The sequence below is a fragment of the Neolamprologus multifasciatus genome, chromosome 11 (assembly GCF_963576455.1).
Source record: "Neolamprologus multifasciatus chromosome 11, fNeoMul1.2, whole genome shotgun sequence".
Lineage (NCBI taxonomy): Eukaryota > Metazoa > Chordata > Actinopteri > Cichliformes > Cichlidae > Neolamprologus > Neolamprologus multifasciatus.
In genome coordinates, this window is record NC_140449.1 from 23958038 (window position 1) to 24017943 (window position 59906).

The 59906-nt window shown below is 36.8% G+C and overlaps 3 protein-coding genes and 1 long non-coding RNA gene across 5 annotated transcripts; 1 reads left to right on the forward strand and 3 right to left on the reverse strand.

Annotated features, from left to right (window-relative positions):
- Positions 1-1047: 1047 nt before the first annotated feature.
- LOC146508529 (cell adhesion molecule CEACAM5-like) lies at positions 1048-5845 on the reverse strand. Its single transcript, XM_085177157.1, has 3 exons — positions 5366-5845; positions 1503-1775; positions 1048-1349 (listed from the first exon to the last, which is right to left on the reverse strand). Exons 1-3 carry the CDS (start codon positions 5646-5648, stop codon positions 1066-1068), a joined length of 840 nt encoding a protein of 279 aa, XP_085033283.1. The 5' UTR covers positions 5649-5845; the 3' UTR covers positions 1048-1065.
- An 11130-nt stretch (positions 5846-16975) lies between these two features.
- On the reverse strand, positions 16976-37341 carry LOC146508530 (cell adhesion molecule CEACAM5-like). The gene is made up of 7 exons (XM_085177162.1): positions 37242-37341; positions 35550-35873; positions 34773-35051; positions 34236-34502; positions 18905-19183; positions 18368-18634; positions 16976-17330 (listed from the first exon to the last, which is right to left on the reverse strand). Exons 1-7 carry the CDS (start codon positions 37297-37299, stop codon positions 17050-17052), a joined length of 1755 nt encoding a protein of 584 aa, XP_085033288.1. The 5' UTR covers positions 37300-37341; the 3' UTR covers positions 16976-17049.
- Positions 29027-33214, reverse strand: LOC146508531 (uncharacterized). Its single transcript, XR_014876838.1, has 4 exons — positions 31132-33214; positions 30787-30818; positions 30303-30368; positions 29027-30097 (listed from the first exon to the last, which is right to left on the reverse strand). It is a non-coding gene; the product is annotated as an uncharacterized LOC146508531 (long non-coding RNA).
- Positions 37342-38663: 1322 nt separating the features above from the next.
- Positions 38664-50251, forward strand: LOC146508532 (cell adhesion molecule CEACAM5-like). 2 transcript variants are annotated; one of them, XM_085177154.1, is made up of 10 exons: positions 38664-39071; positions 39366-39689; positions 40191-40469; positions 41227-41493; positions 42978-43250; positions 43404-43661; positions 46121-46226; positions 46689-46714; positions 47149-47180; positions 47729-50251. In XM_085177154.1, the coding sequence occupies exons 1-10, from the start codon at positions 39026-39028 to the stop codon at positions 47954-47956; spliced, it is 1839 nt and encodes a 612-aa protein (XP_085033280.1). In that variant the 5' UTR covers positions 38664-39025; the 3' UTR covers positions 47957-50251. The 2 variants fall into 2 exon arrangements, with proteins under 2 accessions (XP_085033280.1, XP_085033281.1); XM_085177155.1 differs by lacking the exons at positions 46689-46714; positions 47149-47180; positions 47729-50251 and having other exon boundaries at positions 38667-39071; positions 46121-46313.
- Positions 50252-59906: the final 9655 nt, after the last annotated feature.

The following is a 59906-nucleotide window of genomic DNA, read 5'->3' on the forward strand; positions in this document are numbered from 1 at the left end:
TCTTTCCCTTTTCATGTAAATGGCCTCCTTGACTCTGCGCTCAAACCAGCGTTCCTTCCTGTCCAAGATGTGTACATCCTCATCCTTGAAAGAGTGTTCACTGGCCTGTAGGTGTAAATAGACTGCAGAGTCCTGGCCTGATGAGGTAGCTCTTCTGTGTTGTGCCATCCGCTTCGCCCGAGGTTGTTTGGTTGCCACGATGTATAAATCCTGGCAATCCTCCTGGCACTTAACAGCGTACACTGTGTTACTCTGTATGTGTCAGGGGACCCGATCCTCGGGGTGGACCAATTTTTGGCACAGCGTGTTTTGGGGTTTAAAAGCCACAGAAACCCGGTGTTTAGAAAAAATGAACCAATGGCTTGGTGGTGTTCCAGGGTAGGATAGCAAAGCCCTCTTTTCCACGTCTTCCATGTACAAATTGGCCATGATGGGTGAAACTGGGGAGTCCATGGCACACCCATGTTTCTGCCTGTAGAACTGACCCTTGTATGTGAAGTAGGTGGAATGAAGACACAGTTCCAAAAGCAAACACACTTGGTCGATGCTGAGAGTGGTCCTGTTGCTGAGGGTGGGGTCATCCTGTAATCTCTTACGGACTACCTCCAACGCTTCCGTGACTGGGATGCAAGTGAAGAGAGATGTAACGTCATACGAGACCATGGTTTCATCTGCCTCCATAATGACATCTCTCACCTTCTCAACAAAATCCAGGGTGTTCTGGATGTGTTGTTCAGAGCTGCCCACCAGCGGGTTGAGGATCGAAGCCAGAAACTTGGAGATGTTATAGGTGACATCTCTGAAGAAGTCACTTGGATGAGTGACAAAACGTTTCTCCCACAAAACGCTATTTCCAGATGAACAGAATCAACTTTTGGAGATTTACTTTCCTGGATGATTCAGAATGCATCAAGACGAAAATTTGCTGATGACTAATTAATGTCTTGCTAAAGGATAGTTCGGCATTAGAAACAACTGTTATGTTATCTGAAGATAAACCTCCAAAATTTAGTTAATAGAAAACTACAGGAAACGCACCACCCTTTAAACTGTCAGTAGTACCATCTAAGAGTATAAACACATGCAGATACCTGTTACAATCAGTCCATGCACCGCTGATGATGATGTTCTCTCAGTTATATTATTCCATGCCTGACATGTGTAGTTGCCACTGTCAGATAATTCAACCTCTTCTTTAATGTACTCAGCTGAATTGGTGAGTTTCTCTGTCCCATTTAAAAACCAGGTGAATCTGGCAATTGGTGTGGATTCAGCAGAGCAGGTCAGTTTTAAGGTGCCTTTGATATTTATCTCATTTGGACCTTTGATTTGAACATTTTCTGGTCCATCTGAAAAACAGGTAAAAAATAATAAATGTGTTCATTACTTTTAAATTTCTGCATTACTAGACTACATATCATATTAGTTGTACCGTTCAAAGTTTGAAATTATTTTACTGTATGCATGAACAAGAAGTGTAGACTGACCAGGATGTTACTTACAATTAACAGTCATGATGTATTTATCTCCATGACTGCTGACAGGGTTGCTGATATTACAAAAATATTCTCCTTCATCTTTCCTCTTCACAGTGTCAAAGGTCAACACTCTGTTATTGTCAGAAAGGGTCATGTTGTCAGTCAGGGTCAGATCGGAGCCATCCTTCATCCAGTTTCTTGTAAAGACTGAACCAGAGGCCTCACAGGTTAAACTGACAGAGGTTCCCTCAACTGTTAGGTTTGTTGATGGTTTGACAGAAGAACCTGATATTTTCTCTGTTTCCCAAAAATAAAATATTAACAAGGAAAAATTATAGACTGAGAACAAGAGCAAAGGTAGGTGATGCACTGAGGGCCACATTTATACACTGATGATCAGCAGAGATGAGAAGTGACAAAGTACTAATACTTTTTTGATGTATTTAAGTAGAATTTTCAGATATCTGTACTTGGCTTAAGTATTTATTTTTCTGATAACTTTTTACTTTTACATTTTGAAACAGATATCTGTACTTTATACTCCTTACATTTTAAAAATACAGGTTTAATGGTATCATCTGTAGTGTTTATACTCAGGAGTTAAAGTGGGCCAGAGGGAGTGCAGGTGTCCACAAGTTTTGTTTGCGGTATTTCAATTTCAACCTTTCTATCAGCTCAACAATAATCAGCAAACACACAAACTGTTTGTGTGAGATGAGAGGAAAGATTATATTTAAAGGTAAGGACTGCTCAGTGACACTTGATAAACTGTAAATTTAAAGCTTACATGTAATGTCATCATTTTAATCACATGTTGGATCTGTACATGAAGTGTTTAACTTTGTGTTTTAGCAATGTGATAAATTCACACTAAAGCTTTGTGTTGGACTGAGACACAGTAACTGTGGCTCCTCATAGATTAGATTTAGGTTACATCAAGTGTAGCATATGAAGCGCCTTGAGGTGACTTTTGTTGTGATTTGGCGCTATATAAATAAAATTGAATTGAATTGAATAGATGAATTTACATTTATGATGATAATACTTATACACGGTGTGATTATTTTATACAGTGTGATTATTTTACATGTAGTTGTTTTTTTCCTGTGTAATAATATTCAACATTGCTATCAATACATTTGTCAAAAAATGCCTCTCTGTGCAAAATGGGTTTAAAAACATAAACTGCTGTGGGATACTGTTTGTCCGTGATTTGAACCGGGGGAACAAATCGCAGGATCAGCCTGATGTTATTTGTATCCCGCTGTAACTTTACTGTATAAAGAGCTAACATCTCCAAAATGTCAGGAGTAGTTAGTCAAGAAGTGTTTGTGAACTAAAAATCAAGAATGTGGAATACTGTTTGTCCGAACAACTCAGCGCTGCTCCCGACTAAGAGAAAACCAATTATGCAGGGGAGACCTACCTTGGCATTTGTGCAGGTGAAGCCAAAGGGAAGATATGCTTCACCATATTTTCTAGTCTTTGGCTTAGAATGAAGTTGGTTTGGAAACATATTCAGCGATGCTTCATCTCCTACTTTGCGTTTGTGTGGGTGCCCCGTGCTAGCAGTGTCCAAGCATTGTTTTTTTTCCCCCTTTTCATACCGCGCCCCCCCCCTGCAATGGCTCTGCGCCCCCCCCCCCCCCCCTTCCCTAGGGGGCGAGCCCCACACTTTGGGATCTCTGGCCTAAGGGAAGCATGTATAATGTGAAAAGAATTGATCCTAGCACTGAACCCTGTGGAACTCCATAATTAACCTCAGCTTGTGAAGAAGACTCTCTATTTACATGAACAAATTAGAGTCTATTAGATAGATATGATACAAACCACTGCAGTACCTGTAATACCTACAGCGTGCTCTAATCGCGCCGATAGAATATTATAGTCAACAGTATTGAACGTTGCACTGAGGTCTAGCAGGACAAGCACAGAGATGAGTCCACTGTCAGAGGCCATAAGATAATTTGTAACCTTCACTAAAGCTGTTTCTGTGCTGTGATGAACTCTGAAACCTGACTGAAACTCTTCAAATAAGCCATTCCTCTGCAGATAATCAGTTAGCTGTTTGACAACCACTCTTTCAAGGATTTTTGGTATGAAAGGAAGGTTAGAAATTGGCCTATAATTAGCTAAGACAGCTGGGTCTAGAGATGTTTTTTTGAGTAAAGGTTTAACTACAGCCAGCTTGAAGGCCTGTGGTACATCGCCAGTTATTAGCGATAGGTTGATCATATTTAAGATCGAAAAATTAATTAAGGGCAGGACTTCTTTGAGTAGTTTTGGAGGAATGGGGTCTAAAAGACACGTTGATGGTTTGGAGTAAGTAATTACTGAAGTTAACTCAGAAAGATCAATTGGAGAAAAAGAGTCTAAATGAATATCGATGGTACTAAAAGTAGCTGTAGATAATGTTACATCTGTGAGACGAAAATTTTATTTGTAAAGAAAATTCATGACGTCCTTACTAGTTAACGTTAAAGGCATGGTTGGCTCAACAGTGCTCTGACTTTTTGTCAGCCTGGCTACAGTGCTGAACAGAAACCTGGGGTTGTTCATATTTTCTTCAATCAGTGATGTACAGTAAGATGTTCTGGCTTTGCGGAGGGCTTTCTTATAAAGCAACAAACTATTTCTCCAGGCTAAATGATGATCCTCTAAATTTGTGACACGCCATTTCCTCTCCAGCTTACGAGTCATCTGCTTTAGGCTACGTGTTTGAGAATTATACCACGGAGTCAGGTACTTCTGATTAGAGACCTTAGTTTTCACAGGAGCTACAGTATCCAGAGTCAAACGTAGTGAGGAGGTAAAATTATTATTAACAAGATAATTGACCTCTGTTGGGGTAGCGTTCAGATAGCTGCTCTGCTCTATGTTGGTACAGGGCATTGAAGATGATAACAGTGGGTGGATTATATTCTTAAACTTAGTTACAGCGCTTTCAGAAAGACATCTACTTTTATAAAGTCTACTCTCCACTGCTGTGTAATCAATTATTGTAAATGTAAATGTTATCAGGAAATGATTAGACAGGAGAGGGTTTTCAGGAAACACTGTTAAATGTTCAGTTTTTATTCCATATGTTAAAACAAGGTCTAGAGTGTGATTAAATTGGTGGGTGGGTTCTTTTACATTTTGAGAGAAGCCAATTGAGGCTAATAACAGATTAAATGCCATGTTGAGGCTGTCATTTCTAGCATCTACATGGATGTTAAAATCACCCACAATAATTATTTTATCTGAGCTGAGAACTAAATCAGATAAAAAAGTCTGAGATATCAGAGAGAAACTCTGTGTAAGGCCCAGGTGGACGATAGATGATAATGAATAAGACTGGTTTTTCAGTTTTACAGCTATCACAGCAAAATCTCCAGTGTTCAATTAACACTAGAGTGTGTCTATATGTGTCCACTCCTCTGAGTGTTACATATAACACTCTTGAGTGTTAAATGAACACTTTTGACAGTGTTATATTTTTAAAAGTAACCTAGTCAGTTCTGAAGATTAACAACGACTAACACTGAGCAGTGCTGATTTTCTAACACTGGAATATTTCTAACATTTTGAGTTACTTTTAAAAATATTATATATTATATTAATACTGTCAAAAGTGTTCATTTAACACTCAAAAGTGTTATATTTAACACTCAGAGGAGTGGACACATATAGACACTCTCTAGTGTTAATTTAACACTGGAAATTTTAGCATCACGCTTTCAAATGAATTAAGTCTGTCTGGGTTTTTGGTTTATTGATAGGCTGGTAGGCACGTGCTCAGCAAACAGTAAGTATTGTTTTTTCTTTCATTTTAAAGGTATTTTATGTATGTGTTTTAAATATTTTATCTACCAGAGATTATTTAATGACTAACAAATTACACTTACCCAGCACAGTGATGGCTGAAGGCTGAGATGTTTGAGATCTCAGAGTTTTGCTGTTAAAGGCCTGACAGCTGAGGTTTCCACTGTTACTCATGATAACATTCATCAGTCTGACCTCTTCAGTATCAGACAGCTGATCTCCATTCAGAAACCAGTTAAACTGGGCAGGAGGTCTGGATCCAACCGAGCATGTGAGGCTGATGTCTGACCCCACAGCAAAGTATCCTTGTGGTGGAGATAATATCAAATTTATATTTTCTGGACCAATTAAATGTAGAGGGGACATAGAAAAGTTACGTTGGGTGGATGGAAAATGTAAAAGTATATTACATTCACTTTTTCTTGAGAAATCGTAAAAGTATTTCACACAACTACATTGCTTCACATCATGTCAACAGAAAAAAGATCTCATCCATCTTTTATTCAGCTTATCGGACATATCTAATATTCTGAAATCTAAAATGATATCTAAACACTCTGATGCTTGTCTGCAGATGTTTTCAGATAAATTACTGAACATTTAGTTTAGTAACTCACAGCTGATGGAGAGGTTTACTGGATCACTGGTAACAGTACTGACAGGATTGGACACACGGCACCTGAATGGTCCCTGGTCAAAGCGGGTCACAGTGATTATAGTCAGACTGGAGCCTCCATCAGTGAGCTGAACTCTGTCACTTGCTGTAACCTCAGAGCTGCCGTTCAACCAGAGGAAAGAGAGAGAGGATCCAGAGGCAGAGCAGGACAGAGAGACAGGGCCACTGAACTCAACCATGTCTGTGCTGCTGGAAGTTACCAACACACTGGAGACTTTGTCTGTGAAAAAAAAATAGTTTCATTGTTGGCATCAAAAATAGAAAATAAGCATTGAAATAATTACAAATCAATTCCAGCTAAATCATGTCATGTTAAGGAGGATATATTACATACACAACCTAAAAAGACAGAATATCAATAATTGAAAGAAATACTGTACCAATCAAAACCTTGGAATATTTTATTTGTATAAAAAAAAAAAAATCAACTCCCTTTAAGTGAATATTCTGAACAGAATAAATAAGACAGTTGAGTTCTCAGCTTGTTCTTTGCTTTATGGGGATCAATATTACCTTCAAATAAACCATTCAGTTTCTTACAGCCACTTTTTAAAGGCTTTGATATCACAGTCTTAAGAATAAGATGAAGTATTGCAAGAATACATTACTGCAGTGAGTAGAGATGTAACAAACATGTACAAATCATTACAGGTATTTTTACATGTTTAATATATTGTAAACTTGCTTAAATATTGCAAAAACAGTTAAGCTGTTGAATTTCTACATCTGCTCACCGTATATCACCAGAGTAGTACGTCCACTCGCGATTATTCCATCTTGTATAATGGTAACAGTGTATTCTCCAGTGTCATCCAGAGTGAGACTCCTGAGCTCCAAAGACGCAGTAGATGGGAAGAAGGTGATCCTGCCTTCATACTCAGGTTCAATAGTTTCTTCTGAGTTAATCATGACTAGTATAGTTGTAGAGAAATTAAAACTCCAGCTCACAGATGTAAACGGTTTCTCTGTTGGAGACAGTGTTGTAGTGAACATCACAGTTTCTCCTACAGCTGCATTCAGACGATCATCAGGCAACAAACCAGCTCCTTCAGTGAAACCTGCAGGAGAAGAATAGAAAAGTGCTGTTGTTACTCAAACATATAAAACAGTTGATGAATATATAAAGATTTGCATGAAATATGGCAGGTCTGAAGAGTTTGAGTTATCTTCATTAAAGTCTAATGTCCGCTTTTCCAGATAATACTGCACAAAACTAAGCATTCCTAGAGAAGCCCCGAGAGAATTATAAGGACCATGGCACTGCTCTCCTACTCTCATTTAAAACACTTTTGTACAAACCTGCTTATTCTCTGATCCATGTTATCTGAGCAGGAAATTCTTTTTCTGTTTATAATATTAAGGTCACATATGATTAAACATAAACTAGAAATGTATTCATCAGATGTCTCATAAAGTGAAAAACAAACAATAAATAAAGTAAAACTTTAAAGTCAGTGTGAGCAGACAGTTTTTTTCTGCCACGTCAAGCAGTGAGAGCTCACCTGAGATGGACCCAAAAATGAAGAAGTATATCACAAGTGTATCAGAAAATGTTTCCATTTTTTAAAGCAGTCCTTAACTCTTTGTCTTTTCCTTTGCTAATACCGGTACATGAATGTTCATTCAATATATGGTGTCATAAGGAAGTAATGTTGTTATTCTGAAAGGTTAAACTTCATGAACTTGTTAATCATTTACAAACCTTTCTACTAAATGTTTGTGTCAGATTCTGTTTAGTCACGTTAAGCTTTCCTTCTGTACTGTAACAGCTAGTAACAGGATGTGTCAACAGAATTCAACATGATTTATTGTCAGAGAAAAATTAATTGATCTATTTTGGCAAGCAGGCTCCAATGACCCATCACAGCAGTGATAGAACACAAGACAGGAACCCAGCCCGTCCCAGAGTCTAGATGTTGGTCGTGAAGATCAACCAATATCACACCAAAACGGGTAACAGACACGCTGGTCCACCTTGAAAATTTTATGCTTTGCTTCTCCAAAGGCAATACTGGGTTGTGAAGTTGGAGATGTTTTGTGTGGGTGTGTGTGGAATTGTTGTCATAGTGATCCAACAAAACCATCAGGCAACACAGCAGCTCCTTTAATTAAGCATATAGGGGACATTTTTGTTTGACTAAATGAAATTAAAACATTGCATTTGAAAATGGAAAATAATTCGCTGTAATTTTTTTATTTAAGTGTTTAATTGGAAGTTCACCTGCAAAAAATATATAAAAATTGCTACAAGAAGCAATGATGTGACACTGACAGATGCAGGGACAAATCCAGACAATAGAGCCAAAAGAAGATACAAAAGAAACTTAACAGGTAAAACACCTGACCAAAGGTTTTTCTTGTTTTTCTAATTTGTATCACCCTGTTTCCTCTGTCCATCTGAAACTTAGAGAAATATATCTCAAGTACTCAGAAGCTTTTGGAGGAGCTATGATGAAGGATCAAAGGAGTGTTCTTTGCAGAAATGCTTTCATTCAGTGTCTAAAAGAGGAATGATATTGTTACGCCCCACTTAAAAACAAAGTGTTGTCTGGGATGGGGAGTAACAAAGTGAAAAAGAAATGATAAACTGCCGCAAAGTACATTTATTACACAAAACAATTAAAATAAAACTGAACACAGGGAAGCTCTTTTCTTCAGAGTCCCCAAGGCCAAAACAACAAACAAAGCACCCCCTTTCAAACTAAAAAACAAACCAAGGACTCTCTACCCCAAAACAACAATACAATGGCTGAGCTCCCTGTCCAGCCAAAAAACAGGAGAAAACAATTGCAACAAAAGAGCTTGAGCTGCAACACACCTCAGCTGCAGCTCATGAGGCAGACCTGGATCACAGGAGAGGGAGAAAAGGCTCTCTCACATAGGGATAGCCACTAGAGGTCAGCGAATGTAACAGATACACATCTGTAATATATAAACCATGGTGTGAGGAAGACTTAAAACTTCTGTTTCCGTCTGTTTTACTCTTTTAGGATGATCAAAAAATTAAAGTGTTTTTGTACAACTTCATAAAGATAGCTATAGCTTTTGATAGAAGACTCACATACACATATTTTTGGCTTTATCTTATAGAATTCAATATCCCCGTGCTGGGCAAACAGGTTTTGCAGCTGTTTGAGCTAAGATTTTTAAGTTATTCACAAGATTAAAACCTATACTTTGTTTCGGGCAAGTTCCCCATTAAAATGCATGTAATCGTAAGAAACGCACCGTCTTGACGAAATAAAGCGTTTTTGTACAACATCATAAAGACAGCTAAAACTTTTGATAGAAGACTCAGACACACATATTTCTGGCTTTATCTTATAGAATTCAATATCCCTGTGTTGAGCAAACAGGTTTTAAAAAATTCCTGTCCTCCATTATTTGTCTGTGTGTAAAGGTAGCTCTAAACATAAAGAAATGTTGTGATAAAACAAAACTAGTTGAATTAAAAGAAAACAATTTATGATGAAGCTGTTCCAATGATCACATTTAATTGAGCTTTAAATCGGACTTCAGAAGCACAGATGTATCATTTAAAGGATTTTTGCCTTGACTTCTGTCTCCTCACTGATGAAGAATAAAGCAGAGAAGTAAAATCAATTAAAGTGACACAAGAAAATTTGTGTATTTAAAATTCATTGCGACAACAAGGAGATGTAGATAAAGGGTTACAAAAGAAGAAAAGAAACAAAACAAACCCAAAACAAACAACTTGTGATTTCAACATTCAAGAATCAGTGTTCAAAGACTGAAAGAAATAGGAGCATTAAGGATTACTAGAGAAACGAATGAAAACACGTCTCTCTTTATCTCATTTAATGTATACCATCAGTACATAAACCTACTACGTAAGACACTGATCCATGTTATCTGATCTTATCTGAGTATTCCTGTGTAGAATATTCAGGTTTCAAATGATTATACATGAACTAGAAGTATTCAGCAGATATCTCATGAAAACAGTGATATAAATATTAGCCAAACAAATGAGTTTAAGGACATATTGACAGGAAAATGAGAAAGTAAAACTTTAAAGTCAGTGTGAACAGGCAGAGTTTTTTTCTGCCACATCAAGCAGTGAGAGCTCACCTGAGACGGCACCGAGAATGAAGAAGTATATCAGAAATGTTTCCATTTCTAAAGTGGTGTCTTTCACTCTGACTTTTCCTTTACTTATACCAGTACATGAAAGCTAATTTCAATATATGGTGTCATAAGGAAGTAAATGTGTTATTTTGAAAGGTTTAACTTCCTGAACTTGTTAATCTTCAACACAGTTTTCTACTAAATGTTCACCCCCTCATTTTCTTTTTGCACAGTTAACAAGCAATAAAAATCAAATAAATAAATAAATAACCTGTTTCAGTAAATGTTGTCCTCTATATTTATATGAGTGTTCGGTTTCCCCCCCAAACAACATTTAATAGTAGTAGTAGGAATAGAATAGAATAATAGAATAGGAAAATATCTCCTATTCCATAAAAGTTGGCTATGGTTTAAAATATGAATAAAAAACAAAATATAATGACGTACAAATTTTCATTTGCACCATTTAAAGTATGATTAAAAAATAAGGTCATTTTGAATTTGATGGCAGCAACACATCTTTAAAAAGTTTTGGCTGTGTAGCATCCCGTCTTCAACAACAGTCAGTAAACATCTGGGAAGAGAAGAGACCAGATTCTGAACTTTTTGGAGAGGAATGTGTTCTCATGTTTTCTGATATATTATCAACTCTAAAGACAGCAGCTAGAAGAAGAAGAAGAAGTTGACTTGGATTCAATTTTGAACAAAATCCTTGGAAGGATGTATGTATGCTGCATATTTAACTGCCAGGGGCAGTTAAATATGCAGCATACATTTATGCTTGGTAAAACTCAACAGTACTGCTCTTCTCAGTGCCTTTTGACAGCATAATGCTCGCAAAATCCCTACATGAGGGCAGTATATTGCAGCTTAAAAGCTGAACGGGGCCGTTTTGAAGGCTTTCTTTAATCATCCACGTTTTTCAGAATGTGTAGATAGAGTTCAGCATTAAAACACAAAGGACCACATTTAAAAGTGATAAATTGATGTAACTTCTGTAACAATAATCTGCAACACACCCAGCGAGCGTTTTGAAGTGGTTTAATAAACACGTTGCAATGTGGAGAGAAGCATCCCAGTCAGAACACTAGGATCATCTCTGAATTGCGGCCACCACCCTGGCACCTTTATACACAGAGACACAGACAAAGCAGGAGTGGTCTTGCTATACTAAAGTGATATGATTAAAATATGTGATTAATATATGAGAAAATAAATCTGTCACCACAACTGTTATGATGAAAAAAAAAAATTCTTGCAACACACAGTAGTTGTAGAAATGGCTGCCAACTTTTCAAATGGCTGATGCATTTGATAAAAGAACAGTAATAATAACAGATTATCTGAACCATCACATGCTTGAGGCAGATAGATGATGAAAAAATCCTTTCGATTATCCTCTGACAAGTCTCATCTGCAATCTGTTGGCCCAGATCTGTTCCCCATTGTTCCCTAAGTGATTGCAATGTGGGCAGACTGTGAATACTTAACAGCTCTGTAACGGTCTTTTGCATTTGTTGTTTGTTAAGCTGTATGTCTGGATTTTGTTCTTTTGCGCTCTCTGGTAGTGAACTGTGTAGGGTACAATTGGTTGCAGTTCGGTCTCCACCCAGTCACTCCTTTTGCTAGCGGTGTCTGCATGCTGCAGCTCACGGTTAGCTCCACAGAAAGAGAAGAAATAAGTGAGAAAGAAGATGGAGAATAAGGCAATAAGGCCATAAAGGACTATTTAGCCCTTACTGGATGTCAGCTCACGAGGTTTGTGTATTTTAAATTTTTTATTTTCTGTAATTAAGGACTTTTGATTGATTGACACCAAGTACAAGAGCGCATTTTGATGTGATGTTTTGTGTATTGTTTTGAGCAGTTCTCACGGGTTGTCAAGACCAGAATAAACCTTGTTTTATAACTCTACATCGTGCATGTGTCAAGCTCATAAACATCACTCATAACCCGCTTAGCGTCCGGTTTAAGATCAAAGACTTCATCCAAAAAAGACGGAGAAGGGCAGGACGGAAAGCAATCAATATTCGAAGCAACAAAATTCCTGAGTTGAAGATACCTAAAAAAATGTGACTGAGGAATCTTGAACTTAGTCCCCAATTGTCCAAATGAACAGAAGATATTATCCATGAAAAGAGCATTCATCGAAGTTACTCCAAGCTTTGTCCATATGTTAAATGCCTTGTCCATTAAGGATGGAGGAAACATACAATGTCTACTGTGGTGAAGCTGGAGAGCCAGGGGTAATCTGGCACACAACAGGGAGCATCGATTCACTGACAACTTTTCCAGTGTTACCCATGAAAATAAATTATCATGATCTTTTACCCAGGACGATAATGCCCTTATATCTGACGCCCAGTAATAAAACAAAAAATTTGGGAGTGGTAAGCCTCCTGCGTTTCCCTGTCTGTGTAATATACTCTGTTTAACTCTAGGTAGCCCACTTCTTTGTATCATTTCTGTGGCTTTTATAATCCTATCAATCATCTTGTTTTATACGTTTAAGGGTTCAGTAAAAATTTGCTGCCAAACTTTTAAGAACATCCACATTAGCCAATGCTTCTGTTCTTCAAGGAGTTTCATAATGAAAAAACAAAACAAAAAACTGAAACACAACAGAAGCATGATTTATATCACTAATATGAAATTTGGCAACATCCAATCCTGAATTTTTTTTGTGACGCCACTTTCACTAAGCGGTTTACAGTTTGAAGAAACTACAGTAGAACCTCAGGGGCAATTAAATATTATGATCAGTAAAATACAGCTTTACCACTTTCCCCAATGTCTTTACTCATCATCCTGCCCTCAAAACCACAGAAAATCCACATGTGGGTAGCATGAGGCAGCATATAAAACAAAAAGTGTCAGTTTCCGGTTTTATTTAATCATTGAGACCTTTTATAAGGTCTCAATGATTAAGTAAAGGTATTAAATATTAAATATTAAAGGTATTAAATAAAAGTTATATGGGTACAGCCATTCCCAAAGAACTGCTGCCCACTTAAACCAGAAAATCCTGTGGGGTCCACCCAGTGTTAAATCTTCACTCTAATTAAAGTACAAACGAAAGAGTGATGTATTTCATTGACTTTTTTAATCAAAACACATAACCAATACAGGCTTATGGCTAAAAATTGCTAATGCTACTGATTTACATGCAAAGCAACAGCGACACAAAGAGGAGTAATTTTAGGTCAGAGTAACGACTAAAACTAACAAACTCCTGTTATCAGTTTTAATTGAAGCTTTTTATAAATTTCCACTTTAAATAAATTTTAATAGATATGCAACTGTAAGCACTATAATTTCAAAGTGAATTTTCTGTTATCACTGCGGAACACCTGCAGTCCTGACAAGAGGCCTCAGTTCACACGTTGGACATCACTTTGTATTCAGATTTTAACATTAACGTGCAAATTCATGTAATTATAGTACCACATTTGGTAACTGATACGCAATAAGTTTATATAAAAACAAGAGACACACCTGTGATGTGTTGGTTGCAAATATTAGAAGATTTATTACAGAGAAAGTATTAATATTTATTTTACACGGAGAATAATAATCTATTAGTTAAAACATCTTAACATAGCTTGTTTAACATTATATGATATCAAACCAACATAAATTATAATGTTAATTCTCTGCAGCAGGTCAAGACTTCTAAAAATCTACAGAAATGGGAAAATATTCTTGTTAATTATCAAAATTGTTCCTTCTTAAATAGCAGTGATAATAAATGTTAAACTTACCTTGAAAAGGGAAGGTCATCACTGAGTTTATATTTTATATTTTCTTGTCATATATGGAAATGTTCTCATACATATTTTCATCTTGTTCTAAGAAAGCAAAGATTTGTAACAGTGCATGTAGGTATCTATTAAAACAATAATTTTGATTCTGTAATTTCCTTATTTTGCTATAATAGATGTGTAAGGAGATTTTAGATTTAAAAAAGAAAAACTAACATACCTGTGTTTTGTTTCTGAGGATTTTTGTTGAATCTAAATATTTGAAATAAAGCATTATTAAAATGTGATCATGCAATTAAATGCAACACAAAACGGCAACACTAAGGTTTATTTGAATTTAACAAGGAATCCACAAATTTATTATGAAAAGTGTTTATTCTGCATAATTAACATAAACAAGAAGTGAAAAGAGTTTATTCTCCTTCGTGATTACCAGCAGAAGATGAACGTTAGCAAGGGACTGTTTGCAGAATATGAACCATTTGTTGAATCGTACCACTGAATTCTAGACATATTTCAAAGATTACAATTATTATGTATATTCAAAAAGGAAAAATGTTTTCCTGGTGATTTTTCAAATACATTCTCAACTTACTTTTTCTTATAAATGTAGCACCCTCCACCAACAGCTGTAGCGACGAAGACACAACATGCGATTACTATTCCAGCGATGCAACCAGCAGCACATCCTGATGATTTCTCTGGAAAAATATTGGTAAAGATAATGAATACTTTTTATACAAAATTGTCTTATCATCCCAAAACCATCCAATAGCTTCTTTCTTTATTTGATTTTTATAATTTTAGAACTATCAGAGGACTTTTGATTGGTGCTCTTGTTGCATCGAAAGTACTTGTGTTTGGAAAAGTGGTGGATGCACTGGATGTGGATGTGTTTTCAGTTAACAATTTGCTGATAATTGTCTTAGAAACAACTGTTATGTTATCTGAAGATAAACCTCCAAAATTTATGAGACAAAGCATGTACAAACTAGAAATGGAACGATCCGATATTACATGTCGGTATCGGTCCGATACTGACGTAAATTACTGGATCGGATATCGGAAAGAAATAAAAAATGTAATCCGATCCATTAAATATAAAAAAAAACACCTCACAAAACATACGACATGGCGTAACTCGGCTCATAACCGTAGCATGTCGGAGCAGTGTGGTCACGTGATAGAGCGGCTGTGCGTATTTGTAGCCTCGCTACCAAACCAGCATTTCATCTCTGAGGAAGTTATCCCAGAGAGAAGTAAAGCAAGTGTGTAAGTTCATCTCTGAATGTTTGTAAAGCATTCCAGCATTAAGCTTAACAACCGGAGCGACTGCCTCTTCTCTTTCTCTCCTGCTGCTACTTCAATCGTGAAACTGCTTAATGATCAGCTGATCGGCTTTTCTGTCGCGAGTCCGTCTCTCTGCTTTGTTTTTGGCCCACTTCGCGCCAGAAAGAGGAAACCAGCGGCTAAACAACAGCAGCACGTTTAACCTTGATAAGCTGTAAGAATTTATTTAATATTATTTTCTAGACCAGGATCCTTTTCTACTTAGCTGATGGCTGGTAACTGTGCAGGGGCGGATCTAGCAAAGTTTAGCCAGGGGGGCCGATAGGGCATGAACAGGGAAAAGGGGGGCACAAAGACATACTTTTCTTTCTTATTCCCATTTAAAATGTCTAGCTTTTAATAAATAATTATCTGAATCTTACACCCAAAGTTTTAATCTTATGTAAAATATATAGAATTCCATTACTGTATATAGTAACTATTAAGTCTAATATACTCTAGTAAGCTATACTACTTTTTCCTTTGGGAAAGTACCATCTGTGCAGTCTGCAATTCTGTTGAACAAAGATGTTGAATCTATTTAATTATTCTTGAAAAATAAGTTATTTCTGTGCATTTTTTTCCCCACACAGCATCAAATTAAACTTGATTACGTCGATTAAGCATCATGAGGTGGAGGGTGGGGGGTGGTTCCCTATTTTTTTTTTTTTTTTGCTGGGAGTTTGCAACCCTATTAGTTAGGTTGCTTAATATTTCTGCTAAGTACTCTTTAAAATACCAGAATAGGGAGGATGGAGTAGGTTTAAGTTTATTAGATTGATCAGTATTGCTGAACTATGAAATATTTTGGGTGCAGTGTATTTTTTACATAGAGGTATAACAGAATAGCTTTAGTGTTGTTGTTTATTTAAACTTGAGTATGAAGTTATACAAAATGCAGTAAGATATAAAAAAAAGTTTTATTGATTAAAAAACACACTATATCGGACTCATATCGGTATCGGCAGATATCCAAATTTATGATATCGGTATCGGTATCAGACATAAAAAAGTGGTATCGTGCCATCTCTAGTACAAACTTCAAAAAACACGTACAAACTGAAAAGCGCAGACTCCAAAGCACGTACAAACTGCGAAATACATGCAAACAGCGAAACACATGCAAACTCCAAAACACAACGGATGTGCTCCAGCATGCTAGGGGGAGTGTTGAGGTCGATTTGCAAAATAAACGGCAAGTTTGTTGCAAACACATGGAGTTGGATACAACCACACTCATGTATTCATATAGTTTTTACATTTTAAATTGACCTGTAACTACAACACACCTAATCCGGTCATTGGTACTTCCTGGCTTTTTTTAGCCACTAGGTAACAAAAGCTCAACAGCGCCCGTAGCGTCCTGGAGCACTTCCGTTGTGTTTGTATGTGCTTTGGAGTTTGTATGTGCTTTGTCTCTAGGGGCCACCGTAGATAGAAAACTAAAGCAAATGTACCACCTGTTAAACTTTCAATAGTACCATCAAAGAGTATGTACACACACAGATACCTGTTACAGTCAGTCCATGCACCACTGATGATGATGTTCTCTCTGTTATATTATTCCATGCTTGACAGGTGTAGTTGCCACTGTCAGAAAGTTCAACCTCTTCTTTAATGTACTCAGCTGAAATGGTGAGTATCTCTGTCCCATTTAAGAACCAGGTGAATCTGGCAGATGGTGTGGATTCAGCAGAGCAGGTCAATTTTAAGGTGCCTTTGATATTTACCTTATTTGGACCTTTGATTTGAACATTTTCTGGTCCATCTGAAAAACAGGTAAAAATAATAAATGTGTTCATTACTTTTAAATTTCTGCATTACTAGACTACATATCATATTAGTTGTACCATTCAAAGTTTGAAATTATTTTACTGTATGCATGAACAAGAAGTGTAGACTGACCAGGCTGTTACTTATAATTAACAGTCATGATGTATTTATCTCCATGACTGCTGACAGGGTTGCTGATATTACAAAAATATTCTCCTTCATCTTTCCTCTTCACGGTGTCAAAGGTCAACACTCTGTTATTGTCAGAAAGGGTCATGTTGTCAGTCGGGGTCAGATCGGAGCCATCCTTCATCCAGTTTCTGGTAAAGACTGAGCCAGAAGCCTCACAGGTTAAACTGACTGAGGTTCCCTCAACTGTCAGGTTTGTTGATGGTTTGACAGAAGAACCTGATATTTCCTCTGTTTGACAAAAAAAATGATTTAGAAAATAAATAATATCATAATAAGAACAAAAGCAAAAAATCAGTGATGGTGAAATAAAAGAGAACAATTGGAAAATCTATAAAATGAGATTAAAAACACCAAACAAAACCACAGAGATGAGGAGAACTCTTGAGATATGGTATGGTAATTCTCTGTAGAATAATTTACAGGATAATGATTAACACTAAATTCAAGTTATATTAATATTATAATATTATAATATTATCTACAACTAAAAATATTTATTATTGTTTGAAATTTTCAAATAACTTCACCTTCAAGGTCAAGACGTATAATATTAAATTTAAATGTGCCGGACACTTTTAAATTGCCCATTTATCTCCAATACCAATTTAATATCGTATCAGATAAAACCTAAACAATACCCATCCCTATTTAATACTAATTGATATTAATTTGTGGAAACACAAGACTCTAATATCAGGCAGACACTTTTTTTAAACCCTATTTACATATAACTGATGTTTTGTGAGCAAATGAAGAGGACAATGACAGAGAGAGACAACGTTTTCTTGTCTTTTTGTGGTGCCAAGGATGCTACTTCTATAAGAAGGTTTATGCAGATTTGGAATTGGAGGCAGGGCTGATAAGATTATAACATGAATACAGAAAAGTCTCCTCTTGCCTTCAAGCTCATGCCCTCTACCATTACCCTGGTAGCTTGAGGGTCCTGTATGGTATCTATGCTGTTCCTAGGTCTACGATTGTCTGGACAGAGATCTCAGTTTTATCCTGTTTTTCCTAAAGAGCATTTTGTTGTAAATTCTTTGCTCTGACTGAGCTTCTTTTTTCTATCAGCCCCATTTGTTTTCTGCATGACAAAATATGTCAAAAGACTGTAGTATAAGAGGAAACCATTGCATTTGAAAATTGTTTTACTGTATTGTTTATATCCACAAATATTTTTATATGTATCAAATTATTATCTGAGTGTAGCTGTAGTCAAAAATATATGCATGAGTCACACACTTTTAATAATCAATCAAACCTACCCAGCACAGTGATGGCTGAAGGCTGAGATGTTTGAGATCTCAGAGTTTTGCCGTTAAAGGCCTGACAGCTGTAGTTTCCACTCTGACTCATCTGAACATTTATCAATCTGAGCTCTGATCCAGTATCAGGCAGCTGATCTCCATTCAGAAACCAGTTAAACTGGGCAGGAGGTCTGGATCCAACTGAGCAGGTGAGGCTGGTGTCTGACCCTACAGCAAAGTATCCTTGTGGTGGAGGTAAGATCAAATTTTTATTTTCTGGGCCATCTAAATGTAGAGGGAACATAGAAAAGTTACATTGGGTGGATGGAAAATGTGAAAGTATATTAAATTCAGTTTTTCTTGTGAAATCGTAAAAGTATTTCACACAACTACATTGCTTCACATCATGTCAACAGAAAAAAGATCTCATCTATCTTCTATTCAGCTTATCAGACATATCTAATATTCTGAAATCTAAAATGATGTCTAAACACTCTGATGCTTGTCTGCAGATGTTTTCAGATAAATTACTGAACATTTACTTTAGTAACTCACAGCTGATGATGAGGTTTACTGGATCACTGGTACCAGTACTGACAGGATTGGACACACGACACCTGAATGGTCCCTGGTCAAAGCGGGTCACAGTGATTATAGTCAGACTGGAGCCTCCATCAGTGAGCTGAACTCTGTCACTTGCTGTAACCTCAGAGCTGCCGTTCAACCAGAGGAAAGAGAGAGAGGATCCAGAGGCAGAGCAGGACAGAGAGACAGAACCATTGAACTCAACCAAGTCTGTGCTGCTGGAAGTTACCAACACACTGGAGACTTTCTCTGTGGAAAGAAAAATACAACAATAGAAAATAAGCATTAAAATAATTACAAATCAATTCCAGCTGAACTATGTCATGTTAAGGAGGATATATTACATACCCAACCTAAAATGACAGAATAGCAATAATTGTAAGAAATACTGTACCAATCAAAAGCTTGGAATATTTTTATTTGTATAAATAAATAAATCAACTCCCTTTAAGTGACTAATCTGAACAGAATAAATGAGACAATTGAGTTCTCAGCTTGTTCTTTGCTTTATGGGGATCAATATTACCTTCAAATAAACCATTCAGTTTCTTACAGCCACTTTTTAAAAGTCTTTATTATCACAGTCTTAAGAATAAGACAAATTATTGCAAGAATGCATTATTGCAGAGTAGAGATGTAACATAAACGTACTAATCATTACAGGTATTTTTACATGTTCAATACATTGTAAACTTGTTTAAATATTGCAAAAATAGTTATGCTGTTGAATTTCTATATCTGCTCACCGTATATCACCAGAGTAGTACGGCCATTCTGGATTTTTCCATCTTGTATAATGTTAACACCGTATTCTCCAGTGTCATCCAGAGTGAGACTCCTGAGCTCCAAAGACGCAGTAGATGGGAAGAAGGTGATCCTGCCTTCATACTCAGGTCCAATAGTTTCTTCTGAGTTAATCATGAATATTATAGTTGTAGAGAAATTAACATTCCAGCTCACAGACTGAAACGGTTTCTCTGATGGAGACAGTGTTGTAGTGAACATCGCCCTTTCTCCTACAGCTGCATTCAGAGGACCATCAGGCAACACACCAGCTCCTTCAGTGAAACCTGCGGGAGAAGAATAGAAAAGTGCTGTTGTTACTCAAACATATAAAACACATGTGGAATATATAAAGATTAAGAGTTATTTTCATTAAAGTCTAATGTCTGCTTTTCCAGATAATACTGCACATAATTCTGGTCGAGTTTCAGGAACTCGCTCAATAATCGCGTGGTTATTAAAACAGTTAACCAGCTGTTGTTTTTGGTGACTTGTTGCTATTCTAAGCCCTTGGCAAACAACCGAAGGAAAATCTGACTTTTTGTAAAGAGACCACAAGTTTTACTGAACATCTTAATTTTGAGACTTACTTGCAAATGCCACAAAAACAACCAGAAGCTGTAGTAACAAAGCCATTAATTAAACAACTGCAACTGTGTTAGTGCAAGATGTAATACTTAAAATGTTGCTATAAAGACGTCCAGATGTCCAGTCACATATATAAAAAATCTCAAAAAGTTAAATTAATCTGTAGAAAATAAAGTAAGTCTGAAAAGGTCAGGTTATTTTCATTAGAAAAGAAAAAAAAGAAAAAAGAAGCACACACAGCAGGTTAATTCAAGAAACAAAACTGACACTGACAGATTCACGTACAACATAATCTAGAAACAGGTAGCCAATAGGGGAGCCAACTGAAGCAACCTGATCAAAGGCTTCCCATATTTCTCCTGTCTCCTCTGTCCTACATCTGAAATCGGTCTTGAAAAAGGTAACCCAAGTCCTGCATCCGGAGGAGAAAGGAGACAAGAACTATAGGGTTTAATTGGAATAGCTTTAAACTGAGATTCAGAAGGAAGCACTCAACTTTCTTTTAAATGTCTTTTGTTTCCACTCTTCTCTCTCTATACTCATGAAGAACAAATCAGAGAAGTAAAAAGAGTTAAAATCGCATGATGAACAATTAACGATCAATGAACAACGACACAAAGGACGAGGAAAACTAAGCATTACTAGAGAAGCCCTGAGAGAATTATAAGGATCACGGCACTGCTTTCCTCCTCTCATTTAAAATACTTTTGTACAAACCTGCTTCTTCTCTGATCCATGTTATCTGAGCAGGAAAATTTATTTCTGTTTATAATATTAAGGTCACATTGTGGTTAAAGATGAACTAGAAGTATTCAACAGATGTCTCATAAAGTGAAAAACAAACAAACAATAAACAAAGTAAAACTTTAAAGTCAGTGTGAGCAGACAGTTTTTTTCTGCCACATCAAACAGTGAGAGCTCACCTGAGATGGACCCAAAAAAGAAGAAGTATATCACAAGTACATCAGAAAATGTTTCCATTTCTAAAGCAGTCCTTCACTCTTTGTCTTTTCCTTTGCTAATACCGGTACATGAATGTTCATTCAATATATGGTGTCATAAGGAAGTAATGTTGTTATTCTGAAAGGTTAAACTTCATGAACTTGTTAATCATTAACAAACCTTTCTACTAAATGTTTGTGTCAGATTCTGTTTAGTCACATTAAGCTTTCCTTCTGTACTGTAACAGCTAGTTACAGGATGTGTCCCTTGGAAGAATTCAACATGATTTATTGTCAGAGAGAAATTAATTGATCTATTTTGGCAATTAGGCTCCAATGACCCATCACAGCAGTGATAGAACACAAGACAGGAACCCAACCTGTCCCAGAGTCTAGATGTTGGTCGTGAAGATCAACCAATATCACACCAAAACGGGTAACAGACACGCTGGTCCACCTTGTCCATTTCATGCTTTGCCTCTCCAAAGGCAATACTGGGTTGTGAAGTTGGAGATGTTTTGTGTGGGTGTGTGTGGAATTGTTGTCATAGTGATCCAACAAAACCATCAGGCAACACAGCAGCTCCTTTAATTAAGCATATAGGGGACATTTTTGTTTGACTAAATGAAATTAAAACATTGCATTTGAAAATGGAAAATAATTCGCTGTAATTTTTTTTATTTAAGTGTTTAATTGGAAGTTCACCTGCAAAAAATATATATAAATTGCTACAAGAAGCAATGATGTGACACTGACAGATGCAGGGTCAAATCCAGACAATAGAGCCAAAAGAAGATACAAAAGAAACTTAACAGGTAAAAAACCTGACCAAGGTTTTTTCTTATTTTTCTAAATTGTATCACCCTGTCTCCTCTGTCCATCTGAAATTTAGAAAAATATATCTCAAGTACTCAGAAGCTTTTGGAGGAGCTATGATGAAGGATCAAAGGAGTGTCCTTTGCAGAAATGCTTTCATTCAGTGTCTAAAAGAGGAATGATATTGTTACGCCCCACTTACAAACAAAGTGTTGTCTGGGATGGAGAGTAACAAAGTGAAAGGGAAATGATAAACTGCCGCAAAGGCACACAAAACAATTAAAATAAAACTGAACACAGGGAAGCTCTTTTCTTCAGGGTCTCCAAGGCCAAAACAACAAACAAAGCATCCCCTTTCTAACTAAAAAACAAACCAAGGACTCTCTACCCAAAAACAACAATACAATGGCTGAGCTCCCTGTCCAGCCAAAAAACAGGAGAAAACAATTGCAACAAAAGAGCTTGAGCTGCAACACACCTCAGCTGCAGCTCATGAGGCAGACCTGGATCACAGGAGAGGGAGAAAAGGCTCTCTCACATAGGGATAGCCACTAGAGGTCAGCGAATGTAACAGATACACATCTGTAATATATAAACCATGGTGTGAGGAAGACTTAAAACTTCTGTTTCCGTCTGTTTTAGTCTTTTAGGATGATCAGTGGTATGATAAAAAATTCCTGTCCTCCATTATTTGTCTGTGTGTAAAGGTAGCTCTAAACATAAAGAAATGTTGTGATAAAACAAAACTAGTTGAATTAAAAGAAAACTATTTATGATGAAGCTGTTCCAACGATCACATTTAATTGAGCTTTAAATCGGGCTTCAGAAGCACAGATGTATCATTTAAAGGATTTTTGCCTTGACTTCTGTCTCCTCACTGATGAAGAATAAAGCAGAGAAGTAAAATCAATTAAAGTGACACAAGAAAATTTGTGTATTTAAAATTCATTGCAACAACAAGGAGATGTAGATAAAGGGTTACAAAAGAAGAAAAGAAACAAAAACAAAAAGGAAAACACAAAAAACAAAACAAACCCAAAACAAACAACTTGTGATTTCAACATTCAAGAATCAGTGTTCAAAGACTGAAAGAAATAGGAGCATTAAGGATTACTAGAGAAACGAATGAAAACATGTCTCTCTTTATCTCATTTAATGTATACCATAAGTACATAAACCAACTACGTAAGACACTGATCCATGTAATCTGATCTTATCTGAGTATTCCTGTGTAGAATATTCAGGTTTCAAATGATTATACATGAACTAGAAGTATTCAGCAGATATCTCATGAAAACAGTGATATAAATATTAGCCAAACAAATGAGTTTAAGGACATATTGAAAGGAAAATGAGGAAGTAAAACTTTAAAGTCAGTGTGAACAGGCAGAGTTTTTTTCTGCCACATCAAGCAGTGAGAGCTCACCTGAGACGGCACAGAGAATGAAGAAGTATATCAGAAATGTTTCCATTTCTAAAGTGGTGTCTTTCACTCTGACTTTTCCTTTACTGATACCAGTACATGAAAGCTAATTTCAATATATGGTGTCATAAGGAAGTAAATGTGTTATTTTGAAAGGTTTAACTTCCTGAACTTGTTAATCTTCAACACAGTTTTCTACTAAATGTTCACCCCCTCATTTTCTTTTTGCACAGTTAACAAGCAATAAAAATCAAATAAATAAATAAATAAATAACCTGTTTCAGTAAATGTTGTCCTCTATATTTATATGAGTGTTCGGTTTCCCCCAAAACAACATTTAATAGTAGTAGTAGGAATAGAATAGAATAATAGAATAGGAAAATATCTCCTATTTCATAAAAGTTGGCTATGGTTTAAAATATGAATAAAAAACAAAATATAATGATGTACAAATCTTCATTTGCACCATTTAAAGTATGATTAAAAAATAAGGTCATTTTGAATTTGATGGCAGCAACACATCTTTAAAAAGTTTTGGCTGTGTAGCATCCCGTCTTCACCCGAAACTCTGGCTGATTGGGACCCACACCCAGTTCCACACCTTGGCTCAGGCGATTAGAGGATCATCAGGGGGTCCTTTTGTCCCTCTGTGGGGGGACACTCCCACTAGGGTTATATCTGGGACTCTCCACCATTTGACCTTAGAACTGAAGAAGCCTCTCGGATGAGAGGTGAAACGTCTTCAAGTAACTTAAAGAAGTCCAGACACTTTTCTTTGCAAGCTCCTTTGACTACGATGACCTGGATGACTGAGAACCTTCACAGACATATTGCCGTACATTTTGGGAGGAACACCCTTCAACTGGTGCGGGAGTATGAAAGGGAATCAAGGAAACTAGCGGATTATAGGAACCATCTCCGTTTCAACCTAAGATGCAGACAAACCAGAGTTGTTCCCAAGAGCCTGCGCCTTGGATCCACTGTCAGGGGATACAGAGCAGACTTGATTCTACAGAGAGCGCAAAATCACCTTTTAAGTGAAAGGATAAGACAGGTCCATTTCACTATAGATGCCCTCCAAATCAAGATCAGCCAGACTCTGCAGGAACTGGAAACACTTCTACCCTCTCCAATCTTAGAAGAGGTTTACAAGTTTGTGGACAAGGCTCAGCGGGCCCAACACTCGAAAGGAAAAGAAAGACAACGCAGGAAATTTCACACCTTGCTTTCAAAAACACACACTCCTCATTCTGAATCTGAACCTACACAACCCATAGAAGAAAACACACCTGAGGACAGTCAGGAGAAATGGGTTAAGAACTTTTCAGACAGGAATCTCACTGAACCTGAAAAGAGAGTATTAGCCAAAGGTCTCAATTTTGCCATTTCTCCACAACAGTTGCCCATAGTGGACCTCATCACAGCCACAGAATCTGCCATTCGGATTAATAAATTATCACAGACAGAAGCAGAGCTAATCAGGATGAAAGTCTCAGCCACCCTCTCCAGTGCCAAAGTCCCTCCGTCCAACCTCACAATACAGGAAAAGAAGGCCGTCGCTTCCCTGAGCAAAGACCACAACATCACTGTTTTACCAGCGGATAAGGGAAGATGCACCGTGGTCCTAAACACTACAGATTACCATACAAAGATCACTACTCTCCTCAGTGACAACAATACCTACGAAGCCTTAAAGCGAGACCCCACAAGCAGCTACAAAAAGAAAGTTATAGCTTGCCTTCAAGACTTGGAAAAGGACAAAATCATTGACCGCCTTACTTATCACCGCCTTTACCCAGGGGATGCCATACCCTGCATTTACGGACTTCCAAAAATCCACAAGGAAGCTGTCCCACTCAGACCCATAGTCAGTAGCATAAACTCAGCCACTTATAACATTGCAAAACACCTTGCTACCATCCTTGCTCCTCTCGTGGGGAACACCCCACACCACATCAAGAACTCCACCGATTTCACTGACAAGGTCCAGAAACTTACCCTGGATCCAGATGAAACCATGGTGTCCTTTGATGTAGTCTCTCTCTTCACTTGCATACCCACCACGGAGGCAGTGGAGACTGTCAGAAAACGACTACAAGAAGACAACTCCTTGGAGGACAGGACCAACTTCACACCCGATCAGATTTGCACACTGTTAGACCTCTGCCTCACCACTACATATTTCAAATACAACGAAGGCTATTACAGACAAAAACATGGCTGTGCTATGGGCTCCCCCGTGTCACCTATTGTAGCCAACCTTTACATGGAGGAAGTGGAAAGGAAGGCTCTTGGCTCTTTCAAAGGAAGAGTACCCAGCCACTGGTACAGATATGTAGACGACACCTGGGTCAAAATCAAGACACAAGAAGTGGAATCCTTCACTGCGCACATCAACGCTGTGGATAAAAACATCAAGTTCACCAGGGAAGACACGAAGGATGACTGTTTGCCTTTCCTGGTCTGCGCTGTGCACATTGAAGAGAATGGCAACCTCAACATCGAAGTTTACCGGAAGCCCACATACACGGACCAGTACCTCCTGTTTGACTCCCATCACCCTCTGGAACACAAACTTGGAGTAATTAGGACCCTACACCACCGGGCAGAACATGTTCCCTCTAAGCCTGAAGGGAAAAAGAAGGAACACACACATGTAAAGGAAGCACTCAAAACGTGCGGCTATCCTAAATGGGCGTTCTTAAAGTCAGCAAAGAGGCACAGAAAAGAAGATCAGACACCAGCGAGGGAGGATAAGAAGGACAGGCGCAACAACATTGTCATCCCCTATGTAGCCGGTGTATCAGAGAAACTCAGGAGGGTTTTCTCCAAGCATGACATCCCGGTGTACTTCAGACCCAGCAACACACTCAGACAAAAACTGGTTCACCCGAAAGACAAAACGCCAAAACACAGACTTAACAATGTGGTGTATGCCGTACAGTGCAGCGAGGAATGCCCAGACCTCTACATTGGAGAGACCAAACAGCCACTTCACAAGCGCATGGCACAACACAGAAGAGCGACCTCCACAGGACAAGATTCAGCTGTCCATCTGCATCTTAAGGATAAAGGACACTCTTTCGAGGATGCCAATGTTCACATTTTGGACAGAGAGGACAGATGGTTTGAAAGAGGAGTGAAAGAAGCCATCTATGTCCACTGTGAGCGACCATCTTTGAACAGAGGCGGTGGTTTACGACACCAACTCTCTGCCATCTATAATCCAGTTTTGAGATCCCTTCCCAGATGCCTTAAGGCCCACTCACACCCTGGGCCATCTGACCTCAGGAATTCGCATGATAAGGTGGGGCCAGGTTTCACAATGAACTCACCCGAAACTCTGGCTGATTGGGACCCACACCCAGTTCCACACCTTGGCTCAGGCGATTAGAGGATCATCAGGGGGTCCTTTTGTCCCTCTGTGGGGGGACACTCCCACTAGGGTTATATCTGGGACTCTCCACCATTTGACCTTAGAACTGAAGAAGCCTCTCGGATGAGAGGTGAAACGTCTTCAAGTAACTTAAAGAAGTCCAGACGCTTTTCTTTGCAAGCTCCTTTGATCCCGTCTTCAACAACAGCCAGTAAACATCTAGGAAAAGAAGAGACCAGATTCTGAACTTTTTGGAGAGGAATGTGTTCTCATGTTTTCTGATATATGATTCTACCTGCTCAAGAGACCTGGCTCTTCTTTGCTGTATTTTATATTTCATGACACTCAAAATGTTTTCAGTTGGTGATATATGAAGCTATGTTATTATGGAGTAACATGATGGAGAACATGTTTCTGTAAAACATGCATACACCTTTCAGCATTTATGAAGCCAGTTTTAAAGTACTTTGGCCCAGAGAAGAAGGCCGTTTTCCTGGATGATGTTCAACAATTTTCAATCACAGTTTTTTCAAATTGATTAACGTCTGCCCATCGTTACTTTAAATAAGTCTGCCTCTACGATGATGTTTTTATACTTAATTATGTTACTGACGTTCCACAAGCATTTTCTTTTAGTACCGCTCAGATCTTCAACATTTTGATGCCCCTGTCCCAAATTTTGAGGTATCCTGGATCGGCAAACGTATGACATGAGAGTACTTAGAAAATTTAGTCAGAAGCCTCTCAGCAGTGTTGGAAATTCAACAACCTGTAGATGTCCCAGGGAGTTTTTGCTTAGACCAATGAACAGTGAATTAAATACACGAATAACAATCTCCAGTTCAAAGTGTGTCACAATGGGACTTAACTTAGCAATAATATAATTAACTATAATTAACTATATAATTAATTATAATTAATAATAATAATTAACTTAGTGATAAAAGAGACTGATGTTACTGAGAAATGATTTAGTGAAATGTTACAATAAAACCCAGAGCTTTCATTACCTTAGACATAAATCTGTCAGGGGAACAAACATAGACTTCAGTTTTTTGATCATTAAAACTGGAGGAAGTTGTCAGCCATCCAACTTTTATTGGAGTCTAAGTTCCTAAATGATTGTAACTGTTGAATCAGAGGAAAGTCAAAGGGGCAGAGTGACTCTGTAAAAGAAGTGGTAAAATGGTTTCATCGTTGAGATCAGCTAACAACAAAGCTGAAGATAAACATTAACATATTTCATTGAAGTCCATCTAAATTATGTTATGGTGAGGAGTTGAGGCTTTTTCAAAGGTTTGTATTATATTATATTTAGCTTAAAAACACAAAGTAGAACTATAATTTTTTTTTAAAAAAAAGCTTAGAAGTTGCAGTAAAAGACTGCTAAAAAATGTTTCAATCATTTCTCTGACATCATGTTGAATATCTACTCAGGTAAAATGACTCAATAAAGTCATATATTAAATTTAGAACTTAATTTAAGCTTTGTTTAAAGAGAATCCAAACTCTGTGGTGCCTCCAGCCTGGTCTTTATATTGGTTGATAGGTTTGTAGTTTGAACCTATTCGCTGGAACATTCAAGACAATTTAATTACACAGCAAAAGCAAGACACAAGTAGGCAAAGTTCTTTGTGTTACTCATGCATGAGGGAGAGAACCACGACAAGCGCCGTTCCTTCGCTTGACCCCAGTCGCTCTTGTCCACTCCCCCATAACATTGTTCTTTTATTGAGCTCACATGAATATACATAGGTTCATTAACATAAGACGTCTACATACACACAAAGAGTACCTTGCCTGTGCGTTGTGTAAGTATGTGTGTGTGTGTGTGTGGGGGGAGGAGTCAAGATGTGACCCTGTGAAGACTCCCCAAAGCTGGTGCCAGGAGTCTAGCGGTCCATCTAAACAAAAGGCTCTTACACTCAAACAGATATACGTGTGTTTGCTATACCATATATCAGCAAGAGAAGATACGACCTCTCCTAGGAGGTGTGTGATCTATGCCAGAACACTCTGTAGAGGAGTGAACGCACCCCCCTCTTCATGCTACACAGAGTTGTTACAGACCTCCTAGGATGAGACATTCTTTCAATCTACAAATGATTATATACTTCTAAGCATATATGAGTAAATATTTCTAAGCATAAATGACAATGAAGACCTAAATGTATAAAAGTTCATTACATTTATTATAGTTTTTTTAAATCCAGTTTTCATACTCTTTTGTACAGAATGTGTTATGCATTATTAGTGATGTACAAAAACAAGAAAGAAAACTCTCCTGGAGGCCAAGGCAATGCCATCCAAAGTAAGTATCTCGCTAGGTTTTGCCATGTTTTTTTTTTATGAGTTTTTAGGGTATTTAGAGTAAAACAACCTCAGTTTCAGGTGAATTTAAAAGCAGAAAATTAGAGGTCATCCAGACCTTTATATCTTTGGGCCTTCAGGTCACTTGCTTAGTTTGTGAGAGTTTGTGAGAAACCTTCTTTTGGTTGGTGTAGTAGTGCTGCTGCCAACACAACGTTAAGAGTGATAATACAATTAATTTGGGAAAAAAAAAAGGTTTTCTACCTGTATTGTTGTATATATATGTGTGTATATGAATGTGGAAAAGACCAAAGACACCAAAGAGATTATGGCAGATTTCAGGAGAAGTCATTCCCAGCATACCCAACTGAACATCTACTGCACTGCTGTGGCCAAGAAGGCCTAATCTCTCCTCCACTCCACTATACTCTAGAATAGCTCCATTCATGAGGCTGTCAGAAGACTGAATTCTTTACTACCTCCCACCTACCCCCCAACACACTCTCACAGAGTAAAACTTGACAGTACTGCTTTTCTCAGTGTCTTCAGACAGCATAAGGCCTGCAAAATCTGTAAACATCCAGATTTTTACAACATGTAGATTGAGATCACCATTAAAACATACAGGACCACATTTATGAGTGATAAACTGATGTAAGAGCAAGGGCTAAAACCTCTGTGTATTTGTTGTATTTATTTTACATTTAATGATCACTAAGATGCTACAGACAAAGAACTATATCAAAATAATAGCAACTTAAAAAACCTTCATATTTATTGTTGTAGGCTAATAATTTATAAACAATCTTCATATGTCCTGTTAAAATATTTTCATAATGACCCCAAAAAATATTATAACCAACAAACTAACAAAAACAATAACTTTTGTCTTCCTGGAGCAGATAGAGACTTCACAAATGTTTCATCTGCAGGACAAGAAAAGATAGACATTTTTTTCTGGCAGACAAACGCTATAAACTGCATGTGAGTGGGCATTAGCTTTCAGCACTAATGGAAAAATGATAGATTTTTATACAGAGAAAAAAATCTTTCACTCTTTTCCTTATGTATAAGTATAATGTATAACGGTATTCTTTCTTAATAAAGCACAACAGTGAATTTAATGCTTACCTTAAAATGGAAATACAGTTCAATTTTTCTTGTCATTTGGGGAAGTGTTCTCATACACATGTTCTCCTGGTCAAAAAAAAGATTTTGATACAGTAATTTTATTTATACTTTCTTTATTTTGTTATTAAAAATGTGAAAGTTAAATGGTCTGTATTTGTATAGCGCTTTACTTAGTCCCTATGGACTCCAAAGCGCTTTACACTACATTCAGTCATTCGCCCATTCAAACACTGGTGATGGCAAGCTACATTGTAGCCACAGCTGCCCTGGGGCGCACTGACAGAGGCGAGGCTGCCAGACACTGGCGCCACCGGGCCCTCTGACCACCACCAGTAGGCAACAGGTGTCTTGCCCAAGGACACAATGACCGAGACTGTCGGAGCTGGGGATCAGACCGGCAACCTTCCGATTACAAGACAAACTGCCAACTCTTGAGCCACGATCGCCCCCAATATTTTAAATGTATGTTAAAAATATTACTCACCTGTATTATGTGTCTGTGGATTTTTGTTGGTTCTAAATATAATAAATGAAGCATTATCAAAGTCTTTCCACAAAGTTACACAAAACTGTAACACTAAACATTTACATTTGTTTAAAGCCAATCTTAATGACAAATGATAAAGACTTGTTTGTTCAAACAAATAGTGCACTGAAATACTTGTACCTCTGTGGTTATTTCATGAAATGATATGATGTTAAATGAATTACACATAACATTGCTAAGTTAAGCACAAGCATATGCTTATGCTTTTGCTTATGTGTTTAGAAGTGGACTGAGTACACAGATTCCGAGACAAATAAGATCATTAAGAAATGATCCACCTACCTTCGCCTATAAAAGTAGTATCCTACACCACAGGCAACAGCAACGATGGCAAAACATGCGATTACAATTCCAGCGATACAACCTGCAGCACATTCTGATGATTGGTCTGGGGAAGTTCAAATAGAGACAAAATAAAGATGACACAAAGTTGTCTCACCATCTCAAAACTCTCCAAAACTGTCTCTCTTTGTTTATTTTCATAATTGAACAGGTTTCAGAGAACTTTTGGTGAGTACATTGCTGTTTTTGTCTGGAGAGCACTTGTATTTGTCAAAATGATGAATGCACTGTGTAGTTTCAGCAAATATTTTGCTGAAGATTAATGTTTTGATAAAGGATTGTTAAGTGTTAGGAAACATTTCCAAAATTTAGTTCCTGGAAAATATTAAAACTACAGGAAACGTACATCATTTAAACTATTAGTGGTACCATACTATAGGCACACTGCAAAATCCAAGAGTATCAGAGCACACATGTGCCTTTCACATCAAATCCATACACTGCGGATGATGATCTCTCATTTACATTATTCCACCTTTGAGAAATGTGCTTCACTCTCTCAGAAAAGAGAGAGTGATGCTTAAAAACCTCTATTTTTATGTAGTCACCCAAATTGGTAATGACCTGCCCCATTTTTGATTCTGCCAACAACACTCTCGACAGTTAATTAGGAATTGCCTTTTTCAGCTCAGAAATATCTCCCAACTGTGAACTTTGTTGTCTAAATTAGAGTTAAAAATAGTTATTCATAGTTATTTTATTTCATCTTGCTTAGATTATTGTAACAGTCTTTTTCTTTGTTTGAGCAAAAGGAATCTTGACCGTCTCCAGTTAGTCCAGAATGCTGCTGCAAGGCTTTTAACTAAGACACGAAAAAGAGAGCATGCTACACAAGTTTTACATTCATTACGCTGGCTTCCAGTACATTTTAGAATTCATTTTAAAATCTTGGTACTGACTTTTAAAGCTTTGAATTGTGATGCACCTGCCTACGGTTCTGATCTTTTAGAACCCCACGGTAGTCCCATGAACACGTTTTAAGACCAGAGGAGATAGATCTTTTAGAGCGGTGGCTACCAGGTTGTGGAATGCTCTCCCTCCATCATCGCATAACCTTGATTGTATTTATTCTTTTAAAAAGCAGCTCAAGACTCATTTATTTAGATTGGCTTTTAATTAGATTTGTGCTGAATGTTTGATTGTGCTGTTTTATATGTATAGCTGTTCTTATATTATTGTGAAGCACTTTGTGGTTTATAATATATAAATACATTGAATTGAATTGAAATATAGAATGAGGTAGATCTGGCAGATTGTGTGGATTTAGAAGAGCAGGTCAAATTTAACCCCTCTGTAAATTTACACCTTACTGCAGTTTGTATTTTCCAGTGGTTTCAAGAGCTATCTTGTCAGGGGGGGATTTGCCCTTGGCACGGTCCCCCAAGGCAAACTGGTCCCGGGTAAGGGATTCTGACAACATCTATGATGAATAAAAAAACAAGAAGCATTCAGAGAGTGCATTGCAGCTCACTCTCCAGCAGTAATTACTTTAAAGGGAATAGTATTATATTTTTGACAAATTACATTTTGTCTTCTTTGTTCTTTTTAAATGTACTTTAAGAAGTGTGTAGTGCAGTACAAATCAGATATGGGTGGTATGATAGATGTTTACATTGAATACAAAAACATTATGGAGGAGTAGGTAATGGAAAAGAATTTTCAAATAAATAGACATGAATAACTTGAGCTTCTTATATATTATTATACTACAATATTTCTATTGTATTGTATTGTATTGTATGGTACCGCTTTCTATTTCTCTTGACAATACTTTATTTATAGATATAATGCATTTTGGAGTCAACTTGAAAGAAAGGCTCACGTGAAGCGCAAAAGTAAGATCAGAGTTGTGAGGTCAACTGGCAAATGTGCATGTTGGGGTTGCTTCTCTGCACATTCAGTTTGGGTTTAGGTCATGACTGTCATTTGTGACTATAGACCCAAAAGGGGGTTCTAAGTAAATGGTGGTGAGATGGATCATCTGGTGGGGTAGGATGCCAGACAGGCCTGGTGTACCCAAACGTCTAGTGCCAATATTTTACCTCAAAATTTATATAACCATACGTGTGAACAGTTAGTGTAAACTGAAGAGCATGTTACTTACAGTTAGCAATCAGAATATATTTAACTCCATCACTGCTGACAGGGTTGCTGATATTACAAACATATTCTCCTTCATCTTTCTTCTTCACAGTGTTAAAGGTCAACACTCTGTTACTGTCAGAAAGGGTCATGTTGTCAGTCAGGGTCAGTTTGGAGCCATCCTTCATCCAGTTTCGGATAAAGACTGAGCCAGAAGCCTCACAGGATAAGCTGACAGAGGTTCCCTCAGCTGGCAGGTTTGTTGACGAGTTAAGCAAAATTGAAGGACCTGATATTTTCTGTTTGCCAAAAGATAAATTGTTAAGAAAGAAAATGCACATACAATTCTTTACATACAGGTTAGAAACTAAGAGATAAAAGAGAGATTTATCTGCTTGCTGGTGATGCAGACAAGACAGAACATACCTGTATGATCCTCTCTCAAAACATGTAACGCTAAGTATTGCTAAATACTATCATTTTTAATATTATGAACATCTTGATGATATGGTTCTTTAGCTTAACTATGTTGTAGCAATGATGATTCCCAAAGCTATTTAAATTAGCTAGTGTTCCTATTAATTCATTATTAATCCCCAATGTGCAATTATCCCATGGTGATTGAATATATATTTAAAACAAGTGGATAACAATTTATTCATGCTTTACTTAATTGTAAATACAAAATACCCTGAAAAATGTCTTTCTTTCACCCTGAAACCAAAAATTAATCAAATAATGTTTACTACCTGTTAGCATGTCAGAAAAGAACTGAAGACTTTTTTGCCGGCTTATACAAATTGTGATAATGTTAGGCTAATTGCATGAAGCTCACAATAATGAAATCATAACCAACATAACAGCCACATGTAAAACAAAGAAGAATTTGTTTAACATGCGGCTGAGAATCCAGAGAGCAAAGAATGCATGAATCACACACTTTAACAAAAAATTAAACTTACCCAGTACAGTGATGGTTGAAGGCTGAGATGTTTGAGATCTCAGAGTTTTGCTGTTAAAGGCCTGACAGCTATAGTTTCCACTCTGACTCATCTGAACATTCATCAGTCTGAGCTCTGATCCAGTATAAGGCAGCTGATCTCCATTCAGAAACCAGTTAAACTGGGCAGGAGGTCTGGATCCAACTGAGCAGGTGAGGCTGGTGTCTGACCCTACAGCAAAGTATCCTTGTGGTGGAGGTAAGATCAAATTTATATTTTCTGGGCCATCTAAATGTAGAGGGAACATAGAAAAGTTACGTTGGGTGGATGGAAAATGTGAAAGTATATTAAATTCAGTTTTTCTTGTGAAATCGTAAAAGTATTTCACACAGCTACATTGCTTCACATCATGTCAACAGAAAAAAGATCTCATCTATCTTCTATTCAGCTTATCAGACATATCTAATATTCTGAAATCTAAAATCATGTCTAAACACTCTGATGCTTGTGTGCAGATGTTTTCAGATAAATTACTGAACATTTACTTTAGTAACTCACAGCTGATGGAGAGGTTTACTGGATCACTGGTACCAGTACTGACAGGATTGGACACACTACACCTGAATGGTCCCTGGTCAAAGCGGGTCACATTGATTATAGTCAGACTGGAGCCTCCATCAGTGAGCTGAACTCTGTCACTTGCTGTAACCTCAGAGCTGCCGTTCAACCAGAGGAAAGAGAGAGAGGATCCAGAGGCAGAGCAAGACAGAGAGACAGAACCATTGAACTCAACCAAGTCTGTGCTGCTGGAAGTTACCAACACATTGGAGACTTTCTCTGTGAAAGGAAAATACAACAATAGAAAATAAGCATTAAAATAATTACAAATCAATTCCAGCTGAACTATGTCATGTTAAGGAGGATATATTACATACCCAACCTGAAAAGACAGAATAGCAATAATTGAACGAAATACTGTACCAATCAAAATCTTGGAATATTTTTATTTGTATAAATAAATAAATCAACTCCCTTTAAGTGACTAATCTGAACAGAATAAACGAGACAATTGAGTTCTCAGCTTGTTCTTTGCTTTATGGGGATCAATATTACCTTCAAATGAAGCATTCAGTTTCTTACAGCCACTTTTTAAAAGTCTTTAATATCACAGTCTTAAGAATAAGATGAAGTATTGCAAGAATACATTACTGCAGTGAGTAGAGATGTAACAAACATGTACAAATCATTACAGGTATTTTTACATGTTCAATATAATGTAAACTTGTTTAAATATTGCAAAAACAGTTATGCTGTTGAATTTCTACATCTGCTCACCGTATATCAACAGAGTAGTACGGCCATTCTGGATTTTTCCATCTTGCATAATGTTAACACTGTAAGTTCCAGTGTCATCCAGAGTGAGACTCCTGAGCTCCAAAGACGCAGTAGATGGGAAGAAGGTGATCCTGCCTTCATACTCAGGTTCAATAGTTTCTTCTGAGTTAATCATGGTTATTATTGTTGTAGAGAAATTAACACTCCAGTTCACAGATGTAAACGGTTTCTCTGATGAAGACAGTGTTGTAGTGAACATCGCCCTTTCTCCTACAGCTGCATTCAGAGGATCATCAGGCAACACACCAGCTCCTTCAGTGAAACCTGCGGGAGAGAATAGCAACGTGCTGTTGTTACTCAAATATATAAAACACTTGTGGAATATATAAAGATTAAGAGTTATTTTCATTAAAGTCAAATGTCAGCTTTTCGAGATAATACTGCACATAATTCTGGTCGAGTTTCAGGAACTCGCTCAATAATCGCGTGGTTATTAATACTTAACCAGTTGTTGCTTTTGGTGACTTGTTGCTATCCTAAGCCCTTGGCGAACAACCGAAGGAAAATCTGACTTTTTGTAAAGAGACCACAAGTTATACTGAACATCTTAATTTTGAGACTTACTTGCAAATGTCACAAAAACAACAAGAGGCTGTAGTAACAAAGCCATTAATTAAATATCCGTGAAGTGTGCAGTTAGGAATGTTTAACTATCAAACTGACCAAAAAATCTACTGGCTCAGTATGGTGAATGAAACTCTACTTAACAAGATGCAGTGCCAGTTTCATGCACAAGAAAACTTGCAGGATGCCTCCCTCAAGTGGTGCAACTGTGTTAGTGCAAGATGTAAAACTTGAAATGTTGATATAAAGACGTCCAGATGTCCAGTCACATATATAAAAAATCTCAAAAAGTTTAATTAATCTGTAGAAAATAAATCAAGTCTGAAAATGTTACGTTATTTTCATTAGAGGTTTTATTGGAAAACAAAAAGAAAAAAGAAGCACACACAGCAGGTTAATTCAAGAAACAAAACTGACACTGACAGATTCACGTACAACATAATCTAGAAACAGGTAGCCAACAGGGGAGCCAACAGAACCTGATCAAATGCTTCCCATATTTCTCCTGTCTCCTCTGTCCTACATCTGAAATCGGTCTTGAAAAAGGTGTCCCGAGTCCCGCATCCGGAGGAGAAAGGAGACAAGAACTATAGGATTTAATTGGAATAGCTTTAAACTGAGATTCAGAAGGAAGCACTCAACTTTCTTTTAAATGTCTTTTGTTTCCACTCTTCTCTCTCTATATTCATGAAGAACAAATCAGAGAAGTAAAAAGAGTTAAAATCGCATGATGAACAATTAACGATCAATGAACAACGACACAAAGGACGAGGAAAACTAAGCATTACTGGAGAAGCCCTGAGAGAATTATAAGGATCACGGCACTGCTCTCCTACTCTCATTTAAAATACTTTTGTACAAACCTGCTTCTTCTCTGATCCATGTTATCTGAGCAGAAAATTTTATTTCTGTTTATAATATTAAGGTCACATATGATTAAACATGAACTAGAAGTATTCAACAGATGTCTCATAAAGTGAAAAACAAACAAACAATAAACAAAGTAAAACTTTAAAGTCAGTGTGAGCAGACAGTTTTTTTCTGTCATGTCAAGCAGTGAGAGTTCACCTGAGATGGACCCAAAAATGAAGAAGTATATCACAAGTACATCAGAAAATGTTTCCATTTTTTAAAGCAGTCCTTCACTCTTATTCTTTTCCTTTGCTGATACCGGTACATGAATGTTAATTCAATATATGGTGTCATAAGGAAGTAATGTTGTTATTCTGAAAGGTTAAACTTCATGAACTTGTTAATCATTAACAAACCTTTGTACTAAATGTTTGTGTCAGATTCTGTTTAGTCACATTAAGCTTTCCTTCTGTACTGTAACAGCTAGTTCAACAAGGACGTGTCACTTGGAAGAATTTAACATGATTTATTGTCAGACATAAATTAATTGATCTATATTGGAAATTAGGCTCCAATGGCCCATAACAGCAGTGAAAGAACACAAGACAGGAACCCAGCCGTCCCAGAGTCTAGATGTTGTTATCCTGACTCATTTTTGGGGTTTTAAGGAATTGTTTTCACTGTGTGCAGTGTGAGCAATTTGCATGTGGTTGGTTTGTAGTGCATGTTGTCTTCTGGGAACTTTACTGTAGGTCACATCCTCTCAATCTTTGTTTGAAATCTCAATTTTGAGTGTAAGTTGTGAAATAAAGTTTCTGATCTTGCCTTCTGTGATGGTGTCTTGTTTTTGGTTTTCTGACATATCACAACTTGGATTATTACAGTATTAAGCCTCTTACCCTGGGACAGGTGGGATAGGAACAAGCTCTGTGACTGTGTTGGATAGTCGTTATGATCCAAGTCATAATTTTGTGTATTGCGGGGGTGGTGTTATTAATTTTCTCCACTGTTTTTTTGCTGATAAAAGTTCCAGGTGGAAGCTGATCATTGGTTTGGGAGACTGAATGGGGCTGGCTATTAATTGGGACCTGTCCAAATCAGCTGTGCCCTGCCTATATGTACTTCCAGCTTCCAACAAGGCTTTGTGTGTTTAGCTGTGTTTTGTTGTGTGACCGATTATCTGCACTAAAAAAACAACAAAAAAAAACCAAGATTAATTAATTTGTACATATTGTAAATATTGCAAATGATAATTTTGAAGAGAACAGACCTGGTTTCCTTTTTAGTCGAGGGAGGCATTTAAAAGGGCTGTATTGTGTATGTTGTTTTGGTTATGCCTACCCTGAAACTCTCTACCTTAAAAGGAAATAAATGATTTTGTTTTATGAAATATAAATTTATTCTTCCTCTAATGTTGGCCTCAGGGCATGCTAGACACTATTTTGCCTTGCTTCATCGTCTTACTCAGAATTTTAAATACTCACAAAAACCTATCAAGATTTTGGCTCAGAGTTTGACTTTTAGTTTTGAAAGCAACATAAATTAATTGTTTCAACATTGGTTGCATTCTGTTGATAGTTTTAGGCCATTTTGGTTGGTTATAAAACATTCTCAGTATCTTTCTGAGTATTAAATAAACAAATAACTAGGGCTGTGGCATGCAGTGAGGAATATATCACTGCATAGTGATTTGTTTTCTATTGATCAATTAAACTGTGTGGGATAATTGGAAAAACATCCTGTGACTGGACATCAACATCTTCATAGTAACATTTCAAGTTTTACATCTTGCACTAACACACCACATGAGGGAGGCATCCTGCAAGTTTTCTGGTGCATTAAATTACAAAAAAAAAATAAAAATCTAGGACTCTCAAGATGCAGTGCATGAAACTGGCACTGCATCTTGTAGAGTTTCATTCACCATACTGAGCCAGTAGATTTTTGGTCAGTTTGATAGTAAAACATTCCTAACTACACACTTCACGGATATTGAATTAATGGCTTTGTTACTACAGCTTCTTGTTGTTTCTGTGGCATTTGCAAGTAAGTCTCAAAATTAACATGTTCAGTATAACTTGTGGTCTCTTTACAAAAAGTCAGATTTTCCTTCGGTTGTTCAAGGGCTTAGAATAGCAAGTCACCAAAAACAACAGTTGGTTAACAGTTTTAATAACCACGCGATTATTGAGCGATTCCTGAAACTCGACCAGAATTATGTGTAGTATTATCTGGAAAAGCAGACATTAGACTTTAATGAAAATAACTCTTAATCTATATATTCCACAAGTGTTTTATATGTTTGAGTAACAACAGCACTTTGCTATTCTTCTCCCGCAGGTTTCACTGAAGGAGCTGGTGTGTTGCCTGATGATCGTCTGAATGCAGCTGTAGGAGAAACTGTGATGTTCACTACAACACTGTCTCCATCAGAGAAACCGTTTCAATCTGTGAACTGGAGTTTTAATTTCTCTACAACAATAATAACCATGATTAACTCAGAAGAAATTATTGAACCTGAGTATGAAGGCAGGATCACCTTCTTCCCATCTACTGCGTCTTTGGAGCTCAGGAGTCTCACTCTGGATGACACTGGACCTTACACTGTTACCATTATACAAGATGGAAAATTCCAGAATGGCTTTATTACTCTGTTGATATACGGTGAGCAGATGTAGAAATTCAACAGCTTAACTGTTTTTGCAATATTTAAACAAGTTTACATTATATTGAACATGTAAAAATACCTGTAATGATTAGTACGTTTATGTTACATCTCTACTCACTGCAGTAATGCATTCTTGCAATAATTCTTTTCTTAAGACTGTGATATTAAAGACTTTAAAAAGTGGCTGTAAGAAACTGAATGGTTTATTTATTTTATAAGGTAGTATTGACCCCCATACTATAAAGAACAAACTGAGAACCCAATTAATCTCATTTATTCTGTTCAGAATAGTCAGTTAAAAGGAGTTGATATTGCCAGTTATGTGAAATCTAGTATTTAAAGGTTTTGGTTTGTACAGTATTTCTTTTAAGTTTTAATTATTGTATTGTTTCTATTTGAGGTTTAGCTGGAATTGGACTTTTTGTAATTTTAATGCTTATTTTCTATTGTTGATGCAAAAAAAAAAAAAAATACAACTATTTTTTTTTTTTCCACAGAGAAAGTCTCCAATGTGTTGGTAACTTCCAGCAGCACAGACTTGGTTGAGTTCAATGGTTCTGTCTCTCTGTCCTGCTCGGCCTCTGGATCCTCTCTCTCTTTCCTCTGGTTGAACGGCAGCTCTGAGGTTACAGCAAGTGACAGAGTTCAGCTCACTGATGGAGGCTCCAGTCTGACTATAATCAATGTGACCCGCTTTGACCAGGGACCATTCAGGTGTAGTGTGTCCAATCCTGTCAGTACTGGTACCAGTGATCCAGTAAACCTCTCCATCAGCTGTGAGTTAGTGGGATTTTTTTTTTGTTTTTTTTTAATTATTAGGTGATTTAAATTACAGTTTAAATCACCTAATTCACAGTGCAGTTAGTTTCATTTAGATGGTTTTGTTTTCATACATTACAGAGTAAGTAGATTTTTTTATTGTGATATAATGTGGAATGATCTGGCTAATAATGTCACAGTTTCACAATAAGCCAAACTGAATGGTATATACTAGGGTTGTCATACAAAGGCCTGTGGGCCAGAATCAGCCTGACAAAGATTCCAGTCCGGCCCATTGGATGGTTTTGGAAAAGGTGAAAGAGGACAGAAAGTTTGGACTATTAACTGTTATTCTTTGTAGGTTTTAAACCTTTTTATTTTGATAAAGAACTCCTTCAAGGGCATTCACAATACACCAAAGTAATTAAATGACAGATTTCTGTAATTTTACACATTACCTCTTACATTTTAAACCCAGAGTCAAGCTGACACACGTCTTTAATGTATTACGCTTCATGTCTTTATCATGTGAAAAATCTTAGACATACTGTTGAAAAAGCTCTTCTTTGTCTTATACTACGACAGCTCATTGATAAATTGTGTAAGTAAACTTCTCTACACTGGCTGAAATTGGAGTTTCACTGGTTTGACCCACCTAAGTGCAAAGTAGACTGTATGTGGCCCACAATATAAAAAACATTGAAATCCCTGCTGTATACCTTTAAATTTTTCATACAGTTAACTTTAACTTTTCTATGTCCCCTCTACATTTAGATGGCCCAGAAAATATCAATTTGATATTATCTCCACCACAAGGATACTTTCCTGTAGGGTCAGACATCAGCCTCACCTGCTCGGTTGGATCCAGACCCCCTGCCCAGTTTAACTGGTTTCTGAATGGAGATCAGCTGCCTGATACTGGATCAGAGCTGAGACTGATGGATGTTCAGATGAGTCACAGTGGAAACTACAGCTGTCAGGCCTTTAACAGCAAAACTCTGAGATCTCAAACATCTCAGCCTTCAGCCATCACTGTGCTGGGTAGGTTTGATTTATTGTTAAAGTGTGTGATTCATGCATATATTTTTGACTACAGCTACATTCAGATAATGATTTCACACATATAAAAATATTTGTGGAGATAAACAATACAGAAATACAATTTTCAAATGCAATGGTTTCCTCATATACTACAGGCTCTTGACATATTTTCTCACGCAGAAAACAAATGGGGCTGATAGAGAAAAGGATTTACAACAAATCACCCTTTAACACAAGGAAAATGTAATGAAAAAGTTATTATGCACTTTTTCACGTGCACTTTGACTGTGATGATTTTTATTTTAATTCAATATCTTGTGAAGTTGAAAAAAAACTTAAGGTAGATGCTAGCAGGCAGGGCAGACATGAAACGTTATAACCAAGTGTTCGGCCCAGTATACAGGAACATCTGTGCTGACTATAATCTCAAAATCCTGAGGCCAAATTGGAATACCTTCCTTAGGATATTTGAGAATAACCAAGCAAAGATCCTGTGGGACCTTCAGATACAGATGAACAGGTGATGCCTAACCAACTGGACAGACAAGTGGTGGACAAGTAGAGGACGACAGCCGTAGTGATAGATGTAGCAATACCAAGGAACATGTGAAGCTTGAGAAATACTAAGGGCTAATAGAGGAGCTAGAGAAGGTGTGGAGGGGGAAGGCAACAGTTGTCTCAGTAGTAATCGGAGGACTCAGGGCAGTGACCCTTAAACTGGGCGAGTGTGTCAAGGCAATCGCAGGGAAAAAATCCAAGATCTCTATCCAGAAGATCACAAACCTAGGAACAGCATCGATACTACACAGGAGCCTCAAGCTACCAGGCCTTTGATAGAGGACCCAAGCTTGAAGAATATAAAACCACCCACAGGGGTGAGAGTGGACTTTACTGTATTCATGTTATAATCTTATCACCCCTGCCTCCAACTCCACATCTTCATAAACCTTCTTATAGAAGTAGCATCCTTGGCACCACAAAAAGACATAAATAAAAAGTTGTCTCTCTCTGTCGTTGTCCTCGTCATCTACTCACAAAACATCAGTTATATTTAAATAGGGTAAAAAAAGTGTCTGGTATCACTTAGTATTAAATTGGTATTGGAGAAAATAAAAGGGTTAAATTAAAAGTGTCCGGCAAGTTTAAATTGAATATTAGATGCCTTGACCTTGAAGGTGAAGTTGTATGAAAATTTCAAACAATAATAAATATTTTTAGTATTAGATAATATAACTCTAATTTAGTGTTGATCCCTATCCTGCACATTATTCTACAGAGAATTACCATACCATACCTCAAGAGTTCTCCTCATCTCTGTGGTTTTCTTTGGTGTTTTTAAACAAAAAAAAATTGATTTTTCAGATTTTTTTTTTATTTCACCATCACTGATTTTAGTGTATAAATTTGGTATTCAACTGATCATCTACTTTTGTTCTTGTTATCGTATTATTTTTGTTCTTAATTATTATTTTTTTGTCAAACAGAGGAAATATCAGGTTCTTCTGTCAAACCATCAACAAACCTGACAGTTGAGGGAACCTCTGTCAGCTTAACCTGTGAGGCTTCTGGCTCAGTCTTTACAAGAAACTGGATGAAGGATGGCTCCGATCTGACCCTGACTGACAACATGACCCTTTCTGACAATAACAGAGTGTTGACCTTTGACACTGTGAAGAGGAAAGATGAAGGAGAATATTTTTGTAATATCAGCAACCCTGTCAGCAGTGATGGAGATAAATACATCATGACTGTTAATTGTAAGTAACATCCTGGTCAGTCTACACTTCTTGTTCATGCATACAGTAAAATAATTTAAAACTTTGAATGGTACAACTAATATGACATGTAGTCTAGTAATGCAGAAATTTAAAAGTAATGAACACATTTATTATTTTTTACCTGTTTTTCAGATGGACCAGAAAATGTTCAAATCAAAGGTCCAAATGAGATAAATATCAAAGGCACCTTAAAACTGACCTGCTCTGCTGAATCCACACCAACTGCCAGATTCACCTGGTTCTTAAATGGGACAGAGAAACTCACCAATTCAGCTGAGTACATTAAAGAAGAGGTTGAACTTTCTGACAATGGAAACTACACCTGTCAAGCCTGGAATAATATAACTGAGAGAACATCATCATCAGCGGTGCATGGACTGACTGTAATAGGTATCTGCATGTATTGATTCTCTTGGATTTTTTAGATAGCTTTAACTGTCATGCCACTAATAGGCTTCCTAACATTTTCTTAGAGATCTTTGATACTAACAAGATTAAGATGAATTAATAATTCATCTTTCATCTAATAAGGTCTGTGAAGGTTCTCAGTCATCCAGGTCATTGTAGTCAAAGGAGCTTGCAAAGAAAAGCGTCTGGACTTCTTTAAGTTGCTTCTCGGATGAGAGGTGAAACGTCTTCAAGCAACTTAAAGAAGTCCAGACGCTTTTCTTTGCAAGCTCCTTTGACTTCATCTAATAAGGTTAAGATTCATTTCAAGCTCATGAGACAACAGTGTTTTTAAGTACAGAACTCCATTTAAAGATAGTTGTTTGCTATCTATCTATCTATCTATCTATCTATCTATCTATCTATCTATCTATCTATCTATCTATCTATCTATCTATCTATCTATCTATCTATCTATCTATCTATCTATCTATCTATCTATCTATCTATCTATCTATCTATCTATCTAGATAGATAGACAGATAGATAGATAGAACTAGATAGATAGATAGAACTTTATTATTCTCTTAGGTAGCTTCCAATTTCCAGTTTTCAGTAGCAGAACACCGACAGAAATTTGTACATAATTACATAATTAGATAAATACAGTTTTTCTCAGTTGCTTTGGTGCATTTCTCACAACAGAATTAAACTTTGCACCACTACTAAGGCTCTTCTCAAAACAATTAGTGCAAACTGCAAAACATGGTGGATAACTTGCAAAAGTGAGTCACTTCATCAAAAAGAAAAGTCAGTTGTTCAAAATAAGTAGTCAATGCTTCAAAAGAAAGTCCCTTAATCAAAACAGATAATATATTCATCAAAAGCAAGTACTTATATCAATCAAAGTGTCAGGGCTGTCACAATTACAAGTCATAACACCAGCACCTTTGGTCACAAAATCAAATGGTTTGAACATGTTCTCATTGTGACGGATTTCTTTGTAGGTGCTTCCCAATGACATGTCAAGTCTGGACAGCATGCATGGCATGTTGAAAACCATAAATTGTAAAGGAAAATCAAGACACTTCATATGCACTCTTGATAATATTCAATTGAAACTGTTCACAGCATTGTGCAACTGGGGAAATACAGTAAATCAAACATTTTACAGCAAACATAAACTCACTTAGACAGTAAACCTTACTGCAATAGTTATGAAACAAAAACAAACAAACTGAAAAACAGACACTGCTGCCTATCAATCATTGATATCTAGACGCTCCCGTCTGTCTGCCCACATATTTACATCAACATCACAGCGAATGTCAGCTCTATCGATGCATCGGGGAAAGTATCTTCTGGAGTGTTGAATCCACCCTCTGCAGGACTCTGCTGTGATGTCATCACAAGCTGCATCCATAGCTGCTAGCAGGGTCATTTGGGTATGTGGATGCCTGTCATATACCTTCCACCTCCAGGAAGAGAAAAACTCCTCAATTGGATTTAGGAATGGAGTGTAAGGAGGAAGAAACTCCATAAGCATCCTGTCGTGTGCTGCAAACCACTGCCTGACTACAGCAGAGTGATGGAAGCTAACATTATCCCAAACCACTACATACATTCTCCGATTGGTTCACCAAGGTTCACCTGAGAAAAGTAATTTATGGAGATTTTCATGGAAACTCCTTAAAAATAGGGTTTTCAAAATGGGTGTACAAATTGTTTGATAAGATGTTCAACAATTTTGAGTGCACTGACACAAGCAATGAAATGAAGACTATTAGTTGTAAGGACAATGACTATTCAGCCGGTACAAGTATAAATAATTGTGACATTCATGATAAAAGCAAGGAGATAGTGATGAATAGCAAGTCAAAAGTGACCATTCTTTAGATATTTGTACTTACTCAACTGCTTCATGTCCAAAGGCATTTGCCATTGGACGAAATGAACATGAAACCGCCACAAGGTTATGCCAAAACGACTACATGTTGTGGAGGTTGAACTAACTATTGTGCAAAGTTTAATTCTGTTGTGAGAAATGCACCAAAGCAACTGAGAAAAACTGTAAAGGGGAATAAGAGAATATGACAGCTTAGTTGTCCACACCCTCCTTTGTCCTCCTGTTTCCCCTCCCTCTCCTTTCTAGTGAGGAGTTAAACAGTTTGATGGCATGTTGGACAGAGAAGTTTTTAAGTCTGTTTGTCCTAGACTTTAGGAGAAGCAACCTGTTGCTGAGCAGACTCCTCTGGTTGTTTGACCATATACAAAATGTTCTCCACGCAAGGAGTTCAGCAGCTCTTCTGTGTAATAAATTGACACGGAAACTTGACCAGTTACAAATTCAAAGGAAACTATTAAGTGACTGTGAGATGATGGAGTCATTCCTATTTTTTTTTTTTTTTTTTTTTTTTTTTTTAAAAAAGCAACAATATTTATTGCTTTTTGTACATTCCCAGAAAAATCATCAGGATTATCTGCTGGTGCCATCGCTGGAATAGTAATTGCATGTTTAGTCCTTGTTGCTGCAGCTGTTGGTGGCGGATACTTCTTTTATAAGAAAAAGTAAGTTGGAAACAGGTGGACATTTTTCTAAAAAGTGCACAATTTTCTGAATGTCCATTGTCTGTGTAGTTTTAATGATTAATACAGCTTTAGTTTGACGAGTCTTTATTGTTACTTCTCATGGGGACACCGGAAAATTGTATTTGAAATTTTTTTAAAATTGATTATATGTGTTATCAGTATTTGTCATAAAAATGTCAGTTAAGTAAAACACTTCAAAAACTTGAAATAAAAAATAGTTTGGACTTACTGATTATTATTTGTAATATTTACACCTTTTGAACAGGGACCAAAAGTATAAAAAGAGTGAAACAGCATCTCAATTTCTAGTAATGTTGATAATATAGTGATTATTGATATATTGATTATAATAATACTTAATATGTCTTAATACTATATTATTGTTATTTGGCAAATTTTTATATGTGTAGTATAATCATAAGTCTTTATCTCTCTCAACAGAGGACCTCTGAAGAAATCTACAACAGGTTAGTGTGTGTGTGTGTGTGTGTGTGTGCGTGCGTGTGTGTGTGTGTGTGTGTGTGTGTGTGTGTGTGTGTGTGTCTGGATCAAGATTATTTTGTAGTATTGGCAGCTAGCTGGCATCTGCTAATCAGAAGGTTGGTCATTTAATCCCCAGCTCTTTCTGTGTGTGTTTGAGTGGTAGCATTAATGTATTACAAGAAAAAAAAATGACAATAATAATAAAATGGTATATGAATCAGTAAATGCAGCCTGTACTAAAACTGTACTGGTATAAATACATTGGAATCAGTTTATGGTGAAACTTAATTAATTTACATGCTGTGTTATTCTCAGTTTCTTTTAGTTTATATTACCCCTGCTGAGTACATGTAAAGGAATTATTGCTTCTCCCTACATTTAACTCCTGTTATTATTATTTGTTGTTGTTGTGTTAAAGGAGGCCAGGGAACTGCAGCTTCCTCAAATCAGGTAAAGGTTGCTAATTCCTTCAAATTCACATGAGTATGCATATACCTGAGTATATGTTTAAGGAAACAATGTTTCATCCCTAAACCCATTACTTAAATCATTTACAGAAACATCAGATGAATTAAAACCAATATTCCTCAAATCAACTATTTTCTTATGTTTATAAATTTTGCTAGAAAAATTATCACAGATTCATAATCTTGGAGTTTTGAGACACACTTATGGACTATAGCTTAGTCCATATATAGTTTCTATGGACCGATAAATAGAGTATGCCTTCTAACATACAGCTAACACTTGTGTACCTTATGCTCAGCATCAGACTTTGAACCATGTCAGACTTTGAGTTAAACCCAACTTAACAGCTGGATACAACTGTCGGGCTCATGGTTGTGTTTTTCATAAAATTAGCCAAATATGTGTTTAATATTTAATTTATTGCAATGTAACTGAATGAAAGTTGGATCTTAAAGAGTCTAAAACAAATACAATAAGACTCCCTGTATTTCACAGTTGTAATCTTATTCTACTCTCTGTTTCCTCTGTAGGAGTTGAACTATGCAGATGTTAGGTTTTTCCCAAAGAGAAATGATGGGAAAGTTCAGATGGGGGTACAGAGTGAATCCTCAAATTATGCTCAGGTTCAAGCGAACAGCAGGGCTCCTACAGCATCCTCCCTTCCTACATATGACGCTCACATGCACCGTGTGACGAGGCCCGCCCCTCAGCCTGATCCTAATGCTGCAGAAACCTATGCTCAGGTTCGCGTACGCTGAGTGTACTGGATGTGATTCATATCCAAGCCGGCCAGAAGCAGTCAATCTCACTCCATTGATTGTGGGCTAGCTTGGACTTGAACTCCAGAGTCAAAGCACTTTAAAAAGTAGTCAATAATCAACCAGCTCTGAAATTTATTGCCATGGGAACAATGTTTCCTTATTACTTTGAGTAAACGGCATATCATAGTGTTCCTGTTCTTATATTCAGCATTTTCTTTGAAGTGCAGTTATCTGAGCAGTGATATTCTTTTTATTTGATTCAGATATTTATCTGTCACTTTTGTCATAATATATTATCATGTGATTTCATACAAGATTCTTATTTGTGGCCAATAGTGAAGTAGTAATTTTTTAAAAGCAACACTCCTGGATGCTACTTGATGATCAGTGTGACAATTCATTACTTCATTATCTTAGTGAACTGTAAAGGTGCAGCAATTTAAAGATTTAAATGAAATCTGCTTTATCATCCCTGCAAACGAAAGGTCAGCAGTGACAATAACTAATAATGTCTCTGTTTAAAATCATTTGAATGACTCCAGACTTTCAAACATTTTCTGGTGCTATTGGGCAGGTTTGGGAAAACCATCCATTGCACACTAGACAATAATGTGGATCATATTTCAGAATAATACTACATCTTTTTTTTAACTTACCCTGATAAATAACAATAAATGCTTTATATAGGCACACTTTATCTTTGTCAGGGTTTACATAAACATGAGGGAACTGTAGATGTTTTCCTGGGACAGGTGAACCTGTGTGATGAGTATAGTTATTGATATGTATAATAACAGGGAGCTACTTTATCATTTAAATCCCTTCAACATGCCTAGATGACTTCATCTTCATAATTGTCACCATGTTTTTATTAAGATGTTTGCTAAGTAATGTATAATGTGCTATGTGGGAATTGCAGGGTTTATTTTTTTTATTTTATAGTTTTTTTTACTTGTTCTTGTTTTCTATTCTTTTCTGACTGTGTCTATTTGTGTCTGAAATGTTTCTGCCATGTTAATTCTGAAAAACCCAGAAAAAATTTCTACACAAAATTGTCCACTAGTCATTCATGCATGTTTGCAGGCTAAGATAGCAAGGCATTTGCCTCCTCTGTCAATATCTATATCTCAATAGTGCAAACATAAACAGCGCTTAATGATACTGTAGTGTGCGATGTTTCAGTAAAGGCATTAGATGCATTAGAATTGCACACATTTTAAGGTGTCTTTTTAATAAATCAGAATATCCCACTTGAGAGTAAAATATGATCAGAGAGTTTTACTACAGATTTAAAGTTCTTTCTTTTCTTTTTTTTTAATGCTGAGTGAACTGAAAACTGTTGACAGTCAATAACTGTATGACTTCAGTTTAAGGGTATTGTAAATAAAATGAAGACATCATATAACAAAACATCTTTTACTTTGTGCTGTGGCTGCTGTGGAAATATATAATATTTTTTAGTAGTCTTAGTAGTGTGCTTCATGTATCAAACTAATTCATTTGCAAGTAGGCACTGGATCCTAGCAGGTGTTGCTAAGGATTGTGTTTGAAATCATTCAAGCAATAAATGCGTGACAGAGATGGCACTTGTCCTTTTCTTAGTGTGCATTTGGTAACGAGGAGTTATGTCTATTTAAAGAACAAGGCTTCAATTAACAAATAAGAGTAGTTTGTCTTAACTCTGGCTTTAAACTCACTGAATCAATGCCATTCATTGTTTAACTGTGGACCAACAACACTTGCCATTCACCCTTTCTATTCAATTCACTTTAGTTCAAATCAAATGTATCAATTCTGACTGGGTGTGCAATCTGTACTTGGGTCATTGTTGGTCTTCTGTGTAAAACAATAACGTTAGTTTAGAGCACATGAAACCATGAGAGAAGACTCCCTCCCATCTTCAGTGTTTGTCTAGAGGTTATCTCAGTCAGCCCTCCCCCCATTAGTTACCCATTACTGAAGATCAAGCTACATTTGCATTGTCCCTGTGGGTGTTTTATGTCCATTGAAAGGTGATGTCATTTTTTCTGCCACATGCCGAAATGAAAGTTAAATAAATGTGTAACCAGTTTGCACCTGTTCACTCAGGAGTGCAATGATGATAGCTGAATGTTATTTTTTAATGTATTTGTAATAATATACTTCTTCAAATGAATAAAATACGTTTTCAACTACTGAGTTTACAGAGCATGTTCTGCTTTAGTGACACTTTTGCTTCTGTCTTAAAATTCATGCATAAGTCTCATGTGTCTCCTTGTTTGTTTTTGTTTTTCCAGAGATGAAATGACACAGTAGTTGATGGATATCTATTGTTGAAAATTTCACAAGAAAGGAACTGTAACTGAAAAAAATAAAGAAGTTCAGAACAGGAACATAAATATCTTCTTATCCGCAAGACCCAAAGAGGGCTGCAAATGAAGGCCCATTTATTATTGCAACTATACTGTTGCAAGGTTCTTTGGTGTTGGAGAAACTATTAGAAGTGTAACTGCAGGAGGAAGTAGTTGTAGCCTAATTATACAAAAATAAATTTAGTTCCAGGAATGAAACTCTTAACTGCAACTGCATTTTAACTGCAGCAATAAATTCAAAGGTCATTGTACATAAAATACGTTGCCGTGGCAACCTAATGTCATCACAGCAATAAAATCAAATAACAGTGCAGTAAAAGTACCTGTTAATGAACAAATGACGTCTGTTACATATTACACATCGACACATATGCTTTTACTTAAATTTGAAAATAGAATTATACCACAAACTGACAGATTACTGAGTATTTTACTGTTTGCTCTTTGTTTCTTCTGAAAAGTGCTACCTATTTGAACACAATATTTAATAACTTCTCTTAGTGTCTGACAGCTGGGAAGACTTCTCTACTAGTAACAGAGAAATAAAATAATAAAACACCCAAAATAATAATGACAACAATAAAACATAGAAATAAATGCTAAGGTTAATATTTTAATTAGCTTTGTAGTTTATTGTTTATGTAATTAGGCTTAAAATTCACAGTCATTTAGAGAAATAATGCCTCACACATACAGACACACAGTGAGGATTAGAGAAGTAAAAAGAAATACTCATTGAGCAAGATTTGCAAAAAGAGGAAATATAATGTGAGCTTCATTACCGTATCAACACCAGTGTCAGGTTTACTGATAACTCTTTATAGTCAGCAATTCAGGTCATTTTCTGGTCACTACTTTTTATGAAGACCTTATTTAAAACTAGAGGGAACCACAAGTAATAAAAAAGACCCATGTGTGACAGTGCCATCTGGTGTTTTGAGGAATGTGAATAGCAGCTGTGCACTTTCAAAAGTGCTGTTTCAACCTGTATTTATAATGATGTTTACAAATACATACATTCATGGAATAACAATGAGCACAGCATCACCTCAAAACGAACTGTAACTAACTCAATGAAATATGCACATTTGTTCTATCTCATCATCAAGGATATTAGGTAGAAAAGAGTTAGGAAGTGTGGGTGTGACTGTAATGTGCACTGTTTTACTATTAGATTTAGATGTGAAAAACATTATATGAGAACATTAATGACTGATAAACACATGAATCACGTGCTGATACCAGGAGGCTCATTGAGAAAATATTTAGCACATTCAGCTCATATTAAACAAATACATGATAAATAAAAATTAATAACAACTAAGCTGACAGGAGGATTAAAATGCAACACAAATAACAACACTGCATGCAAGAATGATTAACCTGGCCAAAAGAAAGAATATAGATACTTCCCTGTTTCTATTAATTTTTATAATAACCGCGGGTATTTATTTGCTTAATATTTTTCCTGTAATTTCATACTTCATATATTTTTGCGTGATCAAGTAAAGTAACAAGTTTGTGCACGGTTAAAAATCATATTAGAGTTAACGACTTAGTTTTACAATTTAAGTAAAATCATTGTCATTAGGTTCTGATAATGTGTCAGTACAGCCAAAATGGTAAAGCCAACACAAGCTTTAATAAAATAGCCTATTATTTTCATTTTGTATGTTAAATGCACTTCTCAGTTTATATCACAGAGGTTACAATATTAGAATCCAAGTCGGGACCCCTCAAACTCTCCTATATGACGACATTCAGTGCTGCATTTGTGGTGCTTATTGTGCTCAACTTGACTTTGTCCAAGTAAATTAGATTAGATGCCACAAATGTTTGTTTAAATAAATATGGGTTCTACTGTAAATAACTTACTAACAGGAACAAGAACTGAAGGGTGATGAGCATGGACAATCCAGCAGCAGCACATGAGGAAGTATCAGTGGACTCATGGAAGGTAACATTAACTGAATGACTTTGGCCACATACTTTTAACCAATTTAATAATGAGTGAATGTGTTTTGTCAGTGAAGTCCTCTGGTGCTTCCTCCACATGTGGTGAAAGTAAACAGAGTGAGTTATAATGCTACAGATGAACACTGTGCTCATATCTCTTGTGTTTCCCACAGACACTTTATAACACAGAGAACCGTGGCAGCAAGTGTCGCATTTGCTGTGGCTGCTGCATCTATCTGCAGAATTTGCTGCAAATTCTGAGGCTTCCTCCTCCAACAACCAATGAATATTAACTTTCTTATTATCAACATACTGTGCTTATGGAACAAAGTCTCTAGTGATATAACTGGATTTGGTGACAAATTCATGGTACTGGTTAGCAGTGCAATGTTATAATAAGTAGTTATAATACTGAAGGAACAGAGGATACTCTGTTTATTTAAAAAATAAATACTTGTGGATTCTAAAGTTTGAAACTTAATTTTTTTGTCTGCATCAATGTTGTTGTCATTTCAATTCAGTTTTATTTATATTGCACCAATACACAATAACAGCTGCCTTTATATTATAAGGTAAAGGTCCTACAACAATACAGAGATAACCCCAACAATCACATGACTCCTTTGAGCAAGCATTTGGTGACAGTGGGAAGGAAAAACTCTAGCAGAACCAGCCCTACTATGTCATTGTCATTGTAAGCCGAGGAACTGATAGATGTAGTGATACCGAATGACGACGATAACATCAGGAAGAAAGAATACGAGAAGCTGAAGAAGTACCAAGAGCTCAGAGAAGAGCTTGAGAAGATGCGGAGGGTGAAGGTAACAGTGGTCCCAGTGGTAATCGGACCACTCGGTGCAGTGATCCCCAAATTAGGCGAGTGGCTCCAGCAGATCCCAGGAACAACATTCGAGATCTCTGTCTAGAAGAGCGCAATCCTAGGAACAGCAAAGATACTGAGCAGGACCCTCAAGCTCCCAGGCCTCTGGACCTGAGCTTGAAGGCTAAAAGGCCACCCACAGAGGCGGGAGGGGAATTTATATATTTAATAGTTCACTTGAAATAATTGAACATCATAATTTGAAATAGAGAAATTAATGTATCATGTGAGTTTAGGTGATTTGTAAAATTTCAATTCACATTTTCTTCGAGAGTGTTTGTACAAACACATTTTCACCACAGGAGGGAGATGTGTTCCAGGTTTTTAGGGAAAAACTGAGGCCTGCACTAGGCTTGTAGATCATTCATTTATGATAGGGAGTGTCAGGTTAGGGGTCAGGCTGACCTTTGAACATTCATCTTCTGTACACCTCATGAAGCTTTAATTAATGGCTAAATGACCACTGACTTTCATCATCTGTTAAAGTTTTCATAATTTTCATCATCATTTAAAGTTATTCAGTAAAACTGCATCAACTTTTTTAAGCATGTCACATTATCCTGTTGTTGGCCAACAGACCTTCACTCTGGAGCACAGACTGTGTGACTTCAGACTATTTTACAACCACTAACCTCTGTTTTTTAGCCTGCATCTAGGGACAACTAGAAACAACTTATCAGCTGACCTGATAGCTCTATTTGGAGTATTTTTAGTTAACAGATCAGACGTATGATGGAGCTAATCCATTTAGAGATTTAAAAACAAGCAATGAAATCTTAAAATCAATTCTACAACGCACTGGAAGCCAGTTTAAATGAGCTGGGGAAATATGGTCATGTTTACGAGTGCCTGTCAAGAGTCAGGCTGCAGCATTTTGAACTAGCAGAAGATGAGAGAGCAGAGCATGGCTGATACCAAAATAAAGACCATTACAGTAGTCAAGCCTGAATGAAATAAATGCATGTATCACTTTCTTGAAGTCAGCAACTGACAAATTGTTCTTAGTTTTTGCAAGGGCCCTGAGCTGGAAGAAGCTGGCTTTTACTACAGAATTGATTTGTTTCTCAAATGAAAAACTGCTATCAAAGAACAATCCCAGATTCTTTGCAAAGGGAGTTCTGGACTTTTCCAGAGGACCAGGGTCAGTTTTTTGGTCATTTACATTCAAAAAATGTAATGCAAACCACGATCTAATGTCATCAAGGCAGTCTAGCAAAACCTTCAGAGAGTCTGTAGAATTATTTTAAAGAGGGAAGTAAATTTGAGAAACATCAGAATAACAGTGAAATGTTATAAATACTGTGGTGGGTGGCTTGTTGCATGTAGAATTGTTATCCCTTTAAAAAATAAACCATAAAGTAACTGACTGACTGAATGTCACTATTATTATTATGATTATTATTATTGTTATGAGTTATTCTTTTTTTTCAATAATTTAGCTTTATTTGAAACATAAATGTTAATTATAAGCAATAAGGAATTTAAGCAAACATTTGGTTCTTTTGTTTAACTGGCAGTGTAACGTTGTATACATGTTGTCACGGCTGCGATGGCAGGCGTGTGGAGGTGAAGTAAGGACCCAAGTGCAGACAGAGGTTGATATGAGAAGTAAGTTTATTTAAGTGGTGATGGCAAGGACAGGAACTAAGAAATAAACTAAAACTGGGAAAACCTAAACACATGGAAATGAAGTCAAAACCCTTAGGGTGATACGGAGGAACCACAGGGAGACTCAGCGAAACAACACAGACAGACCAGCAACTTACAAAGGCAAACACAAGGCTTAAATACACAGAGGCATAATCCTACTGTGATATGTTTATTGATTAGCATTCAAATATCTCAGTGAAGACAGAACAAAGATTTACCACAAAGCAAGAAAACATGAGACAAAGCTAATCAAAAGGTATTGGCTGAAGCATTTGCTTATTACGCCAACCCTTTTAACAAAAGATCTTTTAGCATGCAGCTCCTGTACACAGGGCTCGAAGCAAATAATAAAATTCAATTCAATTCAATTTCATTTATATAGCGCCAAATCACAACAAATGTCGCCTCAAGGCACTTCATAGATACAGAGAAAAGCCCAACAATCATATGACCCCCTATGAGCAAGCACTTTGGCGACAGTGGGAAGGAAAAACTCCCTTTTAACAGGAAGAAACCTCCGGCAGAACCAGGCTCAGGGAGGGGCGGCCATCTGCTGCGACCGGTTGGGGTGAGAGAAGGCAAACAAAGCAAAAACAAAACAAACAAACAAACAAGAAAAAACAAAAAAACAAAAAACTTTCCACCTTAGTAAGTAACTACATCAAAGCAAAAGAATCAAGAGGTTTTTTTGTTTTTTGTTTTTGTTTTGTTTTGTTTTTTTGCTCTTTTCATTCTTGATATATATATTTTTCTAATACTCTATTTTTAAACATATTTTTAAACAAGGAAAATGAACTACACCTTTTTAAATCACTGTCATAACTATTCCACAGGTTAACTCCTCTAACAGAAACACATCTCTGCTTTATATTTGTCCTTATCTTGTTTTTTTTAAAGAAATCTGTTCCCCTTAAGTCATATTGACTCTCTCTGACTTTGAACAGCTTCTGAGTACTGGGGCAAAGCAAGCTATTTTGTGCTTTATACATTATCTGTGCCATTTTATATTCAACTAAATCATAAAATTTCAGGGTATTCAGATTAATAAACAAAATGTTAGTTGGTTCTATATAGTTTGATTGGTTTATAATTCTTATAGCTCTTTTTTGCAACTTGAAAATAGGAAGAGTGTTCGTTTTATATGCATTACCCCATATCTCCAGACAGTAAGTCATATATGGAAGCAACAGAGTACAATAGAGTGTGTATAATGATTTTTTGTTCAGGACATGCTTTGTTTTATAGAGAATAGCAATGGTTTTTGACATTTTTGTTTTCACATGGTTTATATGAGACTTCCAACTCAGCTTATCATCAATTATCACTCCAAGAAATTTATTTTCGTACACTCTTTCAATTTCAATTCCATTAACCCTGATTTTAGATACATTTTTTCATTTGTCTAGTGCCAAAAATAATCAATTTTGTTTTCTTTATATTTAATGATAACTTATTTACATCAAACCAGTTTTTTAATATATTTAACTCCTTTTCCGCTGTAGTCAGAAGCTGTTCTAGGTTTTTTACCTGAGCAATACAGAGTGGTATCATCAGCAAACAATACACATTTTAACAGTTTGGAAATGCTACATATGTCATTTATGTATAATATAAATAATTTAGGGCCCAGCACAGAGCCCTGAGGAACACCACAAGTTACCTTCAACTGCTTAGATTTTACATTATTGAATTCGACATATTGATATCTGTCATCCAGGTAACTTTTCATCCACTTGTATGCTAACCCTCTTATGCCATATCTCTCTAGTTTATTCATTAATATAGAATGATCAATCGTATCAAACGCCTTTTTTAAGTCTATAAACCCATTGTTCATTATCCAATCGTCACTTTTCCAATAGATTCCAGAGCAGATTCCTGATTATTTATATTGCTCTAAGTCTTTGAGTTATCTTATCATCACAACTTTCGCTTCTTCAGGATTGCCATTTAGTCTTATCATTACTTTGCAGTTCCTCGTCCATGTCGCTTGTATCTTATTTTGTTTTCTCAGGCTGCGTGCCTGTCTTGCAATTTCAGCAGTCTTTTTTCGTTAAATGTTCATTTAAATACACACCAGTCCCTTTAAGCTTCTTACCCTGTTTCAGTAACTCAATCTTTGTTTTGCGACTCACAAACCGAAGAATAATTGATGGCTTTGTTTTACTGTCTTTCCTGGGGAGCGTGTGGCATGCTGCAATATGATGGCTCTGAATACTTACATTCTTCGTTTGAAGGAATTTTATCACTTGCTGTTCAAGCGTTTGCAGCTCCTCTACCGGGGCATCTTCACCATCTTTACCTCCCCCAGCTGTTACTCCGGCGTAGGTTCGGTGTTGCGTCTCCCGTCCACTTATGACTAATGTGATAATAATGAGGGAATGAGACACAGAAGGAGAACTAGACACATTCACATAAGACATGGACCTTCAAAGTAAAACAGGAAATACACAACAGACACAGAGATCCAGACTAGACACTGAACTTAACAGACAGATTCACGAGGAGACACTGTGACATCATGGACAGACAGAGGGAACACAGAGAAGTGGGACAGGCACAGAACAGAAACCTAACAAATGGCAAATCTTAATGAAAGACATAACCAGAATAAACAAGAACATAGAATATTATAAGGAAACAGAAAACACTGAGTCGTCAGACTCAGGACCATGACACATGTATAATCATTTTATTAAAAGACATGATGTTTGCTTGTTTGTTTGTTTTTTTTTTTTGTTGTTTTTTTTTAGTCCTGTCCTGTGTTTGTCCGTTATATGTCACATGTAACACCAGGTTCTCGGAAGAACACTGTCTCATTTCACTCTGTACTGTACCACTGTATGGTTGAAAGGACAATAAAAAGAAATGCAGCAATCATAAAGCATATCTGTGGTAACACCCAGAGAGGAGGAAATGAAAGAAAACATGTTACTCTCCCTTTTGCAAAAAGAACTTAGAAGGATGTAGTTCAGGTATATTCCTAAATTTTTATTCTTTTTTGTTTTTCTGATGTTAGTGTATTTGATATACACTCAACATAAGGTTGTAGCCAAACAATGCAAGATCTAGAGGAATGACACAGCATGAAACTGCAGTAATAAAGTTCAGCTAATAAATTATATTCCGGTTATCCAACCTGTTATCACAACAATGCAATCAGATAACACTGTACCAAAAGTACCGGTAATGTGTTGTGACAAAGCCTGCTAAATTTGCTAACCACATTGCCAAATATATACTGTCATGGCAAATGTGACAGTTCACTAAGCAAACAGACTCAGGGATGTTCTTTTGGAAAGTTTTCTAAAATGGATGACTCAGCTTTTCTTGTGCTCTTCTGAACAGAGACCTCTGTTGTGCCCTGAATCTGCTGGAGCTAGTCCCTCAAGTTTAATGGTCACAGCTCACAGTACTCATTTTACCTCTGGTACCACTGTGGACACACATCCCACTACAATGTGCTGGATAGTCTCCAGGACATCTTTGCACAGTCAGCCTATTTAGTTCTGTCAGCTGTGTTAGACTCCTGCCTCCATGGATCTGGTGCTTAGGGCCCATTATTGTGCTGCTGTGATTAGTGCCTCTGTGCTGTCCTTTAGGCCATCTTTTTTAGCCACTGCTTGGATTTCCTGATGTCAGCTACATCCTATGTTATCATTGGTACATCATATCCAGGGACTTGATCATCCATGATTGTTTCTCCTCATGTTCCTCATCACCATTTGCCTTCAGCCACCTAAAGTACTTTTGGAGAAAAATTCTCAGGGAACCAGATGAACTTCTCTAAGATCTTCTCCATCATCCTGATCATAGAGCCTCAACGTGCTGGACTTCAGCTGGACACCCCAGTTGTGTCCAGCCCCATTGTGAGGAGTTTTTGTGTGTTGACATCAGTGACATATATCCTCTTCTGTGCCCAGCTCTAACCATTAGGATGTATGTACTGAAGGCTTGCATCTTATCCCTACCATTCCACTGACTTCTCAACCATTGCCTTACATTTTGGAAGTATTTTGTTGTGGTTGTGGTGCTTTTCCAGACTTGTGCTGTCAGGCCTTCATTGAATAATATTACTGTAGCTTCTTCATGCCTGAGAGTCAGTGTTAGATATCTGCCTTTGTGATGTTCTGATTGTAAAACTTGTTATTTTTGACATTTTTCCTAGATTCAACTAAAGAAATGGGAAGAAATTATGGGTTTGTGACTAAGTGTCTAAAAGTAGAATTTCTGATTGGTTCTTTGCTAAGTGTAGACAGCTTGAGTTAGCTGCCTCATAATGCAAAATGGTTTTTAATTCAGTGGATTAAAAAGTAAACACTCCTTTAAAAAAAGGCCAGGTACAATAATTGTAGTGAAGAGCTCTAAAAGACTTTCAGAAAGCCTGGTCCAAGACCACTTTTTAAAAAAGGACAAGACAGTTTGACTTCTTTGGAAACAAAATATAAAGACGTGAGGGATGACTCAAGATGTTTGCACAGTACTGCCTACATGGCATAGATTACAATGTTTTTTTCTATTGTACTTATACCAGTAACAGACTGACAGCAACTTTTACTGCTTGTCTTTGCCCTTGTTTCAAAAGCCCCACCTCTCTGAGCAATGATAATTACTGAATTATCTTAGTGTGTGACAGCAGGGAAGACTCATCTACTAGTGTCAGAAAACATCTGACATAATAAAAAGCTTATCATTGTGCTGCCATCAGAAGTTAAATTAGGTATATTTCATAATCCATACTCTATCTCCCATGTAATCAGGTTCAAAGTGTCAATCACAGGACTAATGTTTAAGATTCACGAGGGCTAGAAAAGATAAGATAACTATAATATTAGCTGAGAACAGAAATATATAGTTGGATGTTGCATTATTACTGTGTTACTACCCATCTGCAGGCTTGTTGAGAGAAACCAAAAGGTCCAGGTATCTCTTGGTGAATACTTTTAACCAAGAAATACCTGGAAATACAGAGAAATACAGAGGTTATTTAGAGAAGAAGGAACCAGAATTAAAAGACTCCTGTGAGACAGTGCCATCTAGTGCTTTGAGGAGTGCACTATAAAAATCTTCAATTTCACGCAGCTTTTGACTAGTCCATGCATTAATACAA

Bases quoted from the DNA above. Each gene is read 5' to 3' on its own strand.
- LOC146508529 (XM_085177157.1), bottom strand. From the start codon at position 5,648: ATGTCCCCTCTACATTTAATTGGTCCAGAAAATATAAATTTGATATTA. The intron at 1,776-5,365 runs GTAAGTGTAATT...TTTGGGAAACAG, and splicing joins TTCAGCCATCACTGTGCTGG to AGAAAATATCAGGTTCTTCT. The intron at 1,350-1,502 runs GTAAGTAACATC...CCTGTTTTTCAG, and splicing joins ATACATCATGACTGTTAATT to ATGGACCAGAAAATGTTCAA.
- LOC146508530 (XM_085177162.1), bottom strand. From the start codon at position 37,299: ATGGAAACATTTTCTGATGTACTTGTGATATACTTCTTCATTTTTGGG. The intron at 34,503-34,772 runs GTGAGTTACTAA...CTCTACATTTAG, and splicing joins AGTAAACCTCTCCATCAGCT to ATGGCCCAGAAAATATAAAT. The intron at 17,331-18,367 runs GTAGGTTTGATT...TTTGTCAAACAG, and splicing joins TTCAGCCATCACTGTGCTGG to AGGAAATATCAGGTTCTTCT.
- LOC146508532 (XM_085177154.1), top strand. From the start codon at position 39,026: ATGGCTTTGTTACTACAGCTTCTTGTTGTTTCTGTGGCATTTGCAA. The intron at 43,251-43,403 runs GTAAGTAACATC...CCTGTTTTTCAG, and splicing joins ATACATCATGACTGTTAATT to ATGGACCAGAAAATGTTCAA. The intron at 43,662-46,120 runs GTATCTGCATGT...GTACATTCCCAG, and splicing joins GCATGGACTGACTGTAATAG to AAAAATCATCAGGATTATCT.